The 71,035-nt window shown below is 46.0% G+C and overlaps 4 protein-coding genes across 5 annotated transcripts; 3 read left to right on the top strand and 1 right to left on the bottom strand.

The window, feature by feature from the left end:
* Window positions 1-12,021: 12,021 nt before the first annotated feature.
* Window positions 12,022-17,821, bottom strand: LOC115457789 (dolichyl-diphosphooligosaccharide--protein glycosyltransferase subunit DAD1). Of its 2 annotated transcripts, none has more exons than XM_030187387.1 (3): window positions 17,534-17,821; window positions 14,888-15,053; window positions 12,022-12,181 (listed from the first exon to the last, which is right to left on the bottom strand). In XM_030187387.1, the coding sequence occupies exons 1-2, from the start codon at window positions 17,742-17,744 to the stop codon at window positions 14,923-14,925; spliced, it is 342 nt and encodes a 113-aa protein (XP_030043247.1). In that variant the 5' UTR covers window positions 17,745-17,821; the 3' UTR covers window positions 12,022-12,181; window positions 14,888-14,922. The 2 variants fall into 2 exon arrangements, with proteins under 2 accessions (XP_030043247.1, XP_030043248.1); XM_030187388.1 differs by having other exon boundaries at window positions 12,022-12,183; window positions 14,884-15,053.
* Window positions 17,822-19,465: 1,644 nt separating this feature from the next.
* On the top strand, window positions 19,466-34,544 carry LOC115458075 ((Lyso)-N-acylphosphatidylethanolamine lipase-like). The gene is made up of 7 exons (XM_030187887.1): window positions 19,466-19,730; window positions 24,097-24,185; window positions 25,237-25,609; window positions 26,591-26,745; window positions 26,907-27,018; window positions 27,237-27,423; window positions 31,788-34,544. Exons 1-7 carry the CDS (start codon window positions 19,663-19,665, stop codon window positions 31,875-31,877), a joined length of 1,074 nt encoding a protein of 357 aa, XP_030043747.1. The 5' UTR covers window positions 19,466-19,662; the 3' UTR covers window positions 31,878-34,544.
* A 4,980-nt stretch (window positions 34,545-39,524) lies between these two features.
* On the top strand, window positions 39,525-40,640 carry LOC115457310 (actin-like). The gene has a single exon (XM_030186731.1). It carries the CDS (start codon window positions 39,525-39,527, stop codon window positions 40,638-40,640), a length of 1,116 nt encoding a protein of 371 aa, XP_030042591.1.
* Window positions 40,641-44,763: 4,123 nt separating this feature from the next.
* On the top strand, window positions 44,764-50,229 carry LOC115457311. Its single transcript, XM_030186732.1, has 4 exons — window positions 44,764-44,803; window positions 44,919-45,160; window positions 49,027-49,119; window positions 49,888-50,229. The coding sequence occupies exons 1-4, from the start codon at window positions 44,770-44,772 to the stop codon at window positions 50,227-50,229; spliced, it is 711 nt and encodes a 236-aa protein (XP_030042592.1). The 5' UTR covers window positions 44,764-44,769.
* Window positions 50,230-71,035: the final 20,806 nt, after the last annotated feature.

Genomic DNA, 71,035 nt, shown 5'->3' on the forward strand with positions numbered 1-71,035 from the left:
ATACAGCTTACATAGTAAAAAGCATTACTAAGGACATGTAAGGGCAGTAATATAAACTGTGAAAGACACATTGGCAGCAGTGCCCAAGAATATATCAATTGGGATAGGGAAGGTAGACAAGGATAGGATAGGCTAGGTAAAAAGGGAAGGAGATAGGGAGGGATGAGGTAAAAAGGATGTTGAAGAAAAGATTGGAGATAGGGTATAAGGGGATTTGAGTAGGTCGGTGGTATAATTGGTGTCAGTGTCGTCGTCATAGCAGGAGTATTGTAGGTGGGCTGGTATTAAAATTAAGTCGGTCCATTAGGGTAAAAATGGGACTTTAACATTTTCCTGAATGGTAAATAGTTGTTAATTGGTCTGATGGGTCTTGGTAGAGCATTCCAAAGTCGACTACCCAAAAACGAGAAACTGGATGCATAGTAGGTTTTGTATTTAATACCTTTGCAGTTTGGAAGGTGTAAATTGAGATAACCGTATATTAAGTGATTCATTTTGGAAAGAATAATCCAAATCGTAGTTATCTGATGATGCTAGGGTCCACCGTAGGAGTCAGCACTCAAGAAAAAGGTCTAGGTGTCATTGTAGACAATACGCGGCGGGGGCCAAAAGGGCAAACAGGATGCTAGGAATTACTGTAATACCTCAGTTTTCGTTGACTTCGGTTATCGTCGATTTTTTTCGCGAAAAATTTGTCTCGGATTTCATCGGCGTGACCTCGCTGCTAATTTTGCGAAAACAAAGGGCAACCCACACGTTCTTCTGCTCAGTGTGGGGTTGGTTTTGCCCAGGATGTGTGCATGAGAGAGATTTTTGAAGGGTTTGAGCCTTCCCCACATGACCCTACACATTGCCTCGGTTTTCGCTGATTGTTTTCGGACGGATTATCGACGAAAACCGAGGTATCACCGTATTAGGAAAGGGATGCAACATAAGACTATTACAATGCCTCTGTATCGCTCCATGGTGTGACCTCAATTGCATTCAATTCTGGTCGCCGTATCTCAAAAAAGATACAGTTGAATTAGAAAAGGTTTAAAGACCATACACTCAAGCCTTCTTATTAAGAGGAGCCGCTTGGCGGATGGTGGACACTCCTGATGACAATTCCCCCCTTTGGGTTACAATCAAACAACTTTCCTTTCCATTACCCTTGAAAATTAGAATGAGTATTACTCCTTCTGGTAATATACTAGAGGATACCAATCTACTTCATGACACTATTCTTGATGTTAAAAAGTTAGACTCTACTCAAAAAACTCTGTATTTCAGTCTAAGTCTATCTGGAATCATCAAAATTGCTATCTTACCTTTTTTGGAGTTCCTGGACATCATTTCGTGTTCACTGAGGTGATTTAACTGATGGACGACGTGTATTATCCTTTCTCAATACAGAATGGGGTAGCTTAACTGTATATTAGAATTTTAATTTGTATTGATTTATTATGTAGTTTATCCTGGTTGCTGTGCTTTCCTGTCATGAATGGAATTCCTATGTTTGTTTATTTGTATACACTAATTTTTTTTATATATATGCAAACCGTTCTGTTTTGCAGTTGCAATAAGACACGGTTTATAAATCAACATAAATAAAATAAATAAATAAATTGTATCATTTTTTGCAATTACATTCTACATTAAGTTTTTATCCTTTTCTAATCTAATGGTGGATAATCCAGATATATATATTCTCTCTTTTCTGATGCTCTACTTAAAGGTAATGCAGCTTCTAAATATTATTCTTGTTTCTTATCTTTACATGACCAGAATTCTTCCTCCTTACAAAAATATTGGTCAGATTCTTCCTCTACTGTTTTAACTGATCAACAGTGGTTTGATTTCTGGACGAAGGTTAGTAGATCATTTGCATCCGCACTCATTTTACAATCTTTATATTTTCTCATGCATAGAACTATTTGGACTCCAGTCTGCCTAACCAGATAAGTATTGCCATACCGGGACAGACTGAAGGTCCATCGAGCCCAGCATCCTGTTTCCAACAGTGGCCAATCCAGGTCACAAATACCTGGCGAGATCCGGAAAACGTTCAATACATTTTATGCTGCTTATCCCAGAAATACGCAGTGGATTTTCCCCAAGTCAATTTAATAATGGTCTATGAACTTTTCCTTTAGGAAGCTGTCCAGACCCTTTTTAAACCCTGCTAAGCTAACCGCCTTTACCACAGTTTAATTACACGTTGAGTGAAGAAACATTTTCTGCGATTCGTTTTAAATTTAGTACATGGTAGCTTCATCGCATGCCCCCTAGTCCTAGTATTTTTGGAAAGAGTAAACAAATGATCCACGTCTACCCGTTCCACTGCACTCATTATTTTATAGACCTCTACCATATCTCCCCTCAGTAATAATACTTCTAATCTGTGCTGGTCCTCTTGACCACATGCTCTATAAACTTACAATTACTTTGGATTCTAGTTTGGGATAGAATTTCTACACTACCTTCATTTACAGATCAAACTAGACTTCCATACAATTATCTTCAGATCACTTGTTTGCCAACGTTACCTATCGCCAACACAAAAGAAATGATTTGATATTCTTATGGCTATAGCCCTTAAAACAATCAAACATATAAACGGCAAGTGACCGTACTCATTTGCAAATGCGCAGTACAGACTTCCCTCTCTGTCCCGCCCTCGCGTCAAGATGTCATGACGTCAGAGGGCAAAACAGAGAGGGAAACGGAGTCGAATTGTCGGACGCCGCCGCTGCCGCCTGGAAAGGAGCATGGCGCAAACCAACCTCCACCCCTCCCCATCCCCGCCGCCGCTCCTGCCCCTCTCCGTATCGGGCCCCCTGCACTAACCTGATAGCGCCTCTCACCTCCGTGTGGAAGCGCTGCAGGCAGCAGCAGAGCGATCTGCTGCTGCCTACAGCGCTTTCACACGGAGTTGAGAGGCGCTGTCAGCTCAGTGCAGGAGGCCAGGCACGGAGGGGGGAGGGAGTGGCGGCGAGGAGGGTAGCTGGAAATCCCGCCCGTTTTTATGGGTTTAACGGCTAGTATTATCAGAATGGAAAGATAACGGCGAAGTTTCGTTTGATTTTTGGTAGAATACTCTCTGTTTTATGAAGCTAAAATTGCGGAGAAGTTGAATAATATTCCTCATTTCCTTAAACTTAAATATTGTAAACATAAGCTTTAAAATTCCTAATTGTATGACTTCTAGGTATGCCAGAACAACTTTTGGTATTTTTACGTACCAATATTGTTGCCGTGGCTTTGTTCTTTTGTTTTGTTACTTCTAAAACTTTAATAAAGAATATTTAAACTTAAAGAAAAGGTTTAAAGTAGAGCAACCAAAATGATACAGGGGATGGAACTCCTCTCATATGAGGAAAGGCTAAAGAGGTTAGGGCTCTTCAGCTTGGAAAAGAAAACAGCTGAGGTGGGATATGATTGAGGTCTTTAAAATCCTGAGTGGCCTTCAACGGGTAAAAGCGAATCCATTTTTCACTCTTTCAAAAAGTACGAAAATCAGGGGGACACTCAATGAAATTACATGGAAATTACTTTAAAAAAACAAACTGATTGCCAGAGGATGTGGTAACAGTGGTTCGTGTATCTGGGTTTTAAAAAGGTTTGGTCAAGTTCCTGGAGGAAAAGTCCATAGTCTGTTACTGAGATGGACATGGGGGAAGCTACTGCTTGCCCCAGGACTGATTGCATGGAATCTTGCTACTAACTGGGTTTCTCCCAGGTACCTGTGACTTGGATTGGTTACTGATGGAAGCAGGATACCGGGCTACATTGACCGTTGGTCTGACCGAGTATGGCTATTCTTATTTTAAGGACAACCCCTCCTCCTCACTGTCCCCTATACACAAGTTCCACCATACAACTTTATATTAAGGATAAAATGCTTCTCCCCTCACTGTCCCCCATATACGAATTATACCATATAACTTTTTATTAAGGCTAAAACACCCCCTTTCCCTCACTATCCCCCATACAAGTTACACTGCATAACTTAATATTTACAAAAAAATACCAACCTCCCCTCACTGTCCCATATACGAGTTACACCATATAACTTTATATTAAGGAAAAATTTACTTTTATTTAAATACATAAGTAGTTCTCATATACTTTTTCTCTTTGAATTTTTATTTTCCCTCTTCTCATGCATTTTTTTCTTGTTTTGCTAAGAGACCCAGGTCCCCCCCCCTCCCCCCCACACACACACAGTTCAGAAGATAGTCCCCGGATGTGGGTTGTTTGAAGTGTTGCTGCACATAAGATGTTAAACTTGAACGAGCTGGTCCCATCCCCCCCCTCCCCTACATGTGGGTGCGAACACACCTCAGCACTGCAAGATAAGGCCTGCTGCTTTTGGTTGTTGCAATGAAGATGTAATTGATTCTGCAACAGCTGGAAACTTGCAGAGCGAGAGATGTTTACTAAAAATAAAGTACATATTCTCAACAGTGAAAAAGAAGCGAGATGAAATAAATAAAAAGTAAATGTGATTCCTGCTAACTAAAAAAAAAACATTATTACATGTCTTGAAGTTTTCTGGTCAGGTCTCTGTTCTCTACTGAGCTGAGGAAGGGATTTTTAGGTCATGCCTGTTGCAGTAAGATACAGCTAATAGGTTCCTGCCTGTGGAGAGCTTACTATCTAAGTTTTTACATAAGGTAATGGTGAGTTAAGTTATTTGCCCAGGGTCATAAGGACAATCAGAATGTAGTAAAAGCAGTTAGCTTAGCAGGGTTTTAAAAAAAAAGGTTTGGATAGCTTCCTAAAAGAAAAGTCCATAAGCCATTATTAAAATGGACTTGGGGGAAAATCCACTGCTTATTTCTAGGATAAGCAGCATAAAATGTATTGTACTGTTTTGGGATCTTGCCAGGTACTTGTGACCTGGATTGGCCGCTGTTGGAAACAGGATGCTGGGCTTGATGGACCTTCGGTCTGTCCCCAGTATGGCAATACTTTTGTACTTATGTACAGTGAGAGATGATTTAGGCTTCCCTGGTTGTGAAGCCACTGATCTAACGGGTCATGCACCTTTCTATGATACAATGTGGATTACTATTACATACAGGTATTTCTCTTATCTCTAGGGGGGCTCACAATCTAACATTTTTGTTGCACCTAGGGCAATGAAGGGTTAAGTGACTTGCTCAGGGTCACAAGGATGCACAGCCTGTTCTCAGCCCACTTTACTAACCAACAGTCTACTCTTGAAAGCTGCTCAAGAAATGTGAAATGCATTGTTAGTCCAATGAAAAGTTATCACTTTATGGGCCCCAATAGAACAAATGAATTTAGTGGGTAGGAAAGGATCTCGCTTGCTTAAATTGCACTCAGCAGACAAACCGGCAACAAATAGCAGCAGTAAGACTGCTGAATATTGGCACAAACTGGTCATTTTGAAAGTAGGCAGGTGAGGGGTGGACAGGGAGGAGTCGCTGCCCGCAGAGCTAATCAGGCACATAAAGATTACAAAGAAATCAGTCCTAACTTTGCCTGGCTAGCTATCAGAGTGCAAGCACTGAAAATTCTCCAGCATTCATATCGTTTATTGTTTATGCATTTACTAGACCGTCACTTATTACAAAGGTAAATCAGAACGGTTTACAATATAAAATAACACTAAAATGACATTAAGACAATAAATAAACATACCCTGAAATCCATTTTTCATAGAAAAGCACTGCAAAAAATCAACACACATACAGATTACACAAGCTATAATCATAAAAACATTGATAAAAAATCAAAAAACTAAAAGTTTTTTTTTCCTTTATTTCTACTTTAAGCGGGTTTTTTTTTTTTCAAATGACTACCAAAAGAAATGTGTTTTTAGAGCTTTACGAAAATGAGTATAAGAATCTTCAAGTCTAAGTTCTTTAGGAAGACAATTCCAAAGTGAGGGAGCTAAGGAAAAAAATGCCGATGTTCGTGTTGATTCCCATCTAGCTTTAGATGGGGATGGAATTACACGTCTATTATCTGTCAATGACCGAAGTGTCCGAGTTGGTGTATAGGGGATAGTAAGGTTAGACAGATATGATGGACAAGATGAATAAAAAGCTTTGTGTGTCAGTGTCTGAATTTTATCCTTGCTTCTACTGGAAGCCAGTGCAATTGATATAACAATGGAGTGATCCTGTCATATTTCGAAGCTCTATAGATAATATAAGCTGCTGTATTTTGTATCATCTGTAATCGTTTTAGAGTAAGTTTTGAAAGACCTGCGTATACTATATTACAATAATCTAAACGTGATAAAATATAGGCGTACGTTAGCGTACGCAAAGAGGATTTATCTATGGAGTTTCTAATCGAGCGTAATTTACGTAGTTGATGGAAGGATTTCTTTATCACATCGGATATTTTCTCATTAAAGGATAGGGAAGAATCAACAGTAATACCAAGGTACCTAAATGACTGAACCGTAGGTATTTGTTTACCAAACAAAATAGGTGTTAGAGATGGAATAGATCCTGGACCCGTTATCCAAGAGGTTATCGTTTTTTTCTGGATTTAGTACTAATTTATGCTTCGTTAGCCATTCGGCCACCTTCTCAACGCAGGTTTGAATCGGTGTTAGATCAATGTTTATTGCCTTCACATAGTGAATTAGGTACCGCATACAGTTCAAGCTTCTCCTACTAACCTACAAATGCACTCGATCTGCAGCCCCTCCTTACCTCTCTATCCTCATCTCCCCTTACGTCCCTACCCGTAACCTCCGCTTCCAAGACAAAGCCCTCCTTTCAGTACCCTTCACCACCACTGCCAACTCCAGGCTCCGCCCTTTCTGCCTCACCTCACCCCATGCCTGGAACAAACTCCCAAGTCCTTGCTCAAAACCCACCTCTTCAATGTCGCTTTCGGCACCTAACCACTACACCTCTATTCAGGAAATCTTGACTTCCCCAACTTGACATTTCGTCCTTTAGATTGTAAGCTCCTTTGAGCAGGGACTGTCCTTCTTTGTTAATTTGTACAGCGCTGCGTAACCCTAGTAGCGCTCTAGAAATGTTAAGTAGTAGTAGTAGTAGAAGTAGGAAGTCGTCCGCATATGAATAAAAACGAATACCTAAAGACTGGATGAGCAATGAAAGCTGACTAACGTATAAATTAAATAACATAGGCGATAAAACCGATCCTTGTGGTACCCCACAAAAACCGAAGTATGAATTTGAAGTAGATTGATTTTGAATAACTTTGAACGAACGGTTTGTAAGGTCAGAGGCAAACCAGTCATAAATCGTACCTGAAATCCCAATTTCCTTTAGCCGTTGCAATAATAAAGTATGATCTATCAGATCAAAAGCTGCGGACAGATCAAGTGAAACAACTAGTACAATATATCCTTGATCTAGTCCAGAATGGATTTCACTTAAAAATGACGTTAGTATCGTTTCTGTGCTGTAACCTTTTCTAAAACCTGATTGTCTCGGATGTAATAAATTCTTCATCTCCACGTAGGATTGCAGTTGCTTAAAAACACAACCGTTTCCAATATTTTAGATACACATGGTAAATTGGAAACTGGACGATAGTTTCCCAGAAACTGACAAATTAAAGCTCCCCTCTCTCCCCCAACAAACCATGTCCTTTTCCAGTAGTCCCCACCCCTCCCTTTCCATTCCCTGGTGGTCAAATGGTCTTTGGGGCAGGATTGATGCTGTCGCTCCTGCCCTCTAGTGGCACTCTTGAGGTACTACCACAAGACTCCCACCAGATGTCACAGTGACCATTTTAATGCTGGAGCCATCCCAGACCGCCCCAACTGGGCATTGTTCCTGCCTTGAAGACCACTTGACTACCAGGGAATAGAAAGCTAGGCCCAGGAAAGGCCTACTAGGAGTGTTCCTGGGGGGGAGGGGGGGAACATAGCACATCCCCTTATGCAGATCCTATCAGCCAGGGCCTACTAATCCCTGATGGCCAGGATCATTCAGATCAGACCTGGATATTTGGTACAAGTGCTCAAATACAGTCAGCGCATAAAAAGACACTGACCACCACCAGTTGAATATTGACCAATATGCTCTTTGTTTTCATTCAACAATCATTTCTGTGAATTCCGGTGGACTAACACAGCGATCAAAAACACATTTTAGAAGCAAGAACTGTGTGTGAGCCTGGCAGTGACTGTATGGGACTCAGGGGAGTCACTTTATCTCCCTCTACCTCGGTGCTAATCCTATGCTCTGTCACTGACTGTTTGTGTGACCCTGGGGAGTTCTAATCCCAGCTTCTGGCAGTGACTGTGTATGACCCTGGAGGAGTCACTTTATCTCCCTCTGCCTCAGTGCTAATCCTGTCCTCTGTCACTGACTGTGTGTGTGACCCTGGGGAGTTCAAATCCCTGCTTCTGGCAGTGACTGCGTGTGATCCTGGAGGAGTTACCAGAGAACAGGGACAGATGTGGGCAGAACACGAAACACATCTTTGGGTTTTATCTAGATGGTGTACACTACAAAGCAGGGACACTGTGCGAACCAGGTAGCACCCTTGAAATTAAAAATATGTCCGTCTATATAACATTCAGCACCACACAGATACTCAGTATCTCTCAACAAAGCAAAAGTGGAGCCTAACTTATTGCACCTCCTAGACAAATCTTTCAAAATGGGCCCCTGATGTCATCTACCCCCTGCCTTTTGGGATGTAGGACTGAACTCCACAGTGCAACTGCTACCTACCTCCCTGTCATTCACAGACATTCAACACCAAATGTTGGTCAAGCAGCGCCACCTGGTGGCCACCATAGGCTCACAAATTTTATCTGGAGCAGGCTCTCGCTCAAAAAGTTTAAATGTGAATTAAAACCCTGGCTATTCAGAGAGGCCTAAGGTAATGGCACCTGATTGGGGGTCCGCAGGAAACAGTTTGGCTCTCCCCCACCCTTTCTTCTGCCCCACTCTGTCCCTTCCTGTGAGATTGGTTTGTTGACCTATCAAAAAATTGTAGTTCCTTTTATTGTTTTTACGAACTTGGACGCCACTCTGCTCTGCCCGTCAGTTAGGGAAATGGGACTTGATATACCGCCTTTCTGAGGTTTTTGCAACTACTTTCAAAGCGGTTTACATATATTCAGGTACTTATTTTGTACCAGGGGCAATGGAGGGTTAAGTGACTTGCCCAGAGTCACAAGGGGCTGCAGTGGGAATTGAACTCAGTTCCCCAGGATCAAAGTCCACTGCACTAACCACTAGGCCACTCCTCCAGCAGTATAGCAAATTTTATAAAAGTATAAATTATAACACATGCATTCTACTCTGGTAACTTCTTTCAGTGAAGGGGGGGGGGGGTTACATTATTTATAAACTTTCATAAACACTAAGGACATTGTTTACTAAAGCTTAGTTCGAGTTATATGCAACAAGATGAAGCTAGAATATGGTAGATTTAAAACAACCAGGAGAAAGTTTTTCTTTACTCAGTGTGTAGTTAGACTCTGGAACTCGTTGCCGGAGAATGTAGTGACAGCAGCTGGCCTTACGGGATTTAAAGGGGGTTTGGACAGATTCCTGAGGGAAAAGTCCATTGAACGTTATTTTTTTTTTTTTTTTGGGGGGGGGGGGGGGGGGGGTTGCTGGGTTCTTGAAGCCTGGATTGGCCGCTGTCGGAGACAGGAAGCTGGGCTTGATGGACCCTTGGCCTTTTCTCTTATCGTCCCCCTTCTCCTCCACCGCTAACTCCAGACTTCGTTCTTTTTGTCTTGCGGCACCTTATGCCTGGAACAGCCTTCCTGAGCCCATACGTCTAGCTCCATCTCTACCTGTTTTTAAATCTATGCTGAAAATCCACCTTTTCACTGCTGCCTTTGGCTCCTAACCCTACTCATTTGCCCTCCTTCTCTCCTGTTCCTCTTTACCAGTAATTCCCTTGCCCGTAAATGTCTTGCTGTCTGTTTTTACCTAGATTGTAAGCTCTTTGAGCAGGGACTGTCTCTGTGTCTCATGTTCAGCGCTGTGTATGCCTGGTAGCGCTATACAAATGTTAACATAGTAGATGACGGCAGAAAAAGACCTGCATGGTCCAGCCAGTCTGCCCAGCAAGATAAACTCGTATGTGTATACCTTACCTTGATTTGTACCTGCCTTTTTCAGGGCACAGACCGTACAAGTCTGCCCAGCAGTATTTCCCGCCTCCCAACCACCAGTCCCGCCTCTCATCACCGGCTCTGGCACAGACCGTATAAGTCTGCCCTCCTCTATCCTCGCCTCCCAACCACCAACCTCTCTTCCCCCACCTGCTCCGCCACCCAATTTCGGCTAAGCTTCTGAGGATCCATTCCTACTGCACAGGATTCCTTTATGCATATCCCATGCATTAGTAGTAGTGCTTATATACTTATGTAGGAATAAAACGGGCCCTGCTGAAGATAACTCGAGCTAAGCTTTAGTAAACAATCCCCTAAATATGAATTGGCAGCTTAAAGAGTACCAACTAACCACCTTCGAAGGGAAAGCTTGCACTTCCTTTCTCTTTAACGATTACCTGGGGAGGGGGAAGACTCTTCACGATGCACTTTTTGTGCAGGTACATGTACATCTGAGTAAAAAAAATGCATACATGTTCGAGAAGCTACAGAATACACCTAGCTTCAAACCCTGCCCTCTCTCCTGGGCAGAGGTCTGTGTCTACTGAACCTATGAAGATATACTTTTCTCTATATGTAGGGTGGACAGTTGTAAAAACACCTGTTACCTGTAGAAATGGCTTTCAATAGTGCCCTGTGTTTAATGAACCAAGGAAGCCAGACAATCTTAGCTTTTTCATTTAAAGCACAAGAAAGTGTGAGATAAAACAGCTAATCTAATGAATAAAACATTAACTCACTCAAATCTTTCACAGTGTATGAAGGATGGCCATAGTTTCAAATGGTTGTTACATAAAATGTTCCTAACTGGACTGGATCTAGAATCGACTGCAGGGTAGGACAGAGGGGTACTACTAAAATTGGAGCAGAGAAGCTGTACAGAAAAGCATTGTCCCGTCTCTTTAAAGTTCTGAAGGCTTTCTTATTAACAACTAGTAAAAAAGGCCCGTTTCTGACACAAATGAAACGGGTGCTAGCAAGGTTTTCCTCATTTTGCTGTTGCCTGTGAGGTGCGATGCCCCCCCTCCCGGCGCCATCCCACCCACCCACGGCGATGCAGCCGGCCGCAGCCATCCGACCCACCGTGCCCATCGCACCCACCTTCGCGTTGGTTTGGCGGCGGGGGACCCGGAACCCCGCCACCACAAGTCCTGTGTGCTGACTACAGCGTCATCTTTGGCGTTGGTAGCTGTGCAGGGCGGAGTTCTGTGCGTCTGACGTCATGCACGTGCAGGACGTCCGACGCACAGAAGCCCTGCCTCCACAGGCTAGGAACGCCGAAGATGTCGCCGTAGTGAGCAGACAGGGCTTGTGCTGGCGGGGTTTCGGGTCCCCCGCCGGCAAAGCAACGTGAAGGTGGGTGTCTCAGGAGGGGGTTGTTCCGGGGGGGGGGGAGGGGGGTGTTGGAGGTCCTTGTTTTCAGCTGCAGCTTTGGGGGGGGAGGGGTGTACGTATCTGTGGGCGGGGCTTGTATTTTTTGAGGTTTGTTGCCTTTCCGCGGGTGGGTTGGCAGGGGGAGGAGTAGGGAAACACGTTTGTTTAGTTGAGTTTTTTTTCCTGCCCTCGACGTCATGACGTTTGACGCGAGGGCGGGGCACGGGTCAGTGGGGTGGCTTCACCACCATGAATCCACGAACCGTTCTGGGAGACTGACTGACTTCAGTGACGTCAGTGTCCTCAGAACGTTGAGGTTGCGTTTTATTATAGTAAGATTGCAGGCATCTACAGAGATCACGGTTCCTGGGTGCTGGAGTGCTCCAGATTGCAGCATTTTCCAGGTCTGTACACAGATGTCCTAGTCCTCACTTCCATCGCAAGCAGCTGCAGGCAGGCCTATGCATGTGACATTATCTGTGACCCTTCCGATACTGTGACCACTTCTAGAAGGACTCTTAAGTAAATCAGAACGGAAAACAAGAGGGAGACTCCAGCAGCATAAAAATGATATTTTATTTAGAAAAAAAAACGTGTTGGCAGTCAACAGTGTCAGACAGTTGAACAGTGCCGGCAGTTGTTTCAAAAGATTTGCGCGTAGTCTGAGATCACGGCCTGCAACATTTCCATTAGAGAAGTCATTAAACTGGAAACCGGCTAGAACAACAAAAAAAAAGAAAAGAGAAACCAGAACTGTGAAAGAACACACTAAAATATTATTAGATAATTCTCTCCCCCACCCCCGATTTCCTTTGTAGATACTGATACAAATGTGCTTAAAATTGTACAATAAGATGCATAAACTTTAATATTCCCTTATCTCGTTTGTCCTGTTTGTCTGGCCTAATTAGACTGTAAGCTCTGTCAAGCAGGGACTGTCTCTTCATGTTCAAGTGTACAGCGCTGCGTACGTCTAGTAGCACTATAGAAATGATCAGTAGTAGCAGTCTTTGGGATTCTGCATGGAGTCTTGCTACTTTTTGAGGTTCTGGAATCTTGCTACTCTTTGTCCTTATCCCTTATTTGTCCTGTTTGTCTGTCCTAATTAGACTGTAAGCTCTGTCGAGCAGGGACTGTGTCTTCATGTTCAAGTGTATAGCGCTGCGTACGTCTAGTAGCACTATAGAAATGATCAGTAGTAGCAGTAGTAGTCTTTGGGATTCTGCACGGAATCTTGCTACTTTTTGGGGTTCCAGATTCTTTACTTTGGAGTTCCAGAATCTTGATAATCTTTGGGATTCCGGAATGTTGCTACTCTTTGGGATTCTGCTCGGAATCTTGCTACTTTTTGGGGTTCCGGATTCTTTACTTTGGAGTTCCAGAATCTTGATAATCTTTGGGATTCCGGAATGTTGCTACTCTTTGGGATTCTGCTCGGAATCTTGCTACTTTTTGGGGTTCCGGATTCTTTACTTTGGAGTTCCAGAATCTTGATAATCTTTGGGATTCCGGAATGTTGCTACTCTTTGGGATTCTGCTCAGAATCTTGCTACTTTTTGGGGTTCCGGATTCTTTACTTTGGAGTTCCAGAATCTTGATAATCTTTGGGATTCCGGAATGTTGCTACTCTTTGGGATTCCGGAATCTTGCTACCCTTTGTCCTTATCCCTTGTTTGTCATGTTTGTCTGTCCTAAGTAGATTGTAAGCTCTGTCGAGCAGGGACTGTCTCTTCATGTTCAAGTGTACAGCGCTTTAGAAATGATAAGTAGTAGCAGTAGTAGTCCTTGGGATTCCGGAATGTTGCTACTCTTTGGGATTCTGCTCGGAATCTTGCTACTTTTTGGGGTTCCGGATTCTTTACTTTGGAGTTCCAGAATCTTGATAATCTTTGGGATTCCGGAATGTTGCTACTCTTTGGGATTCCAGAATTTTGCTACCCTTTGTCCTTATCCCTTATTTGTCCTGTTTGTCTGTCCTAATTAGATTGTAAGCTCTGTCGAGCAGGGACTGTCTCTTCATGTTCAAGTGTACAGCGCTTTAGAAATGATAAGTAGTAGTAGTAGTATAAACTGGCACTTTCAGATGTTTATACAAGATAAAAGTTTAACTTCCCACTTAAGAAAGCCAGGATATACATATCTAAAACCGAAGCATGTGCAAATTAGCAAGGGGGTGAGGTCTGAGCGAGACAAGTGCAGAACACTTATGTCCTAAAAGAGCGATAGTGGACATCTACGTCAGCATTTCCCCCAAGTCCGGTCCTGGAGTACCCCTTGCCAAACAGGTTTTCAGGATATCCACAACGAACATGCATGAAAGAGATTTGCATATAATGGAGGCAGTGTATGCTAATCAGGTTCATGCATATTCATTGTGGATATCCTGAAAACCTGACTGGCAAGGGGTACTCCAGGACCGGACTTGGGGAAACACTCATCTAGTTTCAACACATGCTCCTATTAAGCAACAATCCGGGACAGGGATTAGGGGAAGTCACCCACTCAATCCCCCAAGTGTTTGATGTCAACCACTGCCCCCAAATTTCACCAGGCTGTGTGAGGACAGGTCGAGCAGAAATGCACGTTTGGGCCTGGATATAAACATTTATGAGCCATTTCTCCGGGGATTTTAGGAGATCTACATTAGCAGACCCTGTTCTAAAATATTAGCAGAACATAAGACATCCTTTCTAAAATGCCACGCCACATGGAAAAACTATGTTCTTACCTGATAATTTTCTTTCCTTTAATCACACCAGACCAGTCCAGACCCAATGGGTTATGTCCATCCACCAGCGGAAGGAGACAGAGAAAATAGTCCCAAGTAATCCGCCCCCCCTTAAGGGTATCGTGCAGCCTGGCATGTTCAGTATTTTCTCTGTCTCTTAGCGGATGGTGGAGAGATCGTGCAGCTCTTCTTAGTGACTGATTATTAGCTCCTGTCCCAGTCTGTTCTGGAGAACAGTGGAGCCAGGGGTGTGCTGGTAGCCCTGTCGTGGGTAATTTCTGATGATACTCAGTGACCCTGGGTCCCTCATCTACCAGCTAGGGCATATCCAGGACTCCGGGTTCCCTCCCCTCCCTGGACTGTTGACCTTGTGGCACAGAGAGGTTGCTGGTGTTGGAACAGAAGACATCCTTTCTAAAATGCCACTCCACAGACACATGTTTTCTAACCTTTATGTGCCTTCACAATTTCTATTGTGAGACTTAACAAATGCCCAGAACAAGCATAAAAGATCCACAGCAACAGAAGAAGCAAGGGTGAAATCAGGTATCAAAAGGCTACTGTGGCATTGCTAATCAGAAGGCAAAAACTGGGAACAGGCTAGACGTACAAATATAAGACCTAGAAGCAGGTAATTTATTTTTGCAGCTCTTTTCCATTGTACACCCCTCTCTCATCTTTCCCCGTTCCCCTACCTGTGTCTCTTGCAGCTTTGCCTTTTCCCTGTTACTCAACCAACGAAGTTGACGACGACAAGATGAAGGATGATGCTGGCGAAGAGGAAGTCGGCAAAGGCCCTCTCAGGAGAGATGCTCTGAAAGTCGCTCTTGTTCTGTGGGTTTATTTGAATCCTCAGGCACACTGGGAAGCAAAGGGGAAGAGAATGACAGTGTTACAAGCACATCGAGAGAGGAAAGCAGGCTGGACTCAAGGTTATGCAGTGAAGATGGAATGTAGGGACGTTTCTTTTTTTTTTTGTTCCCAACTCATACCCCACCACCACTCCACTTTCTCTGCGACACTTCTCTACCATCACTGGCAACTCCAGCCTGTTAATCTCACAGGAGGAAGTCTTGGCCTGGAGATCACAAGTTGCTCACCGTCATGTGCAAGCACAGAAAAAAGTAAGCGCTTGGCTCCTGAGTTTTCTGATTTCACACCACAGATGATCCTCTTATATTAACACTTGATAGTTATGGGAGACACACTCACCAGCCAGCACTAGAGTAGTGAATACCACGATAGGAGGGGTGCTCTGGAATAGTGTCATCGCAATATACAGTGCGAGATGGATAGTGCTGCACTAGCACAGTGACTTCTCACATGCAGTGGGGGAAATGGTGAAGCTGCCTGTTAGTGACTAACATGCTATACAATGGGAGTAAATAAAAGTGCAATGGATTAGTGACTGTCATGCACCAGTGTAGTCCCTATTGTGACATGCAGCAGGGGACGGCTGAAGCTGTACCGGTGTAGTTACTATTGCAATATACAGTGGGGGGGAATAGGTGAAGCTGCACAAGCGTGGTTACTATTGTGATATACAGTGGGAGGATGGATGAAGCTACACCAATGCAGTTACTACTGTGATATACTGTGGGGAGATGGGTGAAGCTTCACCAGCGCAATATATATTGTGATATACAGTGGGGGGGGGGGGGGGGGGGATAGGGGAAGCTACAGCAGTGTGCTTCCCATTGCAATATATAGTGAAGAAGGTGAAACTGAATCAGTGTTGTTACTATTGCGATATACTGTGTAGGGAGATGGGTGAAGCTGCACTGGTGTAGTTATCAAAATACGCAGTACGGAATGCGTGAAGATGCCCCAATTTATTACTATTGTGATTCACTGTGGGGATGGATAAATATGTACTAATGTGAAATGGGGAGCGGGGGTGACTTGCTGCAGTGCAGTAGTTACTACAATAGCCTACAATGTTAGGGGAGAGGAGATATACGTAGGTATTTAAGTACTGCCATACTGGGACAGACCAAAGGTCCATCAAGTCCAGAATCCTGTTTCCAACAGTGGCCGATCCAGGTCACAAATACCTGGCAAAATCCAAAAAAAAAAAAAAGTACAATACGTCTTAAGCTGCTTATCCTAGAAATACTGTAAAACTTCTGTGTGGCCCTCTGCTTTGCGTGAATAAACAACTCAAAAAAGAAAATAGTACAGATACAAAAGTCGGATCACTCAATGAGTGTATTCGGGGGAAGTCTCATACTGTCGCTTCAAATGACCAGCTGGACTGCCAGTTTCATGCGACTATTCTAATCATAGACGACCCCCTACCAACCACATACATTTTTTTCTTTTTTCTTGTTAATGTGCTCAAAATTATCTCAAAAACTAGTGCGATTGAGTGACCGCCATCAAATCAATGGAAGTCATAGGATCCAACTTCTCAAAATTATTGGGGGTGCTAAGCCCAATGGAAATAACCCCTCCCTGGACACATACAAGGAATTTTCTCAATATTGGGGGTGCTCAAGCACCCGCAGAGTCGGCTCCAATGGTGGAAGTCTTCTTGAATATCAATATACATTGTCTTGTTTGTCATTTATACAAGGAACTTTCAGAACACTTATCTGCACATATGTGCCTTGAGCGCTCCCAGGAGCTCTTACTATCCCGACAGGTCCTGTTTCGCTGTGGGGCTTTGTCATTCCAAGGAGACGAGACCGACTGTCCCTTGACAAAGCCCCAGAGCGAAACAGGACCTGTCGGGATAGTAAGAGCTCCTGGGATCGCTCAAGGCACATATACGCAGATAAGTGTTCTGAAAGTTCCTTGTATAAATGTGAAACAGGACAATGTATATTGATATTCAAGAAGACTTCCACCATTGGAGCCGACTCTGCGGGTGCTTGAGCACCCCCAATATTGAGAAAATTCCTTGTATGTGTCCAGGGAGGGGTTATTTCCATTGGGCTCTTAGAACACCCCCAATAATTTTGAGAAGTTGGCTCCTATGACTTCCACTGATTTGATGGCGGTCACTCAATCGCACTAGTTTTTGAGATAATTTTGAGCACATTAACGAGAAAAAAGAAAAAAAAAATTTATGCGGATGGTAGGGGGTCGCCTGAAACTGGCAGTCCAGCCGGTCATTTGAAGCTTCCCCTGAATACACAACATTGAGTGATCCGACTTTTGTTATCTTTACTATTTTGTTGTTTATCCTAGAAATAAGCAGTGGATTAAGTCCATTTTAATAACGGTCTACGGCCTTTTCCTTGAGGAAAGCCATCCAACTCCTTTTTTTTTTTTTTTTTTTTTTTAAACCCTGCTGCGCTAACCGCTTTTACTCCATTCTCTGGGCCACGCCTCCTCACCGGCCAGGACGAAGGAGCCCACGCAGGAGGTGAAGCCCGACAGGAAGGAGTTGAAGGGGAAGGTGCCCACCAGCAGGCAGTACACGAACTGCATGACGCCGCTCAACAGGATGTAGAGCAGGTAGGCGTCCAGCACCTTCAGCCGCTGCGGCGTGGAGCTCAGGTATTCCTCCAGGAAGCGCGACACCACCGACACCACCGACGTCGACATGGCGCAATATCGGGACGCGAGCGTAGCCTAGAGCGAACTGCCCAGGTGGAGTCAGTGCGGAACAGCTGAAGGCGGAAGTGACGCGCAAAGAGCGCAGGCGCCCTGAGACTGAGGGGCGGAAGAGCGCGCAGAGAGGCGACGTGGCTGCAGTACAAGCGGAACTGACGTCACTGCGCCCAGCAAAGGCGGAAGTGAATGAACGGAGGCGCGTTATTACGTCGGCAAATAATTCTGAGAGCCGTAGGACGTCACTGGTCACAGAGTTGGGGGGGGGGGACCCGACAATAATTCGGTTGCTGGCTTTGTTTCACTTTTCTAACCAATAAAGCTTTTGCTGTCGCACGGAGAACGACTATTCCCACAAGCCTTTGCGATGCAACAAGTCGAGGCAGGTTAGCGTAGCGTCTCGGTGTCACGTGGTTTCTGGGAGAACCAATTGGGACTGGGGGACCTGACAAATGGGTTAGGCGGGTGTAGCGTGTGTCCCTTCTCCATGGCAACCCTGGAACTTGGCTGTGCATTCTTTCTAACAGCAGCGTCACACAAGTGAGCACGAGAACTACTACTACTACTTCACACTTACGCAGCGCTGTACACCATACACGTAAAGACGGTCCCTGCTCGAAGAGCTTACAATCTAAATAGGACAGACAGAACAATTAAGAGGTGATATATTCTGCAAATAATGCAACAGTCCGTAGTGTCAGATCGCTTCTGTTATTGCAACTATGCGGCTAACACTGAGAATCCCCTAATTTGCAACAGGGCAGAACTTTGAGAGGCAGCAACTTTTCAGCCCCCATTTTACAGAAGGTCCAAAAATAACTGACTGAGAGCAAGGAAAAAGCGGAGACATTTCATAAGTAATGCCACACTGGGAAGAGACCAAGGGTCCATCGAGCCCAGCATCCTGTCCAGGACAGCGGCCAATCCAGGCCAAGGGCACCTGGCAGTACAAACATTCTGTACAATCAAGCCATTGTGACATCACTAATGAGGTTGGCTCTTATTGGTGGAATGAGCCACTATGACATCACAATAGGTTAAATCACTGCTCTATGTAATAAAAGTGAGCCAAGTAGAGGACATAAGTACATAAGTAATGCCACACTGGGAAAAGACCGAGGGTCCATCGAGCCCAGCATCCTGTCCCCGACAGCGGCCAATCCAGAAGCTTCCCAAACGTACAAACATTCTATACATGTTATTCCTGGAATTGTGGATTTTCCCAAGTCCATTTAGTAGTGGTTTATGGACTTGTCCTTTAGGAAACAGTCTAACCCCTTTTTAAACTCTGCTAAGCTAACCGCCTTCTCCGGCAAAGAATTCCAGAGTTTAATTATGCGTTGGGTGACTGACTCTCCCGTTGCCAGCCTTGCTACACTAGGTGACAGTGGAGGGGGATAGAAAGTTGGACCCCGGGCCCTGCTACAAATCGTGTGTCACCAAGGTCACAAAGTAGGTCAATGACGTCAGTAATAGTTTTAAAAATATCCTGATTTCATAATACCAACCTGACCCCCCCTGCTCTGCCCACTAAGTAAACCACGCCCACAGCGCCTGAGCCACAGTAGCAACTACAGTTTGAAGGACAACCCCTGTCTCCGCCCCTCTGTCGTCATGGGGGTGATGTAACAGCTCCTCAATCAGCGTTCGAACCCCGCCTCCCCTCCGCTCTGTCCAGGCTCGTCAGTCAGCTGACCCCGGCCACGCCTCCGAATCGGCGATCGTCTGAACCCGTCCTGCGCCCATTGTAGCCCTGGTTCTGACCTCGTTTGTTCCCATTGTGTTCCGCGTTCTGACCCCGCCCATCCCCATTGTGCTCCGCGTTCTGTCCTGCCCCTTCGCTTCTTTTCCCCGCCCCGTTTCCCCCTCCCAGCGCTGGCCTGATCCCAGGGTTCGAGAACCGGGTTAGGTAATGCCCGGGATCAGCGAGGCAGAGGCGGGACGGCTGGAGGCAGCAATGGCCGAGGACCTGGCGGAGCAGTGAGTCTTTGCCCCCCACCCCCCACCCTAGTTCCCTGGGTTACCGAACATCAACAGAACCCCCCCCCCCCCCCCGAATTTATTATAAATTCCTTTCCTTGATTGTTTTCTTGATGCCCTGTTTTCTTTCTTAAAAGGGAGGAGGTTATCTGGGGTCTTGTATAGTACTAGTGTTTCACGTATTATGCTTGGTAAGTTTAAATCCGCCCCCCCCCCCCCCCCCCCCCCCCCACATGTTGCCGTCTGACAGGTCCCGGGAGAGGACAGAGATGAAGATCGGAGGCAGGAAGGAGCCTGGCTTTGGTCCAAAGTTGCACCTGAGTGGCTGTGTTGAATGTAAACTTTAGAACCAAAAAGCAATGATTCATGGATTCAGGGCGGCAGTGTCAGAATATTTCTGCTTGTAATACTGACTTTGCAGTTTTTTTTTATTGCCACAAACGGAGCAGCATCTTTGGCCGGCTGATCCACACAGATTTGGTTTGTGATCATGATTAGTGCTGGATGGAGGAGGAAGGGAAAACCAAGGCACGGAGGAGATCAAAGTTTGCTCTTTTGTTTATTTATTTAAAACATGTATATTCCACGCCATCTACAATTCTGGGCCCTTGGATTGGGATTTAACAACCTGCAGAAACTCAGCTAATGTTACAAAATCCCTAGGGACCCAATTACTGGCACTCTGTGTTTGTGTGTGTCTAGAGAGAGATCATTTCTATAATCGGGCGTCTCCACTTAAATGGTCCAATTCAATGCATTAAGAGTTTAGTCTGTAATGACACCTGGGTGCTTACGCACCTAAATGCTAATTGCTGGCAACCTTTACAGAATCACAGGGTTGGTAAACATAACGGCCCTTAAGTCACGCTAATTCTATAAACTTTCATGGGTTTTTTTTTTTTTTTTTACACATAGGAAGCTAGACTCGGTATATGACGCACGCAAGGTTCCACGTTAGGCGTCACGGACCAAGAAAGGGATCTAGGTGTCGTCGTTGGCGATACGTTGAAACCTTCTGCTCAGTGTGCTGCTGCGGCTAAGCAAGCAAATAGAATGTTAGGTATGATTAGGAAAGGAATGGAAAACAAAAATGAGGATGTTATAATGCCTTTGTATCGCTCCATGGTGCGACCGCACCTCTAATATTGTGTTCAATTCTGGTCGCCGCATCTCAAAAAAGATACAGTGGAATTAGAAAAGGTGCAGAGAAGGGCGATGAAAATGATAAAGGGGATGGGACGACTTCCCTATGAGGAAAGGCTAAAGCGGCTAGGGCTCTTCAGCTTGGAGAAAAGACGGCTGAGGGGAGATATGATAGAGGTCTATAAAATAATGAATGGAGTTGAACCGGTAGATGTGAAGTGTCCGTTTACGCTTTCCAAAATACTAGGACTAGGGGGCATGCGATGAAGCTACAATGTAGTAAATTTGAAACGAATCGGAGAAAATGTTTCTTCACTCAACGTGTAATTAAACTCTGGAATTTGTTGCCAGAAAATGTGGTAAAGGCGGTTAGCTTAGCGGAGTTTTAAAAAGGTTTGGACGGCTTCCTAACGGAAAAGTCCATAGACCGTTATTAAATGGACTTGGGGGAAATCCACTATTTCTGGGATAAGCAGTATAAAATGTTTTGTACTTTTTTTGTGATCTTGCCGGGTATTTGTGACCTGGATTGGCCACTGTTGGAAACAGGATGCTGGGCTCGGTGGACCTTTGATCTTTCCCAGTATGGCAATACTTATGTACTTATGTAAATTGGGGTGCGCAAAAAACAAAATCCTTGCAGAGTGCTACTCTGTAAGTGGTGCGTCAATTGCGCGCTATGTAGAGAATGGTATGTAGCACCGGGATTGGTACCCAACTTTGGGTGCCAGGATTTACACCAAGTGAAACCTGCTGGAAATCCTGGCACATAAGTTAGGCACGGAGCCCCCGAATTCTATAATACTATGTGCATCTTTAGTGAACACCCCCTGACCCCACCCCCTTTTCAGTAGTGCACTAAAGACTTGCATGTGAGTCCTTATAGAGTAACATTTAGCAAGTCGTGTGCACAAATCCTGATTGCAGCCAATTATTTATTTACTAGTAAAAAAGGCCCGTTTCAGTATGAAATGAAACGGGCGCTAGCAAGGTTATCCCTCTCGCTCTTTCCCTCTGTCCCCTGCAAGTCCCACGGCCCCCTTTCTTCCCTTCCGATTTCCAGGCCCTCCCTCCCTCTCCACCTCCCTCTCTCTGTCCCTCCCCCGAGTTCCAGTCCCCCCTCCTCTCTGTCTCACAGACACGTCCTTGCGATGCCTCCACCCGCAGCCCTCCCCTCCCTGACACTGGCCCCACCCATCCCCCTACGTGCACGCCGCCCCCCCTCCAAAATCGCCAACCCCCCTCTGCTACCCTCCCCTCCCCCCTCTTACCGGGGTCCCAGCGGCAGCAGTGAAGAGCCTCGCGAGTCTGCTGCCTTCCCTTCTGTTCGCTCTCAGCTCTGTCTCTGATCCCGCCCTCATTTCCTGTTTCCGCAAGGGCGGGACCAGAGTCAGAGCTGAGAGCGAAGAGAAGGGAAGGCAGCAGACTCCGAGGCTCTTCACTGCTGCTGCCGGGACCCCGGTAAGAGGGGGGAGAAGGAGGGTTGGCAATTTTGGAAGGGGGGGCGACGTGCACGTAGGGACGTCTCTGCCCGCTCCCGCTGTTCTTCAACGCGCGTCTCTCACTGGGATCGTAACTCCCTGCTGACGTCAGGCAAGCAGGGTTCTACTGCTGGCCAGTGACGTCAGCAGGTGGTTACGATCCCAGGTAGACACTTTAGAACATTCACATAGCAAATTATTATATTAGATATATATATATATAAATTTATTTTATTTGTTACATTTGTATCCCACATTTTCCCACCTATTTGCAGGCTCAATGCCAGTAAGTGGTCGTTAGCATCCAATTACTGCTAGTTATTGGCTCATTACTCGAAATGCAGGCGCCCAAATTTGGCTACGCAATTTGAAATCTTCCGTCCAGTGTACTGCGGCAGCCATATAAGCAAACAGGATGCTAGGAATTATTAGGAAAGAGATGGAAAATAAGGCCGAGAATATTATAACGCCTCTGTATCGCTCGGTGGAGCGACCTCACCTCTAGCATTGCGTTCAGCTCTGGTCGCCGTATCTCAAAAGAGATATAGTGGAATTAGAAAAGGTTCAAAGAGGAGCGACCACAATGATAAAGGGGATGGAACTCCTCCCGTATGAGGAAAGGCTAAAGAGGTTAGGGTTCTTCAGCTTGGAAAAGAAACGGCTGTGGTGGGGGTGGGGGGAGATATGGTTGGGGGTCTATAAAACCATGAGTGGTGTACAAAGACCAAAAGACTCTCATTGGAATTGCGTGGAAATACTTTTAAAACAAATAGGAGGAAATATTTTTTGCATGCAAAGAATAGTTACGCTCTGGAACTCGTTGCTGGAGGATGTGGTAATGGCGGTTAGCATATCTGGGTTTAAAAAAAAGGTTTGGATGAAAAGTCCATATATTATTGGACTGGACATGGGGGAAGCCACTGCTTGCCCAGGGATTGTTAGCATGGAATGTTGTTACTCTTTGGGGTTCTGGAATGCTATTTGGGTTTCTGCCAGGTACTTGCATCCTGGATTGACCAATGTTGAAAGCAGGATACTGGGGTAGATGGACCATTTTTCTGATCCAGTATGGCTATTCTTACGTTCCTATGGGTGCTATGTATAGAATCCAGGGGGTAGCATGTAAAGTTGTGCAGGCAAGTTATAGAAGTGGCAGTTGCACATCTAACTTTAATTCTGAACTGTTACACTCAATGTGTAATTAAACTCTGTAATTCAGTTAGCTTAGCAAGGTATAAAAAAAAAGTTTGGATACCTTCCTATAAGAAAAGTCCATAAGCCATTATTAAGATGGACTTGGGGAAAATCCACTGCTTATTTCTAGGATAAGCAGCATAAAATCTGTTTTACTGTTCTGGGATCTTGCCAGGTACTTGTGACCTGGATTGGCCACTGTTGGAAACAGGATTCTGGGCTTGATGGACCTTTGGTCTGTCCTAGTCTGGCAGTACTTATGTACTTATGACTATTAGTCTGACCCAGCATGGCTATTCTTACATTCTTATGTACTTTCTGGGTCCCTAGTATCAATCATCTGATAACCCTACGCTATGAGACTCCATTACTCTCAGAGAGCCCCACTGAACCTGACATCGGAGTGAGTGCTGGTCTGATCCCTAGCAGAGGATTTCCTTGCTTCTTTGTTTCCTTGTGCAGTGGAAACTCAGCTGACAGTCGGGGGTTGGGTCCTCTTAACCTCCTCTCATTCTGGTCATTTTTCTCTCTTTTAATTCCTTGTACAGGCAGCAGAACTGGTTAACTGGCTGGATCCCCTCGTGGTGTCCCACATCCATGTCTCAGCTCAAAGCGGTGGAAACCAGAATCCTTCAGTGTGAGTGGCAGTCCCCTCTCCCTTCTTTTGCAAGTGAGAGCAGAGAGTATGGGAAGCACTGCTAAGCAGGAATGAGGTGCATTGGATGAATTGTGTGTATGTATGTGTTTGCAGGAGCGGGGTATATTATTTTTTTTTTTTGTTACATTTGTACCCTGCGCTTTCCCACTCATGGCAGGCTCAATGCGGCTTACATGGGGCAATGGAGGGTTAAGTGACTTGCCCAGAGTCACAAGGAGCTGCCTGTGCCTGAAGTGGGAATCCAACTCAGTTCCTCAGTTCCCCAGGACCAAAGGCCACCACCCTAACCACTAGGCCACTCCTCCACTTGAGGTTCTACATGGAATGTTGCTATTCCACTAGCAACATTCCATGTAGAAGTCGGCCCTTGCAGATCACCAATGTGGCCGCGCAGGCTTCTGCTTCTGTGAGTGTGCAGGACGTCAGACTCACAGAAACAGAAGCCTGCGCAGCCTTCTACGTGGAATGTTGGTAGTGGAATAGCAACATTCCATGTAGAATCTCCAACAGTAGCAACATTCCATGTAGAATCTCCAATAGTATCTATTTTATTTTTGTTACATTTTTGTACCCCGCGCTTTCCCACTCATGGCAGGCTCAATGCGGCTTACATGGGGCAATGGAGGGTTAAGTGACTTGCCCAGAGTCACAAGGAGCTGCCTGTGCCTGAAGTAGGAATCAAACTCAGTTCCTCAGGACCAAAGTCCAACACCCTAACCACAGTGGGTGCTGCAGGGCAGGAATGAGGTGCATTGGATGAACTGTGTGTGCATGTATGTATATGTGTGTTTTGGATTAAGTAGCAGGGTGAGTTGTGAGGCAGGAGTAGGGTGTATTTTCAGACTTGTCTGCGTGTCTTGGTGAGTGGTAAATGGATTAGCAGTGGGTACTGCAGGGCAGGAGTGAGGTACTTTGACAGAACTATGCCTGGAGGAGGAAATCTCAGCACTGGAACATTGGGGGGGGGGGGGGGGAGGTGTTGTGAAGCAGGATTCAGGTGCGCTAATAGTCATAAACTGTCTCCGTCTAGGCATTAAGAACAAGTTTTCCACCCGCTACGTGTCCCTCCTGAACCAGAATAAGATATGGACGCTAACGGTGAGCCCCGAGTACAAGGACCGCACCCCGCTGGTGATGCTGCATGGCTTCGGAGGGGGGCTGGGCCTCTGGATCCAGAACGTAGACTATCTGAGCAGCTGGCGCACCCTGCACGCCATGGACCTCCTGGGCTTCGGCCGCAGCTCCCGACCCACCTTCCCTCACGACCCAGAGGGGGCCGAAGAGGAGTTTGTGAACTCTATCGAGAGCTGGAGGGAAGAAATGGGCATTCAGAATATGATTCTCCTTGGGCACAGTATGGGCGGCTTCCTGGCAACTTCCTATTCCATTAAATACCCCGACAGGTAAGCAGCAAACGCTGGAGTAATTACTGTTACTGTATGGACAAAATTAACAAGAAGGATTTTCATAATTTCTCACTCCCTCTTCCTCAGCCCAAACTGTTATCCTAATTTTAAAAGCAAGATAAATTGAATTATGTTCTTACTGGCCTATAGTTACAATCTGTCTGAGCTGTCCTGACATGGGTTTAATCCTTTCTTTTGGTGGTTAAGACTAGGTGATAAACTCACAGGGACCTAGGCAATTCTCAGCGGGGGCCCACGAGGATCATCTCTCTTACCTTGACTACTAAATAGTCTGTGCCCCCTGGTGGAGGTGATCTGTCCATTTTGTCTCACCTGTGGAATAACTTAAGTAGATAAGTATTGCCATACCGGGATAGACCTAAGGTTCATCAAGCCCAGCATCCTGTTTCCAACAGTGGCCAATCCAGGTCACAAGTGCCTGGCAAGATCCCAAAAAAGTTCAATACATTTTATGCTGCTTATCCAAGAAATAAGCAGTGGATTTTCCCCATTTTAATAATGGTCTATGAACTTTTCCTTTAGGATGCCATCCACACTTTTTTTAAACCCCGCTAAGCTAACTGCTTTTACTACATTCTCTGGCAACGAATTCCAGAGTTATTTCCGAAGCTTCTGTCTGAGAGTCATTAGCTGCTGTTTAGAAATAAATCGAAGACCTTTTTATTTGCACTGATGTAACTTTACTGAATTGGATTTGCACTGAGGCTGCTGAATCATAATTCTGTGAAACTGGAAAAAGCAAATATCTTTTACATACAGCTTTGATCTATTTTGGAAGTGGTTAATAAATCATTTAAAATAAATTTATGTCAGTTTTTATTATAATATTTGCTATGTGGACCGTACTGATTTATGTACAGTAAAATAAATGATAAACGATAAGAACAGATGAAATGCATGAGCTCATGTTCTCTCAGATCTCCTGTTTGACCGTTGCCTTCACTTCTTTTTCTACAGGGTGAAGCATCTCATTCTGGTGGATCCCTGGGGCTTTCCCCAGATGCCCACAGATCCCAATGACATCCGGAGGCCCCCCACCTGGGTGAAAGCTGTAGTCGCCATCTTTGGACGTTCCAACCCACTGGCAGTATTGAGAGTAGCGGGACCCTGGGGTAAGTGGGCGGAAGATGGGTTTTTCCCTTTTTAGAATTGTTAATCCTCTCTCTCTCTTAACCTCTCTTTTAGTTTTAGGGGCCCTCCCCTCTGTGCTGCCATCTCCCTTTCCCTTCCCTGTTTCGTGCCGGCGCTGATTTGACCCCTCCGTGTCTCACAGGTCCAGGACTTGTACAGCGGTTCCGACCCGACTTCAAAAGGAAGTTTGCGGACTTGTTTGAGGACGATACGATTTCAGAATACATTTACCACTGCAATGCACAGACACCCAGGTAAGGGAACGAATGATGGTGCGGCCGTCTCTATTAACAATAATGTTCAATGTAATGAGGCCATCTGTGTACACGGAGCTGTACAAGATGATTCACAAGGGCTTCAGTACCTGAAAGAACCGACAGCTATAATGCTTGAGGATAGGGAGGCTGAAGTTCTGAACCCCCTTCCAGCACCCTTGGCATCATCACTGTTCCTGTTTTTCTCTTCCTGGCAGCGGTGAGAGTGCGTTTAAAACCATGATGGAGAGGTTTGGTTGGGCCAAGAGACCGATGATGTCCCGAATCCACCTGATCCCCAGGGACCTCCCCATCACCTTTGTGTACGGAGCTGAAAGCTGGATCGACCTCAGCACAGGGGAGAAAGCGAAGAGAGAGCGGCCGGGCTCCTACGTCAAAACTGTGGTAAGGTTTCTAGGGAAAATTCGAGGAAGCTTATCCCAATGCCACGACCTAACCCTAAGAACCCACCTATTCATCACCTGTTCCTGTGACGACGGCAATGACTCGGACCACGCCTCTTCCCTCCTCCAACCCCTCTCCCTTATAATATTACCTATCCACACATCCCCATTGCTCTGCTAAGCTTAGCCTGTTTTTCTCTGCATAATTCTACTACTATGTAAGCCGCATTGAGCCTGCTATGAGTGGGAAAGTGCGGGGTACAAATGTAACCAATAATAATACCAACTTAACAAAAGGAGTTTGATAAATACAGTGGTGGAAATAAGTATTTGATCCCTTGCTGATTTTGTAAGTTTGCCCACTGACAAAGACATGAGCAGCCCATAATTGAAGGGTAGGTTATTGGTAACAGTGAGAGATAGCACATCACAAATTAAATCCGGAAAATCACATTGTGGAAAGTATATGAATTTATTTGCATTCTGCAGAGGGAAATAAGTATTTAATCCCTCTGGCAAACAAGACCTAATACTTGGTGGCAAAACCCTTGTTGGCAAGCACAGCAGTCAGACGTCTTCTGTAGTTGATGATGAGGTTTGCACACATGTCAGGAGGAATTTTGGTCCACTCCTCTTTGCAGATCATCTCTAAATCATTAAGAGTTCTGGGCTGTCGCTTGGCAACTCGCAGCTTCAGCTCCCTCCATAAGTTTTCAATGGGATTAAGGTCTGGTGACTGGCTAGGCCACTCCATGACCCTAATGTGCTTCTTCCTGAGCCACTCCTTTGTTGCCTTGGCTGTATGTTTTGGGTCATTGTCGTGCTGGAAGACCCAGCCACGACCCATTTTTAAGGCCCTGGCGGAGGGAAGGAAGTTGTCACTCAGAATTGTACGGTACATGGCCCCATCCATTCTCCCATTGATGCGGTGAAGTAGTCATGTGCCCTTAGCAGAGAAAACACCCCCAAAACATAACATTTCCACCTCCATGCTTGACAGTGGGGACGGTGTTCTTTGGGTCATAGGCAGCATTTCTCTTCCTCCAAACACGGCGAGTTGAGTTCATGCCAAAGAGCTCAATTTTTGTCTCATCTGACCACAGCACCTTCTCCCAATCACTCTCGGCATCATCCAGGTGTTCACTGGCAAACTTCAGACGGGCCGTCACATGTGCCTTCCGGAGCAGGGGGACCTTCCGGGCACTGCAGGATTGCAATCCGTTATGTCGTAATGTGTTACCAATGGTTTTCGTGGTGACAGTGGTCCCAGCTGCCTTGAGATCATTGACAAGTTCCCCCCTTGTAGTTGTAGGCTGATTTCTAACCTTCCTCATGATCAAGGATACCCCACGAGGTGAGATTTTGCGTGGAGCCCCAGATCTTTGTCGATTGACAGTCATTTTGTACTTCTTCCATTTTCTTACTATGGCACCAACAGTTGTCTCCTTCTCGCCCAGCGTCTTACTGATGGTTTTGTAGCCCATTCCAGCCTTGTGCAGGTGTATGATCTTGTCCCTGACATCCTTAGACAGCTCCTTGCTCTTGGCCATTTTGTAGAGGTTAGAGTCTGACTGATTCACTGAGTCTGTGGACAGGTGTCTTTCATACAGGTGACCATTGCCGACAGCTGTCTGTCATGCAGGTAACGAGTTGATTTGGAGCATCTACCTGGTCTGTAGGGGCCAGATCTCTTACTGGTTGGTGGGGGATCAAATACTTATTTCCCTCTGCAGAATGCAAATAAATTCATATACTTTCCACAATGTGATTTTCCGGATTTAATTTGTGATGTGCTATCTCTCACTGTTACCAATAACCTACCCTTCAATTATGGGCTGCTCATGTCTTTGTCAGTGGGCAAACTTACAAAATCAGCAAGGGATCAAATACTTATTTCCACCACTGTATATATGAAGATAGTTTGGAGGTGTCCCTTTAAATTGGTGGAAAACAAATGCTTTCACCCCATATACAATTTAAATCTTTAACAAATGGAACCTCAAACCTCCTAACAGGGAACAATACCAGAGTACTACCAATCCCTTGTATAAACAGGAGTGGGTTCCTATTTAATAATAAAAATGAAGAACTCAAAAAAAGAGGGACAGAGTACATAAGTAATGCCACACTGGGGAAAAGACCAAGGGTCCATCGAGCCCAGCATCCTGTCTACGACAGGCAGGGCCGGTCTTAGGCAGAGGCGACCAAGGCGGCCGCATAGGGCCCCGCGCCTAAGGGGGCCCCGCTCAGCGTGCCTCAACTCTGCCTCGTGCCTCCGACCCGGGACCGCATCGAGTCACTCAACCTCTCTCCAGCCATAGGCAGATAAAGCATTCCTGGCATACCTTGTACACTGTAGGACCGTGCTGGATCTTTTATATATATATATAAAACTCACCCTCAACGTTCTGAAGACAGTGACGTCAGTGAAGCCAAGCCCTGACTTCCTTCAAAAAGGTTCGAAGGTTCGTGGTGGTGAAGCCACCAAAATCGCTCCGGGCCCCGCCCTCGAGGGCGAAGCAACGGCAGAACAACGAAGGGGTTGGCAGGGAAGGAGGCAGGGAGGCCATGGATTGGGAGGGCAGGGCTCAGGGAGAGAGGGGAATTGCTGGAAAAGGATGAATGGAGGGGGCAGGGGACAGATGGCCATGGATTGGGAGGGCACGGCTCACACTCTCTCTCATATACAATGTCTTTCTGACTCTCACTCTCACACACTCTGTCTCACACTGTATCACATTCACTCTCTATGTGCCACACAGTCACTCACACACTCGCTTGGTCTCATACACTCACTCTCGCAGAGAATCTGTGTCTCACACACACTCTCTCTCTCGCCCACACACGCACACACTCTCTCACACTGTGTCTCACATACACACTTGCACACACTCTCATTCTCACACACACACTCTCTCACAAACACACTCACACCCAGACTCACTCTCTCTCTCACACACTCACACTTTCACTCTGACTCTCAAACAGTCACTCTCACATACACTCTCCCAAACATTAACACTCCGAGGAAAACCTTGCTAGCGCCCGTTTCATTTGAGTCAGAAACGGGCCTTTTTTACTAGTTTCTTAATATTTTTCCTTATTTTCTCCTTTGTTATGAGAATTGGAACTACTAATTGCAGTGGACTTGAATAATTTCTAGGGAGGGGAGGTTTCATGATGATAGCATTGTGCTTATTATTTCAATCAGTTTTTTTTGTACAAGTTTAGCTTCATTTGTCTTTATTTGAAATTTAATAAAGAAAAAATTTTTTCTAAAAATGGAATAATCTTATCAATGGGGTGGAGCTAGGGTGGGTTCGGGGCTAGGATGGGGCCCCACCAAATTGGTCTGCACAGGGCCCCGCACTTGCTAAGACCGGCCCTGACGACAGGATGCTGGGCTCGACAGGGAGGAAAGAGAAAAGGGAGAGACAGAAGTAATGAAGGAGTGATGATGAGAAGCAGGGGACGAATGGGATTTTTATTTATTTATTTATTGTTACTTTTGTACCTTGCGCTTTCCCACTCACGGCAGGCTCAGTGCGGCTTACGTGGGGCAATGGAGGGTTAAGTGACTTGCCCAGAGTCACAAGGAGCTGCCTGTGCCTGAAGTGGGAATCCAACTCAGTTCCTCAGTTCCCCAGGACCAAAGTCCACCACCCTAACCACTAGGCCACTCCTCCACTGTTGCTACTATTTGAGATTCTAAATGGAATGTTGCTATTCCACTAGCAACATTCCATGTAGAAGTCGGCCCTTGCAGATCACCAATGTGGCCGCGCAGGCTTCTGCGAGTCTGACGTCCTGCACGTATGTGCAGGACGTCAGACTCACAGAAACAGAAGCCTGCGCAGCCTTCTACATGGAATGTTGCTAGTGGAATAGCAACATTCCATGTAGAATCTCCAATAGTAGCAACAGAATCTCAATAGTAGCAACATTCCATGTTGAATCTCCAATAGTAGCAACATTCCACGTAGAATCTCCAATAGTAGCAACATTCCACGTAGAATCTCCAATAGTAGCAACATTCCATGTTGAATCTCCAATAGTAGCAACATTCCACGTAGAATCTCCAATAGTAGCAACATTCCATGTAGAATCTCCAATAGTATCTATTTTATTTTTGTTACATTTGTACCCTGCGCTTTCCCACTCATGGCAGGCTCAATGCGGCTTACATGGGGCAATGGAGGGTTAAGTGACTTGCTCAGAGTCACAAGGAGCTGCCTGTGCCTGAAGTGGGAATCAAACTCAGTTCCTCAGTTCCCCAGGACCAAAGTCCACCACCCTAACCACTAGGCCACTCCTAGTGGATGAGGCGTGGCTTATTTTTTTTTTCTGTTTCCATTATTTCCTTAGGCTATTGAGGGAGCATCTCATCATGTCTACGCCGATCAGCCTCATCCCTTCAATGTCGTGGTGCGGGACATATGCGACGATGTGGACTGATGCAACGAACTGAACCAGCCGTTGCAGAGAGAAGAGAATGTCAGGCTGTTGAAGTAGGGATGCAACCAGGTTCCCACCTCCCTCCAGGACTGTAGCACTGGATTTCTAACCCCTCTGGGATGGGCATCGGCTCACACAGTTTTTTGCCCTGCCATCTCCTATGCTTGACTCTTGCAGCTTTTCACCCGGTTTCACCACTGGCAGAGACACGGCCTTCATCTAGCGTTTCCCAACAGGTGTCACGTTTTCAGACTAAGTAGATACGTTTTACTTCCACCCCCCCAAGCCACTGTCATCCTGCTTTTCTGGTGGGAAACAGAGGCGCCAAATTACAATTACACACAGACACTGTGGGGGTAAAACCAAGAGTGGACTCTACAGCTAGAATCATGGTTTGACAACCGTCTCCCTCTCCGCCTGACAAAGTGCGTCCTGACTGATCACCAGCTCTCGCCCATCCCTTCTTGAGTGTCTGCAGGGTGATCAGCAGGCTAAAGTGAACCTGTTCTGTGACAGCCATGGGAGAGGAGATTCTAGGGCTCCTCCTCCTCTCTCTTCATCCAGGGGGGGCATCTAGTATTCTGTTTCCCCTCTTTCATCCCCAAGGAAAGTGTTACTGTATCCGCCACAGGGCTCATGGAGGGCATGGAAGGATAGTGCCTTATGTCACACTGTGGCAGCTGCTCTCTGCTCCCTTGAAGTCCAACAAACCTGAACACTCCTGGCCCCTCAACCCCCTCTTAAATTAAGGAGCAGATATTACTTTTAAGCTCTGAAGCGTGCATTTGCTATACAATAGTGCCACCCAGTGGTGAGTTATAGGAAGTGCACCAGAGTTGTTAATGGGGTTTTTTTTTTTTTTGCCATATTTTTGAAGATTTTATTCTAAGACGTAACAAATCTTATGCTGTCATGCTCAAGACGGGTACCTTTACTTTCTATAAATGTAATGTTTTTTTAAGAACTTGAGCAGGTCTCCTTTTTTTTTCATTCCAAGAGGAGTTGAAAAGGACAGTCACAAGAACTTTCCCGCTTCTTGTTTTTTTTTTGTTTTTTTTTGGAAACTTCACCCTCCCCCACCCCTTCCCCCAGTCTGGAACTGGCAACATTTCATTACAACAACCAAACCAAAAATGGTGTGAAAAAATATTAAGTTACAGGATTATTATTACAGAGTTAAAGCATTATTTGAAGTTCCTTGTGCCAAAATGTGCTTCCCCCCCCCCCCCTTGTCCTCGTAAGTGCCTGCGTTCTCTCGGTACAGCGTCACTACCTCGCCAAGCCAACTGCCATCCTTAGTGGGCAGCCCCCCCCCCCCCCCCCCCTTGCCAACAAGTCAGGACTGATGCGTCCCATTTACTGAAGTATTACATTATCGGGCATCAAGAAAATACGAATTTTCAAGTGTGCCTGTGAGAATAAGCACAACAGCTAACTTTGCAATCGCCATACAATCATTTTGGCTTGGTCAGCATGGTGCGGGGAACTACCACCGTATGTAAGGGCTGTGTTTGCTTTCATGGACAGCTCGCCTCTCAAAGGGGTTGTGTGTGAACTGTGTTCTCTAAGGGCTGAATGTTTTAATTATGTGATTGGATGTAGCAACATCGCCAAATCCATATTGGTGCTCCGGTCTCTCCGACTCTCCAATTCCATCCTTATCTCTTATTTCTGATTCTTTACCCCCCTTGGCTCACCCTCCCTCTAACTCGCGTTGTGGCTACGATCCTCTCTCAGCTAATGGCCAGTGCTGAAAAGCGTCCTGCTCTGAGAAATTAAAGGGTTTCATTACTTCTTGACTTTTCTAACCCTGGTACTGCTGTCAGTGCTAGGACTGTCAGGCATAATAGCGTTTCTCTGTCCCCACAGCCGTTGGGAACATTCTTCCAGCATGTCTCTCTCCCTTGAGGGGGGGCATTTCAGCTATTGGTTTAATTTGTGGTTGCTAAAAATGTTTGTAAAATAGTTGCTCTGTTTAATTTATTTTAGGAAACTTGTTCTGCGTACCCTTTGGTGTGGTCGTTTGTCTCTGTCTGGACTTCTGGCAAGAGACAATACTTAGGCCCGCCAGGAAATTGCTTTTTCTCTCTCTACCTAAACGGTGCCCCCTCTTCCAGGGTGGGACTGTTTCCCTGAATCCTACCCCCACAGAGTTGGAGCAGGTGCAAGGCAAGCTGCTTTTAACACATGCACTTTACCTAATTTTCAAAAGAGTAGCTACTGTACTTTTACTGTTTCTGTTTCAAAATTAAAATAAATATCCCTGTGATTTACAAGTGTACAAGAATTTGAAAACTGCCTTTTCAAAGGAGTCGGTTTGCTCTCCGGCTGATAAAGCATATGGAACTTCGGAATCTCTGAAGTGTTGGGAGAATTTGGAATTCTTCTGTTCCCCTTCCCTTCCCGGCCAAGGTTGCACGTTTATGTCGGCATTTCTGGAGGCTCATGCACATGGCTGCTGTGGCCTTAACATACTGATTTCTGTGCCTAACGACGTCCCCTAGGCCTCCTGTAGGACCGGTGAAGGAAACGCAGAAAAAGCTACATTAACAAATGTTGTAGCAACTTCGGATTATTATCAGTCGATGTTCATATATTAATGTTTCAGTATTTTGTTTCTCAAACCTGAAGGTATTTTTCTAAAAAAAAAAAAAGATTGACAAATTGTACGAATAAAGAATATATTAACAGTGTAAAATGTCTGACCTGACTGACTTACAATGTATATAAATATGAGGTTTTCTTCTGTATTAACAGACATAACTTTTGTGGCACTGGCCAGTCTGATACCTTTGTAACTTTTTTTTTTCTAATTGTAATAAAAGAGAAAAGACAATTTCTGTTTTGTATTTCACTGCCCTCCTAGGCTCAGGTCCAGGTAACATCTCACTCCCTGTTGAAATCTGGGTTCTATCGTGTAAACTGGCTACGTTCCATCAGTGAGCACCTGGCTTGTTCAGAGATGCTAACCTACCTCCATAAGCTCTAACCTTTGCAGAATGAGCCTTTAAAGGGCTGGTGTTAGGGGGTGTGGGTGGGGTGTATGCAGTGGGTGTTGTGTGATGAGCGATGCCAGCAACTGAGAGGGTCACGATTCATATACCGGGGCAAGGAGGAGACAGCGCTTGAACTGAGGAAAGCAAAAAAGCAGATCGGTAATGGATATAAGTAGACTTTATTGATAAAGTTTCTAAAAAGAGTATTGCCTGACACAGGCTGTGTTTCGCCCAGCAGGACTGCGTCAGGGGCTATTAGATGATCTGTATCAACAGATATTTCTAAAAAGAATGTACCGTATTTTTCGGACTATAAGACGCACCTGACCATAAGACGCACCTAGGTTTTAGAGGAGGGAAATAGGAAAATAAATAAATTTCGGACTATAAGACGCACCTTTTCCCTCCTCTAAAGCCTAGGTGCGTTTTATGGTCTGGTGCGTCTTGTCCGAATGCAGGGCTCCCGATCTCTCCGTTTTCCAGGGCCCCCCCCTCCGTCCCTCCCTTCGTTTTCCAAGGTCCCCCCTCCCTCGCTCCTTGAGGGCGGGACCAGAGCTGAGAGAGACATCAGAACGGAAGACTGACGCGCCCAGCGGGCATCTTTTTGCTGCCCTGACCACGACCAGGTCAAACTTTTAAAATTTGGAGGGAGCGAGGGGGGACCTTGCAAGAGGGAGCGAGGGGGGACCTTGCAAAACGAAGCGAGGGAGGGACCTTGCAAAACGGAATTACGGTGCTTTTAAAACTACATTCGGACTATAAGACGCACCCCCCCCATTTTCCTCCCAAATTTGGGGGGGGGGGGGAAGTGCGTCTTATAGTCCGAAAAATACGGTATGTTTCAACAATTGGTGTGAAACAACTGTACCAAATTCAGGAAAAAAAAACCCAGCATAGGTTGTATTCATATAACTGAGAAACGGCTTGCAACAAATGTCAATCGTGCCTCCAGGTAACAAAAAAGTGTTGAAACATATGTTCTTTCACAAGTACCTCTTGATACAGATCACCTAATAGCCCCTGACGCAGCCCTGCTGAGCGAAACACGGCCTGTGTCGGGCAATACGCTTTTTTAAAAAATGTTATCAATAAAGTATACGTATATCCATCACTGATCATCTCGGAGATTGCGGATCGTTTGCCTTGCTGTTGCTTGAGCTGAGGAGAGGAGGAAATGTACCACTCGCTGGCCTGCACCAATGGGGGGGGGGGAGTGGAAAGAGCCTACACCCAACCCCTCTCCCTGCTAAACTCTCCCAAGGGCTATTGATATTGGCCGTTCCTTCTAAGAACACCATCCTGATTAGAACTGCCTGTGTGTGTTTTGGATGGGTCCATGAAGCTTGCTGGACTCTGACAAGAGTTCAACCCCCCCCCCCCTCACCACCTCCTCTCTTCCTTTTTCAATGATCCGCAACATCCTCTGTGAGTGAATGGTTGGAACTGGAGTCGCTCCGCTTCAGCCATTCTTTCTCACCATGGGAACGGAATTTCTGAGAGCCCCGTGTTCTGTTTAAGGCTCCCTGGGTGAAAGGCACTGGCCAGTGCTTGATCCATCCCAGTACAGGCACCCAGCCAGTGGCTGTTTTGGAGACTTATCACACAGTGGAGGAGGAGGAGGAGGAGGATCAGGACTTCGCCGACAGGTACGGAGAATGGGGACGGATGAGTTGCTGATTAATGCCGAACAGGGCTCCATCTGTGCAGCTGAAGCCGCTTCAGATCCATCAGAAATAAGTCTTACGTTTGTGCTTTGATGGAGGAAGGTCAAATTTCTCCTCTACCCTTTTCACATTGTATCTTACCGAGCTTCAGCTACTTACCCAGGTGTATATATTTAAAATAGGCTCCCTGACCTCTTCCAAAGAAACAGATTATGTCTCTGGCTGTTGGTAGGAAGAAAGCTGCCCCACTAACTCCTTAGCTACGCCTACTAATGACACCATTGACCTCCCCCACTCCCTGTGTACTAATTGTCCATACTGATCTGGAATGTTGCTGTCCTCAAATTGCACATCAGCTGGAAGCAAAGGACTGTAATATGTGCCACTTCCACAAGAGGGCGCCATTACTCAACTTATATCATGCCATATTCTCTTAAGCAGACCTGCCACCTTGTGTATTTGCCCTCCCAGGCTTTCTCCTGAGTTCCTCTGGATCTTTAGTGGGGGGGGGGGGGGCACCACATCCCCGCGGTGAACTGTCAGACATGGACAAAGTTAACCACATCAGAAGAAGGCTAATAAACGACAAGGAATGGGCACGTGCACAAAATCTGCAGGGATGCGGGCTTTGGGGGTTAAAGACAGACAAATTTGACTTGGGATTTTTGTTTCTTCAAATCAGGGGTTCTCAACCCAATCCTCAGAATACACGAAGCTACTCTAGTTTTCAGGATATCCACATGTATGACTGGCTGGGTGAGGACAGGGTTGAGAACCCCTGTTTTAAATGGAAACAATGAGCTCCTTGATTGGAACCAAAGGACTGAAATCCGAACGTTGCCCATCAAACAGCACCTTTACCTTATCGAGGTCGGCAAACCTCTTCAGTGACGTCCTGTCTGCTTACGGAGTTTGATCGCAGTGTTCTGTCACCTAAGGGAGGCCCCCCCCCCTTCACCCATGTGGTTCCAGGTTTAGGAAGATGGCACGGGTTGTCCATCTGAAAGACAGTGGTTGTTTCAGATGTTGTATTTGGAATGTAGATCTGAACCAGGGGCGTAGCTACGGGTGGGCCTGGATGGGCCCAGGCCCACCCAGTTTTGTCTCAGGCCCATCCTCACCTTCTCCCACCCCTGCCATAGCGCTGCCTCCTCTCCTCCACTTCATGGTCTCCGTCTCCCACCCCCGCGGCAGCGCTCTATCGGCGCTGCCTGCCTGACAGCTGACAGACGCGGCGCGACGTCCTCCTTCTCCGGGGCCTTCCCTCTGCCGCATTGATTCAACTTCTTGCTTACGCAGGGTGGATTGCATGCAGCAGAGGGAAGGTCCCAGAGCAGGACATCGTTGCGCCGCGTCTGTCAGCTGTCAGGCAGGCAGCGCCGATAGAGCGCTGCTGCGGGGGTGGGAGACGGAGACCATGAAGTGCAGGAGAGGAGGCAGCACCACGGTGGGAGAAGGTGAGTGGAGGCAGCGCCGATAATTTAAATGTGCTGGACCGTGTGTGTGTGTGTGGGGGGGGGGGGGGGTTGTAGTGCCCACCCATCCAACCTGCTGGCCCACCCAAAAATTGTCTTCTGGCTACGCCACTGATCTGAACATATTCTATTATCCTGCTTTGCAAGTGAAACAAGTAACACAAAATGATATTTAGCTCTCCTAAGTTTCATTTCAATTGTGATTCTTTAATCCCACGTGAAAAAAGGATGTGAGGCTTACAACGAGATGCTGTGTCTCCTTGGACTGATTTAGCAAGCTGCAAACATGATAATAGTTTTTTTTTTATCCAATGTATTGAAGAGAAAAACTTTTTAATTGCTTCAGCTGGGATTCCTGAACGCAGAAGCGTTTCTTCCACTTTAAGGTTGGAAAGGGATGAGGTCCAACCCCAGGCTGACAAGATCTAGGTACTTTCGGCCAGTCCGCACAAGATTGCATCCAGTGTGTCATCTGTAAACTTACTAAAAAACCATTTTGCTGTCTGTTTCAGGGTTGGTCAGAATATTAAAATAATGCACCGCCTCTAAGACATACTCTCTCTGAGGTGTAGTTATCAACGCTAGCTTCCATTAGGACAGGTCATTATACCACTAATGTGATTTTAGAACAGTTTTCATTTTGTCCAATGAGACCTCGTTATTCATAATGTTTTAATGATAGCTTCTCCCTGTCTCTCACACACGCATGCACTCACATAGTCTCTCTGATAAACGTGAACAGTGTGCTTTATCTAGCAAAAAAGGTGCCGGTACTCAAATGCCAGGCCTGAGGCCATCCTTCAGGGGGTGGGGTGATCAGTAAGGGACCCACCCCACAATAGCCAGGCCCCCTGCAACCAGTCACAGAATCTATGACACGGCAGAATTGGTGTGTAGAGCCTGAGCTCTTTCATTAAAACTTGGGGTCCATGGGTCAATTTTAGCAGACAATGGAAAAGGTGCCGGTACCCCCAAGTACCCCCTCAAAAAAAGCCCTGCACGTGAACAACCTGTTCTCTCTCTCTTCTTTTCATCCCTCATTATCCCGTTGGTTGTCTCCTAATCACAGTCTGGGCTCTACCTTAGTGGAATTGTCCTGGAAATGGAAGTCATTAGGAAGATGAAAGGGAAGGGAGGGCTCACAGCCTGTGTAAGTGGGAGATGCTCTCGAATTGCATGAGATGTCCTCCAGTTGATGAGTCATGCATGATGCATGTGAGTTGGCATGTTGTGGGTTCTAGGTTGGCTTCACCAGTCTCTGCACAGGAGCTTGTCTTTCCAATTCTGTTTGATCTGGAACCATCTCGGTAGCCCCAATCTGTGCCTGCTCCATGAATCTTTTTTGTTGTACCGCAATTAAAGGCGGTCTATCAGATAAAGTAAATAAATAACTCTGTGCTTCCTGGGACTTATAAAGTGTGTTATTTAATCTAAAGTATTTTAATCCCTTACAGGAGTTGGTAATCTAGTTCCCTCACTCAGATATTTTCCGTCTAGAAGACAGCGAGAAAAATGTCACAGAAGAAGTGGGACAGGATGGGTCAGTCCACTGTAGTGATTGACAACGGCAGTGGATTCTGCCGCTCTGGGTTTGCGGAGGATGAGAAGCCTCGGTCCATCATTAGAAGCATAGCAGTATTCCCTGAAATATTAGGAAAGAAGCACTGTGAACTGAGGGCCAACCGCTCAGGAGAAGCCTCTGCAGGCAAGAGGTCCCCCGTGAAACACGGCATTGTGGTTGACTGGGATGCTATGGAAATTCTCTGGAACCATGTTTTTCTGTGTGAGCTAAGGGCCTTCCCAGAAGACCATGCAGTACTCGTAACTGACTCGCCCACGTGCCCGACTACCAACCGAGAGATGATGGCTGAGGTCTTCTTTGAAGCCTTTGACGTTCCTGCCCTCCGGGTAGCCCACACTGCCCTTCTCTCTCTCTGTTCCTATGGGCTTGTCAGTGGCTTGGTGGTGGAGGCTGGAGCTGGGGTGTGCCACACAGCCCCTGTTTACGAGGGAGAAGTCAGCAGAGAAGCCACTTACCGCTTGGACATTGCTGGGAAAGTGCTCTGTAAGTACTTGAAGCAGTTACTGACTGATGGTCACAGCTTACTCTCAAACCTTAAGAGGAGAACAGTGGCAGGAATCAAAGAGGAACTATGCTACGTCTCCTTAGACTTCAACAAAGAACTACAAGAAAAGGACCAACAGCGGAAAAAGAACTTTGAGCTGCCGGGCGGGCAACAAATTACTCTTGATCAGGAGCGGTTTCTTTGCCCCGAGCCCATGTTCAAACCAAAAATGCTTTTGAATGACTCTCCTGGGCTTCATTCCTTCACCTTCAACAGCATCCTGAAGGCCCCAGAAGCCTTCAGGTCCAAAACACTTTACCGAGTGGCCCTCTCAGGGGGTTCGACCATGTTCCCCTGCTTCCCAGAGAGAATCCGTAACGAGCTGGTGAGCCTGGCCCCAGAAGATTACAGTTTTCAGGTCATGGCGAGCCCCAAAAGGAGCAACAGCACCTGGATAGGAGGCTCCATCCTGGCCTCGCTCAGCAGCCTTCAGGGAACGATGATGACTCAAGAGGACTACAATGAACATGGGGCTGGCTACGTCCATGAGAAATTCAATTAAGCTGACAATAAAAATTAAATGAAAGTCAGGCAAGGCTCACACAAACTCTCATTTTCTTGGGGAGTGGAGGGGGGGGGGGAGGGAGGGGGTTATAGGAATGTAACTAGTTCTTTTTCAGCCTAAGTGTACAAAAAGTGGGAGAGCGACCAAGGATACCAGAAACTGGAGGATGTTTGTTAATAAACAATTTTATTGAAAATTTGAAGACTCGACACAACGTCGTGTTTCGGCCGTCAGGCCTGAATCAGGAGTCTATAAAAACATACATTTATATATAAAAAAATAGAAAAAACCGAATGTAGTACACACAAATAAGTTAGAACAATTAATTTACAAATTATATACTTTGAAATATATTGTTTTTACCGTGGGGCGTTTGAGTTCTCCGCTTGTTGGCGGATTTTCTCTCACTTTTTCAGCCTAAGTCATAAAGTTCGTTAATATAACACCCAGTGGTTTTACATTCTTGTTCATACTTTGTTGGATTAAGGAAACAAGGAGTTAAAATCATGTATATCCAGGAATTTTGCAGTAGTTTTCTGCATGGTCATATTACTACTACTACTACTTAACATTTCTAGAGCACTACTAGGGTTACGCAGCGCTGTACAAATTAACAAAGAAGGACAGTCCCTGATCAAAGGAGCTTACAATCTAATGAGCGAAATGTCAAGTTGGGGAACTCAAGATTTCCAGAATAGAGGTGTAGTGGTTAGGTGCCGAAGGCGACATTGAAGAGGTGAGCTTTGAGCAAGGCTTTGAAGATGGGCAGGGAGGGGGCTTGGCATATGGGCTCAGGGAGTTTATTCTAGGCATGGGGGTGAGGCGAGGCAGAAAGGGCGGAGCCTGGAGTTGGCGGTGGTGGAGAAGGGTACTGAAAGGAGGGATTTGTCTTGAGTGCCGAGGTTACGGGTCGGAACGTAAGGGGAGATGAGGGAAGAGAGGTAAGGAGGGGCTGCAGCTCGGGTGCATTTGTAGGTTAATAGGAGAAGCTTGAATTGTATACGGTATCTGATCGGGAGCCAGTGAAGTGACTTGAGGAGAGGGGTGATATGAGTATATCGGTCCAGGCGGAAGATAAGCCGTGAAGCAGCGTTCTGAATGGACTGAAGGGGGGGATAGATGGCCAAGTGGGAGGCCAGTGAGGAAAAGGTTGCAGTAGTCAAGGCGAGAGGTGATGAGAGAGTGGATGAGAGTTCGGGTAGTGTGCTCAGAGAGGAAAGGGCGAATTTTGCTAATGTTGAGCTCAACTTCCTTGGGCACAGCTACTTTTGAACAGGATCATATCAAGGCACATAGTCAGACTTCTTCTCAAATCTGAACCTGAGTGGTTTGCATTGAAGAACACTATAATGATTAAATTGAATAACTCCAGAAGCATGGGTTTGCCTTGCACTGGAAAACAGTTTTAAAAATGCCAGAAATCTGAGACCAGCCTTTCTGTTGTTGCCAAACGCTGCCCTCTACAGGATGGCTGATCTAGTACAATACACACTGTCAAGGTGAGTGGTTCTCAACCCCAGTCCTCAGACACACCTAACCGGTCAGGTTTTCAAGATGCCCAGAATGAATATGCATGAGATAAATTTGTCAGCAGTGGGCCAGGCGTGTCCTGAGGACTGGGTTGAAAGAATTCCTGCTCTAGATTGACATCTAAAGAAAGGAGAAACACCCCAGTATGAATCTGTAGATTTACTCTCCTGCTGAAAAATGTTCCAGTTTAACAGTACGGGGGAGAGGGAACTAGGTTCCGTCAAGTCTTTAAATACAGAGGAATCTGTTTGTGTTAATTTCTCATGATGGTTTTTGTCCACACAGAGAGACTATTTTTATAAATATTTTTCCCCTTCACCCTTATCTCTTGCTTGCATTAAAAGTGACATTGGATGGGACCACCTAGGTGGTATTCCAGGACTCCCAGTCCTTCCCCTTGTGCTTATGTTAAAGGTATCTTATGGAATATTGGCTAGATTTCTGGACATCTCTAAGGGAAGGGGAGTCCTGCACCACAATTTCTACAATGGGGGTGATAACCGAAATATCAGGATTTCAATCATGCAAGCAGGTGAGTTTGGCGGGATTCCCGCGGCACCTTTCTGCCTCTTGTGACTGAAACTGCAATATCAATGTACCACCATTGACGGCAAGAATGCTGATGGTGGAGGGAACTTTGCACCTCAATATGGGAATGATCTGAATGAGATTTTAGAATCTAGATAAATAGAGCCTGGAGGGAAGTCAAGATGTCATCTAGAAATCAGAGAAGAATAGAGCTCGAGGGAATCTCAGAAGGTCTAGTCCATCCCTCTGCCTCTAGGTGGGGTGTACTTAGGAGCCAGAGCATTCAGAGAAGATCCATCAATGTCTTCTGGTCAGCAACCAAGGAGACTAGGAAGATTTAGACACATTCCTTCTAAGGTGCCCAGGAGTTCACCACCATTCTTCCTTGGAATCCCAGAGTGCTTGTCTGCCCCTGATGATTCAAACCACAATATTGCTACATCGTGGTGGGGGACTTTGGCACATCTTAGAAGGAACCGTAGGCTTGGGGCATTCATCATGAAATAAAATAATGGGAAAATGTGATAACATTGAATAAGGTCCCAACATAGAGTCAATCAAATAATCAAGAAAGGTGGAAAGGCCATGGTATGATTCTCTGTTAATTTTGTGAGCAGAATTAGCATTTTCCATTAAAAAATCTTTATTTAAATATAATACAGTATTTATTCAGTAGAATAAAGGCAATGATGGATAGGGGGCCATATGAAGAACAGAATTGCAGGAGACAGATGGAACACAGAATTTTTCTTGCCTCACCCCTGACCCCTGGTTTCCACGCACTTCTCCCCTGCATGAATGAGGTCAAATTCTTCACTCACAAACACTGCCTAAGCCCCATTTCCCATTCCAAGCACCACTGCACATGCTAAAGACATTAATATATGGATCCAGCATCCATTCTGCTACCAGAGTGAATCCCCTGCCCCAAAGAGTTGACAATGGAGAGGTCAGCGAGCTTGCTTTTGGGTGAGTTTTCAAAAGTATTCTCATGTACCAATCACATGCAACAGGGGAGAACTGTAGTGAGAAGGATTATATATATATATATATATATATATATATATATATATATATATATATATATATATATATATATATATATTTACTGGGGTTGAATGTGACAGTTCGCATGGGAAAAGTCAAGCCTTGTTGTCACCGGTGCATGTGGTAACAGTAGTTAGCATATCTGAGTTTAAAAAAAGGTTTAGACAAGTTCCTGGAGGAAGAATCAATAGTCTGTTATTGAGATGGACACGGGGAAGCTGCTACTAATTGGGTTTCTGACAAGTACTTGCGACCTGGGGATTGGCCACTGTTGAAAGCAGGATACTGGGCTAGATGGACCATCGGTCTGACCCAGTGTGGCCAGTGGTGTTCCTAGGGGGGCTGACACCCGGGGCAGATCGCCGATGCGCCCCAACTCCCCGGATGCAGCGTGACCCCCCCCCCCCGCAAAAGGACATCCCTCTGCCTGGGTGCAAGACGCTGGGGGGTGCCGCGTGCCTGTCCGTTGTTCGTTCCATGCTCCCTCTGCCCCGGAACAGGAACAGGAGCATGGAACAAACGACAGACAGGCGCGTGCGTCACCCCCCCCCCCCAGCGTCGTGCACCCGGGGAGGACCCCCCCCAGGAACGCCACTGAGTGTGGCTATTCTTATGTTCTTACATTCTTATTAAAAAATCCTCTCCCACTGGGAGCAGGTTGACTAGGGAGGGAAAGGGAAACTTGCACCCCCTAGGTGAGATCTACTTGGGAGATAGAGAGAAGGTCCAACAATGTTCTCTGGGGAAAGAGTCTCTTCAGCTCAAAAAAGGAAATCAAAGAGATTTTGGGTATCCATTACAAAATAAAGTATGTTACAGGGAAGATGTGATATCAGGAATAAGGGCTGAAGAGGGTCCCACATCATTGACTCATTCAAATGACAAGGAAATTAGAAGCTTGGGCAAACGGAGATCCCAACCCATCGAGTTCGCGCTATGCAAAGTTTTTCTCCTTCCATTGATTTATCAACCTTCTCCGGCCGATGCAGAGAGCAAAGCTTCCGTCTGTCCGGACTCCAGGATGATCCTCGGGCTTCTCCTCAGCTTTATCTCCGGTAACTCTCAACTGCCTTATGTACCCCCCCCCCCCTCTCCTTCCCCCTGTGTAAATGTTGATAGCTTTACGGTTACGAATATCTTGACTTTTTTAATTGTCCTGTGATTTAATAGCTGTTCAGGCTGCCGTGGTGCTGACCCAGTCCGGTTCGGAAACGAAACAGGCCGGCCAGTCCCTGCAGCTCAGCTGCAAGACCTCAGGCTTTGATGTCAACGACTACTGGATGTCCTGGTTCCGGCAGCCACCCCGGGGAAGCCTGGAGTGGTTGGCAAACGTAGGGGCCAAGACCAGCGGTCGTTTCCACTCCAAAGACCTGGAGGGGCGGATCGAGGCGTGGAAGGACTACGGGACCCAGGTGTATTATCTGAATATAAGCCAGTTGCGGACGGTGGATACGGGAGTGTATTACTGCACTCGGGGAGATACCTACACGGCTCACAGTGTTGGCTTCCTCTTCCTCCCTAGAACAAAATCCTCCCTAGATATGAGGCAAGGCAATATTTCAATGGGACAACCTAGCTATGGCCTCCCCTCTCCCCTTTATGCACCAAATCCCAGCATAGGTTGTGATTTTACCAAACTAGAGTCTACATATCAGGACAGGTTTTCACTGAGCTGGCAAAGGTACAAGGGACATTTCCGAAAGGCAGCCGAGCCCTGTTTGATTCCCAGACTGCTTTTAAGCATTTTTTTTGTTGTTGTTAAATTTTTAACCGCAAGTCATTTCTCCTTCCGAGATGGTCGGTATCTTTGTCATCTGGACACCTAAACGTAATTCGTTTTGAAGTACTATTTAAGAAGTTCTGGGCTGCATCCTCCATTAAAAACATAACCACCCCAAAAAAAAAATCAAGCGAACATTTTGCACCAAATGGGTGTAAATTTCGTTTGCAAGTGCGATTGAGGTTTCCAGGTTCAGAGAAGTTTTCCCGGACCAAGAGTAGATGAGAGGGATACAAAAAAAAACAAAAAAAAAACTGCAGCCTGACCTTTCCCCAGACTGGACCTCTGCAGAATGAAAAGAAAACTAACTTTCACCTTTCTTTAAAGATCTCAGAACGCATCTAAAACTTGAGTTTGAAATTCATTTCTGTTGAGTTGGGAGCGGACCGGATGATGACCTTGCTGGGAAGTCCTTGGATCACTTTGAGGGCTAAATGAATAATAAGGGTGGCAGAAAGAAGAAGGACCAACGTGGTCGGTCCAGGGCTGGGCCGCACCTTCTCAGCGAGATGACGTCATCTCCATTGTGACGTCATCGATGAAGAGCCGGTGTTCTGTAGTGACGTCACAATGCGGGGCTTCCCTTTCTCTTCGGACTGGATGTGGAGGCAGCTGGCTGGAAACGACCGATGCTCCTGGTCCCGGGCAAGGAGTCCTGCGCTGAGACCAGGCCCAGAATGGGCAACTGCATCTGCAAGATGGCCACCAAAGGCCAAGGAGGAGGCATGGACAAGTCAACGCTGGAAGCACAGGGCAAGAGGCCCTACTCCAAGGCTTTGAAAAGACGACCTTCTTTGGTGGGTACGATTGGGAAGCTAAGAAACCCTTAAAGATGTGGTTATTTAAGTGGAATAAAAGGACAGGCAGAAATGGACGCTAATGCAAGCAAGAAATACTCCAGGGTTTTGTTTTATTTTGGATTTTTATTACCTTTATACTGGAAGTAAGGAGTTGCAGTTAGTTGATTGCCACACGGGGGCGACATTGCACTTCCCCCCAGCAAAATGATTTGAGAAATTTGTCACCAGAAGAGGAGATATTCCCATGATTGCCCTAATCAGTTGCTGAAAGGCACAGCTGCAAAACCCTTAATAGAAGAAGAAGAAGAAGAAGAAAAGTTTAAATTCAGTTTTATCTTCTTCTTAACAACCGAAGGGCTCAATCCTTTGTCCTCACCAAATTCGACTATTGCAATTCCATCTATGCTGGACTCACAGGACAAATCCCTCCTCTCAGTACCCTTCTCCACCACCGACAACTCCAGGCTCCGCTCATTCTGCCTCGCCTCACCCTATGCTTGGAACAACCTTCCTGAGCCCGTACGCCAAGCCCCCTCCCTACCCACCTTCAAATCCTTGCTCAAAGCCCACCTCTTCAATGTTGCTTTCGGTACCTAACCTTTGTACCTTTCAGGAAATCTAGACTGCCCCTATTTGACTGACTGTACATTTGTCCTTTAGATTGTAAGCTCCTTTGAGCAGGGACTGTCCTTCTATGTTAAATTGTACAGCGCTGCAATTTAGCCTTCGGCGCCTAACCGCTTGAGAAATATAGAATGCCCCAATCTATCCACCCTATCAGATTAACTGTTCACTCGTCCTCTAGATTGTTCTCTTGTCTTTTAGATTGTAAGCTCTTTGAGCAGGGACTGTCTTTCTATGTTTAAATTGTACAGCGCTGCGTAACCCTAGTAGCGCTTTAGAAATGTCAAGTAGTAGTAGTAGTCTTCTCAAAAAAATTACAAACAGCTCAAAATACTGCTGCTCGGCTTATATGTAGATCCCCTCATTCGCCAAAGCCCACTCCTCTTTTATATGAGTTACCAATATGAGATAGCCCCATCTTTGGCCATTTTCAAGTCCAAACTTAAAGCCCACCTCTTTACCACTGCTTTTGACTCCTAACCACTACTCACTTGCCCTGTCCTTCAACCTCACCTATTATTCTCTTACCCTTAATTGTTCTGTCTGTTTTCATGTCTTATCTAGATTGTAAGCTCTTTGAGCAGGGACTGTCTTTTTGTGTATGGTGTACAGCACTGCGTATGCCCTGTAGCACTATAGAAGTGATAAGTACTAGTAGTAGTAATGTAGAAGCCTGCCCTTGCAGATCAGCAACGCAGCCGTGCAGGCTTCTGTTTCTGTGAGTCTGACGTCCTGCACGTGCAGGACATCAGACTCACAGAAACAGAAGCCTGCGTGGCCGCGTTGCTGATCTGCAAGGGCAGGTTTCTACATGGAATGTTGCTAGTGGAGGAGTAGCCTAGTGGTTAGTGCAGTGGAACATGGAATGTTGCTACTATTGGAGATTCTGTTGCTACTAGTTGAGATTCTACATGGAATGTTGATACTAGTTGAGATTCTGTTGCTACTAGTTGAGATTCTACATGGAATGTTGCTACTATTTGAGATTCTACATGGAATGTTGCTATTCCACTAGCAACATTCCATATTTAGATTGTGAGCTCTTTGAGCAGGGACTGTCTTTTTGTGTGTGGTGTATAGCGCTGCGTATGCCTTGAAGTGCAATAGAAATGATAAATAGTAGTAGTAGTAGTAGTAGAATATCTTTCAAATTATGCATTTTCATTCACCAAATTCTGTTTGGTCAAGCCCCATCATATATGAATAACCTTATTGAATTATCGTAATGCTGTTTCATCAGAGAGTATCTTGGCTTACATTTCCCTATCTGTAAGAATGTGATATATAAAACAATTCACTCAGCAAATTTCTCCTATCAAGGCACCAACATTTGGAATTCTCTTCCGAAAATCAATCAAGTTTACAGATGTTTACCTAACTTTTAGAAGCCTTATAAAAACACATGCCTTCAGTCTGGCCTTTCTGAATACAAGGAACTCGATTTGAATTTTACCCACACCCTTTTCTTAATCCCGTTTCCCATCTAGTCCTGCCTAATTTTGCTCTCACCTATCCGCCCTTAATTACGTGTTTGTCTTTGAGATAGTCTAGTTCCAAGGTTACTTACTACACATGTAATAATTGTTTTATTCACTTTACTGTTTGTTTGTAAGCCGCATTGAACTTGAGTCTATTCCGGGCTAATGAGGGGTATAAACGTCAAATAAATAAATAGAAATGTCAAACTTCCTCTGTCCCCTCAACTTTGTCTTTGGATACCCCCAATGTACCCCCATAAAAATTCTGAGACCCACAGACTCCTCTGCAGTGGCCCCTGGTGGGCTTCATGGGAAAATGGGGGGGGGGGGGGTTAATGGACATCCTGTCAGACAGCTCTTGGAAGTCCCCTATAATAGAAGTACAAGGGTCCTTAATTCATTCTGATCTGTTTATTCTGAAATAGAGTCCAAATGCCTCTGCCCGCTCAGTAAATATAGACCAGTGTTGCCCCCTCCTGGATGAACTGGGAAGGAAGCAGGTGGTAGGAATCTGAAATTAAAAATACAATGTATTAAAAGTCTAGTCTTTCTATCTCAGTCCCACATTTTAAATGTTTCTTTTCCTTTTCTTTAAGGGCATTGGAAGTGTGTGTTTCAGCAATGGATTAGGGGGATCCCTGAACTATCTCCTTGCTAGTGACAAGTTTTGCAATAACCATTTTGCTAAGGTAAGATCAATGGCGCCCTCTTGTGGACATACAGCTAATTGCAACTCCTAATTATCAATCTGAAGGAGGCAAAGCTTGCATTTGTATTATTTTTTCTGTCCCTCCCCCCCTTTTCTTAATTTAACTACATCTTTAGGAGTTTGTTTGCTTTGTTTCCAAGGTTTGACGTTAAGCTGAAGAAACCCAGGTGAGGACCTTAATTGGCCATACATTTACCTCCCTGACAGTGGCGTACCAAGGGGGGGGGCGGTGGGTGCAGTCCGCCCCGGGTGCACGCCGCTGGGGGGTGCCGCGCGCCTGTCCGCTACGTTCGTTCTGTGCTCCCTCTGCCCTGGAACAGGTTACTTCCTGTTCCGGGGCAGAGGGAGCATGGAAACGAACGAAGCGGACAAGCGCGCGGCACCCCCCCCCCCAGCGGCGTGCACCCGGGGGTCTTTCGCCGGGGGGTGGGGGTGGGGAGCATGCTGCACCTGGGAGGCAGGGCGCATCGGCGATCTGCCCCAGGTGTCAGCCCCCCTAGGAACACCACTGCTCCCTGAGGGGGTCATGGTTGCTGTCCATGATTCCTCTGCATTTCTTGCAGTGTTTATATTTTTCTTTCATAGTCATGGCTTCACTCATCTCCCTGACCATTGCTAAACCAGAGTATTTCTAGATGGATTAACATCAGTCTTTCAACCAACCAACCAACATGCAGAACTAATTGTCCTTAAATCCATCTTTCCTCTCTTCTCTTCATAACCAGAAGCTTCACTTTCTCATCTTCAGGTGCAGGACATCCCTCTGGCTGCCTCAGAATGGTCCTACCATGCCTCTGACTCAATCTCTACTTCAAAGGACCCTCCCGATGCAAGTCCAAAACCCTGTGCCCTGGACACAGCCAGTCGGACCCAGGAAACGAAGGAAGAAGGGGACAGACACCCTACGGAAGAGCTCCGCGTAAGGAAGAGGGTGGAAAGGAAGTGCCGACACCACAAGTTGGGTAAAGCTTTTGACAGAGAGATGTTGAGGGAAGCTCAGTATCTATCCCTACTGGACAAAATGGACTTGGAGACGCAGGAGGACCTGGATCGCTGGTATAGTTTGGGCTCTCGAAAGTTAGTTAAGTAACCTGGGAAAAGAGAGCCAGGGCTCCAGTTGTCTACTACAGAATAAATGGACTTGAACCACTAGTAGGGCCTGGTTGTTTTCGTTTTTATCTATTTTGAAATACATCGTTGGGTGAAAATATTTGAAGGCATTACATAAGTATTGCCATACTGGGACAGACTGCAGGTTCATCAAGCCCAGCATCCTGCTTCCAACAGTGGCCAATCCAGGTCACAAGTACCTGGCAGAAACCCAATGAGTAGCAACATTCCATGTAGAACCCCAAAGAGTAGCAAGATTCTAGAATTCTAAAGAATAACAAGATTCCATGCAGAATTTCAAAGTGTAGCAACATTCCATGTAGAACCCCAAAGAGTAGCACGATTCCATTCAGAATCCCAAGTACATAAGTATTACCATACTGGGACAGGCCGAAGGTCCATCAAGCCCAGCATCTTGTTTCCAACAATGGCCAATCCAGGTCACAAGTACCTGGCAGAAACCCAATGAGTAGCAACATTCCATGTAGAACCCCAAAGAGTAGCAAGATTCTAGAATTCTAAAGAATAACAAGATTCCATGCAGAATTTCAAAGTGTAGCAACATTCCATGTAGAACCTCAAAGAGTAGCAACATTCTAGAATTCTAAAGAATAACACAATTCCATGCAGAATTTCAAAGTGTAGCAACATTCCATGTAGAACCCCAAAGAGTAGCAAGATTCCATTCAGAATCCCAAGTACATAAGTATTACCATACTGGGACAGACTGAAGGTCCATCAAGCCCAGCATCCTGTTTCCAACAATGGCCAATCCAGGTCACAAGTACCCAGCAAGATCCCAAAACATTACAATACATTTATGCTGCTTATCCTAGAAATATTTTCCCCAAGTCCAATTTAATAATGGTCTATGGACTTTTCCTTTAGGAAGCCGTCCAAAAGCTTTTTAAAACTCTGCTAAGCTAACTGCCTTTACCACATTTCAAATTCCAGAGTTTAATTACACGTTGAGTGAAGAAAAATTTCCTCCAATTCGTTTTAAATTTGTAGCTTCATCGCATGCCCCCTTGTCCTAGTATTTTTGGAAAGTGTAAACAGACGCTTCACATCTACCCGTTCAACTCCACTCATTATTTTATAGACCTCTATCATATCTCCCCTCAGCCGCCTTTTCTCCAAGCTGAAGAGCCCTAGCCGCTTTAACCTTTCCTCATAGGGCATTCCTGTCTGCACATTGGCTTTAATATCTGTCATATCCTGGAAATAGAACAGAAATCTCTCAACAGTCAATAGGTAGATTACATTTCCCAGGATGGGATGAATTTCATCAACCTCATTCACTTTCACGCTTTGCACTATTTTCAGTAATTTGGCCTATGTTAGTAGTTTTCATATCTGTTAAATTTCGTAATAGCTGGGGCCCTGTTGGAAGCTTTATTCTTACTGGCTGGTAGGGGCCGTTAGCCTGAGGCTCTGTCACTCATGGGTTCTACAAAGAGCTCCTTGACCTGAGAGCAGGGCTACGGGCTAAAGCAGTCATCCTGAACCCAGTTCTCCAGGCCTGTTGGATTTCAGGATATGCACGAGAGAGATTGGCATACCAAGGAGGCAGTGCATTCAAATCTATCCCACGCATATTCACTGTGGATAGTCTGAAAGCCTGACTGGCTGGGGGTGCCCTAAGGACTGGATTGAGAAGCACTGGGCTAAAAGGGAAGATACCTGTGTGTGAGGAAAATTTCCACATCGGGTTTTACACTAGCTCAAAGGGATGTACTGTTTTTTTTGTTGTTGTTTTTAAGTGTTCATTTCAGGCAGGACGTTACATGGGGGATTGAGAGAGTTATTGCCCATAACCCCAGCTGGTTTATTTCTGCCTCCAAAATTAAACCAGTTTAAAATTGTGGCCTCACGACTTCATTTGTAATGCTTACACGTGAACCGTAGGATTATAAAATGCAAGTGTGACACTTTTTAACACATTGCACATAAGAACATACTGGGTCAGACCAATGGTCCATCTAGCCCAGTATCCTGCTCGAAGCAGTGGCCAATCCATGTCACAGGCATCTGGCAGAAAGCCAATTAGTAGCACCATTCCATGCTACCAATCCCAGGGCAAGTAGTGGCTTCCCCCATGTCCATCTCAATCACAGATTATGGACTTTTCCTCCAGGAACTTGACCAGACTTTTTTTTAAAACCCAGATACGCTAACCGCCATCACCATATCCTCTGCCAATGAGTTCCAGAGCTTAACTGAGCAAAACAATACTTCCTCCTATTGGTTTTAAAACCAATTTCATTGAGCGTCTACGTGGAAGTGCCAACACCTCTATGTGAAAGCTGCTGGGCATTCCTGCAGCAATTTTATGAAAGGCTCTGTGTCTGCAGATCTCTTTCCAAAACACCATCCGACCTGGACATCTCAGGTCTGATCTCGATGTTCTATATAAAATGGACCTCAACTAGGAGCAGCTTAAAGGTTACTGCAGTGAGCTGAGATCCTGGGGAAGTGGGTTCAATTCCCGCTGCAGCTCCTCGTGGTCCTGGGCAGGTCACTTGACCCTCTATTACCCCAGGTACAAAAGAAAAACACCTAAGATTGTGAGCCCACTAGGGACAGAGAAAGAACCTGTATATAATGTGTACAGCGCTGCATATGCCTATCAGGGGCGTAGCCAGACAACAGATTTTGAGTGGGCCTAGGTAAGAAGTGGGTGGGCACCAAGTGGTCTTCCTCCCCCGCCCCCACCACCACCACCAAAAGAATATCTCAGTTGGCAGGAAAATGCTTCTTTCCACCTTGGCAGTCTGCAGCAGGCATGCATTGAAAACTGAGCATGCGCAGGTGCCAGTACTGTGGAGAGTAGATAGAATTTTGTTACTATCAGGGGAAAGTCTTCAGCTGACAGAGCTTGGGATCTCCACCAGCTACCGCTAAACGTGTGCTGCTGTTGGGTGGGCCTGAGCCCTAAGTGGGTGGGCCCTGGCCCACCCAGGCCCACCTGTGGCTACACCACAGAAATGATAAGTAATAGCAGTAAAATACTGACACAGATTCTGCAAAATTTGATGCTAGAATGACCCCCCTCCCCCACACCACACACACATTTGTACCAGCGTAAGAAAAGGTGTAAATCTAAACCCATACAATTAAACACACACACACACATCACAAATTTCCCCAGGCTCTACAGAACCTCCCGTCTGGAAGATACCTACCCCATTCTCGCCATCATGTGTGCTCATACGTGTGCAGCGTTTTAATTAAAGGTGCTTTACATCTGTCTACTGGCATATCGATACAAAAATGCCTTCATAAAATTACCCTCATTATTCTCATTTTCAGCATTTCGTTGAGCAATTTTAGGAAAACCTATCCTGCCAGATTCTATAATAGTGCGCCTAGAGATGCGCTCTAAAATCTAGGCGTATTCTATAACAACGCACGTAATTTAATTGGCTTAACAAGCTAATCAGTGTTGATAGCGGCGCTCAACAAGCAATAATGAGCACTAATTGGCAAATAATTAGAATTTACGCGCAGAACTGGCTAAGCGGATTCTGTAATGAACTGCGCCTAAATTGTAATGCGTGCAGTTCGAAAAGGGCATGGCTACGGGCAGGGAAATGGCTTTCCAAAAATTAGGCGCATGATTACAGAATATGACCCAGTGCACGTAAATCTCCATGCAGGAATTTAGGCCACATTTTCGTTGGTGTAAATGGAGGTGCGTAGTTTTAGGCGCTGGGATATCAACTAAGCATATTCTATATACTGTGTCTAAATCTAGGCGCTGCTTATAGAATGTGCTTAGATGGGAATGTTTATTGCGCTGATTTTTTAAAGTGCCATATGTAGAATCTGCCTTGTGGAGGGGCATAATCGAACGAGGGTGCCCGTCTATAAGGGCGCCCATCTCTAAGAACGGCCCCGTAAAGCAGCGTCCCCGACCGTATTATCGAAAACCAAGATGGGCGGCCATCTTTCGTTTCGATAATACGGTCGGGGACGGCCAAATCTCAACATTTGGATCGACTTTAAAGATGGCTGCCCTTAGAGATGGCCAACCTTGGTTTCGCCGTTAATGGAAACCGAGGACGTCCATCTCAAAAACGGCCAAATCCAAGCTATTTGGTCGTGGGTGGAGCCAGCATTTGTAGTGCACTGGTCACCCTCACATGCCAGGACACCAACCGGGCACCCTAGAGGGCACTGCAGTGGACTTCACAAATTGCTCCCAGGTGCATAGCTCCCTTACCTTGGGTGCTGAGCCCCCCAACCCCCCCCCCCCCCCAAGGTCCACCTGACAGAAGTACACTGCACCCACTACAACTGTTCCAGGGACCTGTATACTGCTGCGATGGACCTGAGTATGGCATTTGAGGCTGGCAAAAAAGTTTTTTTAACCTGTTTGTTATGGTGGGAGGGGGTTAGTGACCACTGGGGGAGTAAGGGGAGGTCATCCCCTATTCCCTCCGGTGATCATCTGCTCAGTTGAGGCATCTTTTCACGGCTTGGTCATGAAAAAAAATGGACCAAGTAAAGTCGGCCAAGTGCTCGTCAGGGGCGCCCTTCTTTTTTCCATGATTGGCCGAGGACGCCCATCTCCTAATCACGCCCCAGTCCCGCCTTTGCTACCCTGCGGACACGCCCCCGTGAACTTTGGCCGTCTCCGCGACGGAAAGCCGTCGAGGGTGTCAAAAAATCGGCTTTCGATTTTGCCGATTTGGGCGACCTTGCGAGAAGGTCACCCATCTCCCGATTTGTGTCGAAATATGGGCGCCCTTCTCCTTCGAAAATGAGCTGGATAGTGACTTAAGGTTTGCAAATATATTTCCTGACACTATTAAAATATTAAAATTAATAAGCATTGAACTGTGACTTTTTAGGTTCTGGTTGCAAAACACTTTTACTTCTGTGAACCCATTATGGGGTTCCCTTTATTAAGGTGCGCTGAAAAATGGCCTGCGGTAGTGTAGATGCGTATTTTGGGCACACGCAGAATAATCTTTAGCGCACCTGTAAAAAAAATGTCTTTTAAAAAAAATTTCTGCCGAAAATGGATGTGCGGCAAAATGAAAATTGCCGCGCGTCCATTTTGGGTATGAGACCTTACCCCTAGCGGTAAAGTCTCACGCGGTAACCGGGCGGTAATGACCTACGTGTGTCAAATGCCACTTAACGCGTGTAGCTGACGCGCGCCAGAAAATAAAAAATATTTTTCAGACGTGCGAAAAAAAACAAAATTACCGCAAGGTCCACGCGGTAGCTGGGCGGTAACTCAGAACTGGTGTGCGTTAGGCGTGCGTAAGCACTTATGCGGCTATATGTGAGCTTTGGTCAGTTGCAGAACCCCTCTGCAGTCAGATATAAATGGTAAGCTCTTTGGAGCAGGCACCTTACAGCTATGGATTGCACACTGACCGCTTACTCTTGCATTATGTTATACTCTGGACAAAAGAGAAATTAAGGGACGCAATCACAGTTTTATGAAAAGAAGTGAGAATAACTATAGAGTAGTGATAAATTGAATTAAGTTTAACACACAAGAAATTGGCAGGGAAAGCTTTTCTCTCTGTGCCAGGAATCTCTGGTGAGTTGGGCATTGCTCAGAACTTATTAAAAGTTCAACTGCTTAACCTTTAATCACCACAGAGCGACAGTTCTCCAAACTTTCAGTCTCCAGAGGGATCACTAAGTTAAACCTCGTTAATAAAAAGAGTTTACAGTAATTAATCCACAAGAGACAGGGCAGTTGCCAGAGCAGAACATAATTGTTCATTAGTTTATTCTTATGAAGACAGGTTAACTTGGTCCCTGTCTTTTCACTAGGGCTTGTTGCTTAGTATTAATCTCTCCAGAGAACAGAGAGACTTGGGTCTGGCGAATGCTGGTGACACTGGTTGGCCGTCGTGCTCCAGGTTCTCAGAACAGGATAATCCAGTTCTGGTTTTTTTTTACTCCAGGACATTCTGGGGCTCATAGTTCTGATTTCCTGTAGCATTTTCTAAGAAAAACATGACTATCCTTAAAATCTGAAGCCAGTCAGTCACCCTCCAGTTGCATCCCGAGGTGGACAGCCGGTCTGCAAAATCTATCATTGTCACCTGAAGCACTTTTCCTCATGCTGCAAAAAATACTCACCCAAGGTTTAAGCTTGGACAGCTAATTCGGTCCCACAGATATTCAGTGCTGTGCATAAACGTTTCCAACCCTCTGAATTATGCAGAATGGAGCCCAGTACTTTGCCATTTATGGGTCAATATTCAAACGCCCTGATCAGCATTATTTTTAAATGCCAGTCAGGGCATTGAAATATTTTAGATATATTTAGCATCGTTATCTGGCTGGAAAGTGCTGCCAATCATAGATGGACAGTGACCACAGCTGCCTCTGGATATAGTAACTTGGTGAACGCTAGCAGATAGAGCCCTGCATAACCCATCCAGTCTGACCAGCAAGGCGGCCAGAGTTGAATCTGGCATCCCGCACAGGTTCTGCTACACGACTAAACGCTGGCGCACTTAATCTCTGTCTCCCCTTGCCAATTTTGGGGCACGGACTGTAGAAGTCTGCCCGGCACTGGTCCTTCTTCCCAACCTCTGTAGCTGCCGTCAAAGCTCACTCCAGCTATGAGGTCATTTAAGTTTCACTTTAATTGGATTCCATCTTTGATTCATATAGGGTTAGGGTCTGTAGATGGCGCTTAAAAAATCCGTGCGGGATAAATTTCTGCCCAAGCATTTTCTATGAGCAGCGCCTAGATTTAGGCGCGGTAGATAGAATATGCTTAGTTGATATCCCAGCGCCTAAAACTACGCACCTCCATTTGCACCATGGGAAATGTGGCGTAAATAACGACACGCAGATTTAGGCGCAGAGGGCCGTATTCTATAGCAGTGCATATAAATTTTTGTAATGCCCACAAAACTCCTGTTTCCCCACCCAAAACCATGCCACCTTTTGGCTGCGCGCATTAGAATTTAGGCGCTGTGCGTTACAGAATGCGCTGTGAGTAAATTCTAATTATTGCCAATTAGTGCTCATTGATAAGTACATAAGTATTGCCATACTGGGAAAGACCAAAGGTCCATCGAGCCCAGCATCCTGTTTCTAACAGTGGCCAATCCAGGTCACAAATACCCGGCAAGATCCCCAAAATGTACAAAACATTTTATACTGCTTATCTCAGAAATAGTGGATTTTCCCCAAGTTCATTTAATAACGGTCTATGGACTTTTCCTTTAGGAAGCTGTCTAAACCTTTTTTAAACTCCGCTAAGCTAACCACCTTTTTCCCACATTCTCTGGCAACAAATTCCAGAGTTTAACTACACGTTAATGCTTGCTAAGCGCTGTTTAAAAAATGCTGATTGGCTTGTTAAGCCAATTGAGTTACGAGTGTTGTTACAGAATACCCTTGGATTTCGGCGCAGAATGCTAGGAACGATATATAGAATCCTGGGGATAATGATCCTGTTGTGTTTATCCCACACATTCTTGAATTCGGTTTTTGGGGCACAGCATTTTTGCTCTGCTAATTTAAACTGCGTAGCTAAACAGCTGGAAGGAAATTCTATAAACGGGATTAAGCGCCATGTCTATGTGTCATTGGCGCCAGTATTTGGCAGTGAAGTGCATATGTGCACGAGGCTTTGTTATACATGGCAGCACAATAACTGCTGGATTCTATATAGTGCGCCTAGAGATCCGCGCCAAAATGCAGGCGCATTCCATAACAATGCACGTAACTTAATTGGCTTCACGAGCTAATCAGCATTGATAACAGCACTTAAGCAATAATGGCAATAATTAGAATTTACTCACAGCGCATTCTGTAACGCACAGCGCCTAAATTCTAATGCATGCAGTTCAAAAGGGGTGTGGCTACATGTGGGGAAACGGGCATGGGCGTTCCCAAATTTACATGTATAGTTATAGAATATGGCCCACTGCGCACAAATGTACACGTGGGGATTTATGCTACGTTTTCATTTGAGTAAATGGAGATGTGTAGTTTTAGGCGCTGGGATACCGACTAAGCGTATTCTATATACTGCGCCTAAATCTAGGTGCCGCTTATAGAATACGCTTAGGCGAAAATGTTTACGACACGGATTTTTAGGCGCCTTATATAGAATCTGGCCCTAAATGCTATAGGAAAGAATTCCTCAAATGGCGCTCATTTATTGGCGCCAATTACACCAGGCCATTGACCCAGCATAAGTGATTGAGCCTTATCTTTGGTGTTTCAAAACAGGTTTGCACTATAATGACTTAGACACGCTATTCATGGCCGCCGAGAGACTAGGCCGGGCCTGGGGCAAGGCCGCCCCACATCCGCCCCCCCCCCCCCCCCCGCTGCTGCCGCCCCCCCATCGCTCCCCCTGCTGCCCCCGTCGCACCCCCGCCGCTTCAGTCTCCGGTCTCACCTGCCTGCCTCCACGGCTCTGGACCCCCTGCGTTCAAAGCGGCAGTCGCAGATCACCTCTCTTCTGGCCTTCCCTCCCTGTGCCCCGCCCTCGTCTGATGTAACTTCCGGTTTCCGTGAGGGTGGGACACAGGGAGGGAAGGCCCAAAGGGAGGCAATCTGTGGCTGCCGCTTCGAATGCAGGGGGCCCGGAGCCGAGGAGGCAGGCAGGTGAGACTGGGAACTGCAGCACCGGCAACCTGACCCCGGCGCCAGGCCCCCCTTGGAGGCCCGGGCCCGATGAATTTTGCCTCTCTGCCCCCCCTCTCGGCAGCCCTGACGCTATTGACTTGCTGCTAAACTCGCCCCCAGTGAGGTTATTGCATTGCTGTTAAGAAGTGCGCAGGTTTTCTTCCTGTTTTCTGGCTTCACACGCCGATGGTTAGCGTTAATAAACAATCCTGTATTTTTCCATACAGATACCCTATGCCTGTTCTTTATGCCTAAAGTATGTCCAGATTACCAGCACTATTGAGGGTAAGGATGTACATACACATGTACATGGCAGCAAAGCAGCAAAGTGCTCTTCCATAATCCTGTAAGAAAGCGAGGGGGCTCTCACTGCGTGGTATCAGGATGCCTTACCCTCCTAAGAGCTGGATTTCACTTGCATTGTACGGAGTTAGACGGAATAACCATGGTCCGTCCTGGCATTATACTGGTGGCCAGGGCCGCCGAGAGACTAGGCCAGGCCCGGGGCAAGGCCGCCCCCCCCCCAGCCGCTGCCACCCCCCCCCCGTCGCTCCCCCTGCCACCACCACCACCACCCCCCCCCCCCCCACTGCTGCAGTCCGCGGTCTCACCTGCCTGCCTCCACGGCTCCCGGGCCCCCTTCATTCAAAGCGGCAGTCGCAGATCGCCTCTCTTCTGGCCTTCCCTCCCTGTGCCCCGCCCTTGTCTGATGTAACTTCCAGTTTCCGCGAGAGCGGGACACTAGAGGGAAGGCCAGAAGAGACATGATCTGTGACTGCCGCTTTGAATGAAAGGGGCCCGGAGCCGAGGAGGCAGGCAGTTGAGACCGGGGACTGCAGCGCTGGCGGCCTGATCCCGGCCCCCCTTGGAGGCCCGGACCCGGGGAAATTTGCACCCCCTGCCCTCCCTCCTCTCGGCGGCCCTGCTGGTGGCAGTATTTCGAGACAGCCACAGAAAATTCGCAGCTAGGGCACTCATTAACACAGCAGGTGGCGCTATACAGATTAAAGCTTTTGAACATTGCACCAATTGTATTGATTCTGTGTTCCAGCAGGTCACGTTGAGCTCGCTTTGCAAAGGCCAGAGAGAAGTCTGAGCAAATAGGGTTCGAAATTCTGCTGAAAGCGAGCACGCGTTTTGCTACCGGTGCTAAACCTAGAATTGCAATGCCGGGCCGTGGCCAGGTACTGGTACTGAAATTCCGGGTTTGCAGATCCGGCTAAGGCAGAGCCGGCACTTAACTGGCTACGGGTTACCACATCAAGATAGGATTGACTTTTATACGGTTAACCTGATCCATTAACCAGTCAAGTGCCGACTCCAGCCCTGGAATGCTCCTAAAATAGTCGTTTTGAGTTTAGCACTAACAGGTTATTTTCAGAAGCGCTGATGAAAAAGACTGATGAGCCCCAAACAAGAGATATAACTGGCCGGGAGCTGTTTTCTTCTGGTTAAATCATGTTAAATATTAACCTCATGAAAACTAATACTTAACACCCTCCAACATCCTTCACTAATGTCCAGCTATCCATTTTGTCATTACTTATATAGGGGTCGATATATCCAAAGCGATTTCACCGAATTGCTTTTGTGAGGCTCTCTGCTGGATGTCAGCCCTAAACGCCGATCTTGTAGCCCTGCCAATTTTGTGGGTGATCCGGAGTCAGAGCAGGCCACTTCTGTGCCAGTATCCAGCGTTTCAACACATAAGTGAACTGGACAAGACGTAGCACAAAAAAACACAGTCCTACATAAGTACATAAGTATTGCCGTACTGGGAAAGACCAAAGGTCCATCAAGCCCAGCATCCTGTTTCCAACAGTGGCCAATCCAAGTCACAAATACCTGGCAAAAAACTTGAAGAGTAGCAACATTCCATGTAGAACCCCAAAGAGTTGCAACATTCTAGAATTCTAAAGAATAACAAGATTCCATGCAGAATTTCAAAGTGTGGCAACATTCCATGTAGAACCCCAAAGAGTAGCAAGATTCCATTCAGAATCCCAAGTACATAAGTGTTGCCATATTGGGACAGACTGAAGGTCCATCAAGCCCAACATCCTGTTTCCAAAAGTGGCCAATCCAGGTCACAAGTACCTGGCAGAAACTCAAAGAGTAGCAACATTCCGTGCAGAACCCCAAAGAATAGCAAGATTCTAGAATTCTAAAGAATAACAAGATTCCATGCAGAATTTCAAAGTGTAGCAACATTCCATTCAGAATCCCAAGTACATAAGTGTTGCCATACTGGGATAGACCGAAGGTCTATCACGCCCAGCACCTTGTGTCCAACAGTGGCCAATCCAGGTCAAAAATGCCTGGCAAGATCCCAAATAGTAGCAACATTCCATGTAGAACCCCAAAGAGTAGCAACATTCCATTCAGAATCCCAAGTACATAAGTATTGCCACACTGGGACAGACCGAAGGTCCATCAAGCCCAGCATCCTGTTTCCAACAGTGGCCAATCCAGGTCACAAAAACCTGGCAAGATCCCAGGGTCCTATCTGTACCTGGTTTCACTTATCCATTTAAGTGCTGAATATTGCACTTATCTACGTAAAACAAATAGTCACTGCACACTCCTGGATATTCAGTGTTGACGCCTGGTCCTTGCCCTGGACATATATGTCCTGCATTACTTAAAAGTCCAAGCAGTTGCAGAAAGAAAAACCATACAAAACGTAATATTATTTCAACCTGTGCCTATTTACCTCCTTCCTCACTCCCACTTATTATATCCCATAGTATAATATTTTATTTGTTACATTTGTATCCCGCATTTTCCCACCTATTTGCAGGCTCAATGTGGCTTACATAGTACCGGAGAGGCATTCGCCGGTCCGGTAGAGAAACAAATACAGGTGGTATTATGGTTGAGTAAGGAACATGGGTTTCAGTTACAATGGGAATCAAGGAGAGGAAAGATTATGTAGTGTCCATTACAAGCTTTGGTTGTGTTGTGTTGCAGAGTGCAGGCATTTATGTTGGGTCGGCGGGGTATGCCTTTTTGAACAGGTAGGGCGTTAATGATTTCCTGAAGTTTAGGTGGTCGTAGGTTGTCTTCACAACTTTTGGCAGTGCGTTCCATAATTGCGTGCTTGCATAGGAGAAGCTGGACGCATAGGTTGTTTTGTATTTAATGTTTTTTGCAGTTTGGATAGTGGAGGTTTAGGTATGTTTTAGTAAGACAAACACACACACACACGTGCAAGGCTGGGACAATCACCCCAGACTCCGTGCTTTAGGGGGGTCCTGTGCCTCTGCTGAAGCCGCTGACTAATGTCCACATTAAGATGAGCATCAGTCCAGCATCCACATTCCTATCACTTGGTAGCAGTATCACAGCTTCAGTCGCGAGGGGCAGGCAGGACCCCTGAGTTCCCCTTGCCACTGGAACTGCCATGTTGCTGCAAGGGTAGGAGTGCAGGTGGAAGACTCCCATATACTTCGGCTGAAAGTTATGGCTGTCTGGGCCCCGCCGGAGCCAAGGAGGTGAAAGACGTTATCTTCTCTGTGGCCTGGTCAGACGGAGAGCTGGGTGAGTGAGTTCAAAATGCCTAAACCTGCTCCTTCCTGATGCCTTACAACAACTTGTAGAAATGAATGAGGCTTAAATTTCCATTTTATTTTTTTCATTTCATTTTCACTTCAGTTTCATAGCTATTCCATTAGATCTTACATTATTGCTTTTTAAAATAAAGCTTTTGTTTATCTCATTTAAAGTTGTTCAATATCTGAAAGAAATGAAAACCTCTTTCATTCCTTTGGGTCTTTTTTCACTCAAATTTCTCTCTCTAAGTAGATAAAAGCAAATAGCTTGTTCATTGCAGAACAATGATTGCAGCTGTGTATTTACATGGATTTATGGTGCCATCTTGTGGCTGCTGGAAACATTACAGCTCATTTCCCTTCTCAAAGACATACATTTCTGTAATAGATGAAGCTGAGGTATTTTTATGTTTTATAATGTGGCGTTGTATTGTATTAAACAGCTTATATTCCACCTTTAGCTCAAAGGATGCAAAGCAGATTACATAGTAAGAGCAGCTTCACATTAGAAGGAATTGTCAGGCAGGGTACATAACAATGATTGTAAACGTTAACCGTAAAGCAAATACATTTTAAGTACCTTATTTGTAAACCATATTGAATGCCTTCTTCCAAGGAGAGGATTTATAAAGGGTTTTTTTGTAATAAATAAAATAAATAAAAGTGAGATGCCATCTTGTGTCTGTTTTGAAGATTGCAACTCCAAAGTAGAGGAGTGTGGTAGCCGTGTTAGTCCACTCTTAAAGGTTATCAATAGAAATCAAACAAAATAAAACATGGAAAAGAAAATAAGATGATACCTTTTTTATTGGACATAACTTAATACATTTCTTGATTAGCTTTCGAAGGTTGCCCTTCTTCGTCAGATCGGAAATAAGCAAATGTTGGTAGATGACAGTATATAGAAGTGAAACATCAAAGCATTTCCGTGACAGTCTAACAGGATGGGGGTGGATAGGTGAGAGACAGGAAGAGTCGGGTGGATGACGGACAGGGAGATATGCATGGAGACAGGGGTATAATTTATGGTTTATAATGGGCTAGAAAACCCAGATCTTTGTTAAGTCCAATGTAGAATGTGGCCATACTTTTCTATTAATAAATCAGCACTGCCATCTTGTGGCCACTCAGATTATTGCAGTATTACTAAGCGTCATTTGTTTTTGGTTTTTTGTATGTTTTGGGTTTTTTTTTCATGATTTTTGTTATCTGAATCAATGAACTATGCTTGGACCTGAAATTATTGTTGCATATGAATTGAACTTATGAAAGCATCATCTTCACGCATCTGATTACAAAACTCTTTTAGTGCACTTTTTCTCTTCCTGATGGAAGAATGCTTGGATTATTTCAGAAATGACAAACTGCCGACTATCAGTTCATATTTTTAAAATAGGTAGGAGACATGGACAAATGCGCCATTGCTCACAAGAAGTAATGCACTTCCCATTCATTAAATAACTTTAGGTTGCACTTTGATTTTAAAACTATATCTCTATATATACAATCTACTTGTACTCTAAAGCAGTGTTTCCCAAGTCTGGTCCTGGAGCGCCCTGTGCCTTGCCAGTCAGGTTTTCAGGATAGCCACAATGAATATGCATGAAAGAAATTTACATAGAATGGAAGCAGTTCATGCATATTCACTGTGGATATCCTGAAAACCAGCCTGGCAAGCGGTACTCCAGGACTGGACTTTGGAAACACTGCTCTAAAACTTTTACCCCTGGGTTCTATAAAGGTCACCCAAATTTGGCTGGACAGACGCGCACACAAAGTAATTGGTTAACGAACCTCTAACAATTGGCGTTAATTGGTACAAATTTGTATTTGCACACACATCTGTCTAAGTGTTATTCTATAACGCTGTGAACCCAAAATGTCTCATGCGCAAGCCAAAAGGGGGGTGTGGGCACGGGAGGTCAGGGTGTTGCAAAAATGTAGGCACGATGTTATGCAATTCCTGGGTTGCGTGCCCAGCTTGCACACCAGGTTTTATCGGGCGTAAATCCTTTTATCCAAAGTTGGATGCCAGAATGCATTCTAAGTGCAATTCTACAAAGGGGGGGGGGGGGGGGGGGTCAGCCCAGAATGCCCATTACAGAATAGCACATTTTTCTCAGTGCTTAAGGGGCCCTTTTACAAAGGTGCGTCAAAATGTGTCCTGCGGTAGTGTGGGCCAGCCTGGGCCCCTGTAGATTTGGCCCTGGACCCCCCTGCCAACGACCCTCTCGACCCCCCTCCCGCCGCCAACTCTTCTCTGCCGCCTACCTTTGCTGGCGGGGGACCCCAACCTCCGCCAACCGAGGTCCTCTTCTTCTGGCGCAAGACTTCGTTCTGTTTCTGTGAGCCTGATGTCCTGCACGTACAACGTGCAGGACATAAGACTCACAGAAACAGAACGAAGCCTTGCGCCGGAAGCAGAGGACCTCGGCTGACGGGGGCTGGGGTCCCCCACCAGCAAAGGTAGGCAGTGGTGGGGGAGGGTTGGTGGCAGGAGGGGGGGTCGAGAGGGTCGTCAGCAGGGAAAGGGGGTCAAAGTTAGTGGTGGTGGTGGCGCCGGGGGGGGGGTTGGCGGCGCGGGGGGAGGGTGGCTAAAATGTGCCCCCTTACCTCGGGCTCTGAACCCCCCTCCCGCCGAAGTCTGGCTACGCTCCTGGTGTGGGCACGTGTGTTGGACGCACGCTGGACCATTTCTCCACTGCATCTGGAAAAAAGGGAGTTTTGTGGGCCGGGAAAGGGACGTGCGGCAAAATTAAAACCAGCACGTGTCTATTTACAGCCTGAGCTCATAATGCTGCCCATTGACTGAGTGGTAAGGGCTCATGCGGTGACCGTCCAGCAAACTCCAACTGCTGATTACCACCAGGAATGCCCCCCCCCCCCCCCACAGTAGAAAATAGAAAATTATATTCTACCACGGGATTTCAGCATGTGCCAAACTCGGAGTTACCAGCAGAGCACATGCTAGCTGGGTGGTACTGCTGATTTGGCATGCCTTTGTAAAAGGATCCCTAAATTTGGGTAACATTTATAGAATTTTCCCCTTTATGACTGGAAAAGTTCATAACTTCCTACTTGCAGATATGCAGTATATTTGTGTATCAGGCAGGGGCATAGCTACTACGGGGCCCCCATGGGCCCCCATGGATTTGGCCCTGGACCCCCCTGCCGACGACCCTCTCAACCCCCCCTCGCCATCTGCTACCTTTGCTGGTGGGGGACTCCAACCCCCGCCAACCGAGGTCCTCTTCTTCCTTCGTTCTGTTTCTGAGTCTGATGTCCTGCGCTCTCATGTCAGTGCAGGGGGCCCGGCACGTAAGGGGGAGGGAGCAGCAGCGAGGAGGGTAGCTGGATATGGGGGGAGGGCAGGGGGGAGAGAGGAGGGTTGCTGGACATGGGGAAAGAGCAGGGCGGGGGGGCCAAGGGAAAGAGGAGGGTTGCTGGATATGGGGGGAGGGCAGGGGATAGATGAGGGTCGGTGGACGGGGTAAGGCCAGGGGGGACAGGAGGGCTGCTGGACATGGGAGGGAGAGGGCAGGGAAGAGAGCAGGGTTGCTGGACATGGATCGATGGAGGGGACGGGAGAAAGGAGGGTTGCTGGACATGGGGGGAGGGCAGGGGAGAGAGGAGGGCTGCTGGACATGGAGGAAGGACATGGGAGAGAACAGGGTTGGTGGATGGGGGGGGGGAGGCCAAGGGAAAGAGGAGGGTTGCTGGATATGGGGGGAAGGCAGGGGAGAGAGGATGGTTGGTGGACGGGGGAGGCTAGGGGATACAGGAGGGCTGCTGGACATGGGGGGGAGGGCAGGGGAGCGAGCAGGGTTCCTGGACATGGATCGGGGGAGGGGAGGGCAGGGGAGAGAGAAGGTTTGCTGGACATGGATGGATGGAGGTGAGAATTATTACATTTTGCAAAACACAAATCTCGCCCGTTTTAACGGGCTTAACGGCTAGTTCTATAATGGATTAGGCATGCTGAGAACATAAGAGCATAAGAATAGCCATACTAGGTCAGACCAATACTCCATCTAGCCCAGTATCTTGCTTCCAACAGTGGCCAATCCAGGTCACAAGCACCTGGCAGCAAACCCAAAGAGTAGCAACATTCCAGAACTTCAAAGAGTAACAAGATTCCGGAATCCCCAAGAATAGCAAGATTCCATGCAGAACCTCAAAGAGTAGCAACATTCCAGAACCCCAAAGAGTAACAACATTCTATGCTACCAATCCCAGGGCAAGCAGTGGCTTCCCCATGTCCATCTCAATAACAGACTAGGGACTTTTCCTGCAGGAACTTGTCCAAACCTTTTTTTAAACCAAGATACACTAACTGCTGCTACCACATCCTCTGACAATGAGCTCCAGAGCTTGACTATTATTTGAGTGAAAAAATATTTCCTCTTTCTTATTTTAAAAGTATTCCCATGTAATTTCATTGAGTGTCCCATGTCTTCGTACTTTTTAAAAGACTGAAACCTTTATTCACTTTTACCCGTTCTATACTACTCAAGATTTTATACACCTCAATCATATCCCTCCTCAGCCGTCTTTTTTCCAAGCTGAAGAGCTTTCCTCATCTGGAAGCAGTTCCATCCCCTTTATCATTTTGGTCGCTCTTCTTTGAACCTTCTCTAATTCCACTGTATCTTTTTTCAGATACATCAACCAGAACTGAACGCAATACTCAAGGTGAGGTTACACCATGGAGTGATACAGAGGCATTATAATATTCTTGGTCTTATTTTGCATCCCTCTCCTAATAATTCTTAGCATCCTGATTGCTTGTTTGGCCATCGCCGTGCACTGGGCAGAAGATGTCAGAAGCAGTTGTAGAATTGGCACTGTGCGCCCCATTGTGGTATCTACATTTTGGCACCAATTCTTACAATTGCTCCCTTAGGCTTTTCCCAAAGGAAGGTGCCTCCCTTATGAAGGGGAGGGAGACTTGTTGCTTTGTTCATTTCTTTGGTTTAATCCGCCTCAATGAGAAACGTTTCAGCTTATCTGTAAGAAACTGGAAAGCAATGTCATAGGAGCCTGCTCTGTGGGACTGTGGCTGCTTGAGCGCTCCCCCTGCCCCCCCCCCCAATATTTACAGAATTCCTTGTATGTGCCCAGGGATGGGTTATTGCCATTGGGCTTAGCACCCTCAATAATTCTGAAAAGTTGTCTCCTATAAGTAGGGTAGACACGTAGCTACTGAAAAAAAGGCATCCATTGGGTCCCTTCCTGGCCAAAGGGTCTCCAAATGTTCTATCATATCAGCATGAGTTCCACGAGCACTTTTCCTGTGGGATTCTGGAACTACCTGGAGCATAACAGACCTGGCAGGGGTGGAGGCAGAACTGAAATATCCATATACATAGCTAAAAAATTGTGATTAGGCGGAATCAAGAGAAGAAGGAACATCCAATCAAAGAAGTCCATGCAGGAAACATACATAGAGGGGGTCTATTTGTGCAGAACAGGAAACGAGTGTGGTCCTTCTGTCTTGCTGGGAACTTACCTCACTGTTTTTTCTCACAAGTCTTGCAGCAAATCGCAGCAGGGTTTGGAAGGATCAAATGAGTGGAGCCGCTCATACCGGGAGCCCAGTAGCAGAAAGTCATTCATCCCCGGCATCTGTGGGAGTGAAGTCAATCAAGAATTATTTTATTCCCAACAAGTGCCTTTAACTGATCTGAAAATTATAGGGTGTTCATTTCCAAAGCCTGCCCCTTTATTCCTTTAGAATGCAAGGTTATCATTTAAACTCTGAATCCCGGGGAAGGTTTCTAAACTTGAGTACACAGCAATTGAACTTGGTAAAGTGAAAAATTCATTGACCTTCTCAAGACAAAATAGAGCTCTGGTACATGTCTAAACTTTCTGAGTCATTGGATCAAGAGAAAAACATTCATAAATAGTTTTTTTTTGTTTGTTTTTGTTTTAGTACATAAAAGACCAGTAAACCTCATCTAATCTACCTAATGTCCTATCTGGTCCATTGGCTGTTTCTTCATTTCTTTACAAGTAAGGAACCTCCGTGCTTATGTCATGCTCTAAAAACTGCTTTTAATCAATATTTATATCAATATGTTTCCTATATTATAAATTAGACAACACCATTACAGAATAAGATGTCTATTTTAGATTGTAAGATCCTTCGAGCATGGACTGTCCTCTGTGTTAAATTGTACAGTGCTGCGTAACCCTGGTAGCGCTTTATAAATGTTAAGTAGTAGTAGTATTGTCCAAAGAAGTCAAACTCAGGTAAGGACATTCCAACTTTCCACTCCATTTTCTATGTGCTGTAGCTGAGTACATTCAACCGAAAAGTGAAGGATTAATTTAGCAATTTGGGCAGTAGCTAAGCACCAGAGAAGTCAGGGTTCTAATCCCATTTTACCCACTGTGACCTCGGGAAAGTCGCTTTACCTTCCATTGCACCTAGTACAGCTGAGATTATAAGTCCTTTCAGGAAAGGAACCATAAGTAAGACAAAGCTTGAATTTATTATTATTATTTGTTACATTTGTATCCCACATTTTCCCACCTATTTGTAGGCTCAATGTGGCTTACACAGTACAGTAAAGGCGATCGCCAATTCCGGTATGAACAAATACAAAGTGATGTTATGGTAAGATAACGTTCATGTGGCACAGCCACACTAGGGAATCATACAACGGAAGAGTTGTGTTACGTCCATTACGTTCTTTAGTTTTGTTGTGTTGCAGAGATCAGGCATTTATGTTGGATCGGTAGGGTATGCCTTTTTAAACAGGTTAGTTATTAGAGTTTTACGGAAGTTTAGGTGATCGTACGTAGTTTTCAAGGCTTTGGGTAATGCGTTCCACAGTTGTGTGCTTATGTAGGAAAAACTGGATGAATGGGTTGATTTGTATTTGAGTTCTTTGCAGCTTGGGTAGTGCAGACTTAGGTACGTTCGTGTTGATTCGGATGTGTTTCTAGTTGGTAGGTCGATCAAGTCTGACATGTATCCCGGGGCTTCACCGTAGATAATTTTGGAGAGGCGATTCGTAAATCATTCCTAACTGATGAACAGAGCTGACCTGCATTGCGTTCAGCATCCCATCTACGGGGTGCAGGATCCTACCGCCTGCATTCCTACCATTAGCGGCAATGGAGGAATATCATTGTCTCTAATGTGAGAGGCCGGCAATTTTGGGGTGACTCGCAGCGGACCTGCCTGCCTCTTGCAGGTGAAGCTACTACTTCAATGGTAGGAATGTGGGTGATGGATTTACTTTATCACTTTGTATATTTCACTGTTCACTAGGGCTGGGCAACCCACAAACCTTTGTTTTGTTTTGTTTCCCGTGTTGTGTACAGCATTGTTCACTTTGGTTTGTTTTACCTACTTCTATTTTTTACTTCAATACTGTGCAGCGTATAGAAAGTGTGAAACCTCTCACACACAGCATTCACTCTTTCGAAATGATTGCATGTGTGAACCCATCTGTACTGACCACACCTCGTGCACACACACTGACACACTTGCAAATACTGGGCCCTCTTTCAGAAACAGTGAACTGTTCTTGCACAGTGATCGCTTTTTGAATATAGTACAGAGTATAACTGATGAACGAAAAATGACAATGACATGCAATGACACAGCATCTGTTGTTGACAGTTCCTATGTCATTGCAAACAACAGACAAAAAAATGACTAAATTAATTAACGTGGACAAAATGTTGTGTGTACCGTGCGGGAGGGAAAAGGCCTCAAAGAGCTGCAAGATAATATTCAATCTGACGGAGCTAAAACAGATCGTAATGATCTTACCTTCATCATCGGCCCAGGGGCGTAGCCAGACTTCGGCGGAAGGGGGGCCAGAGCCCGAGGTGAGGGGGCACATTTCAGCCCCCCCCCGGCGCTGCTGACCCCCCCTGCCATTACCGACCCCCCCGCTATTGCCAACCACCCCCACCACCGCCAACTTTGACGACCCCTGCCGACGATCCTCTCGACCCTCCCTCCCTCCCTCCCGCCGCCAACCCTACCCTACCGTCGCCGTGGGCTACCTTTGCTGGCGGGGTCCCCAAACTGGCTTCGTTCTGTTTGTGACGTGCTGTACGTATGTGCAGTTCGGAGGAAGAAGAGGACCTCCTCGGCTGGAGGGGATTGGGGACCCCCCCCCCCCAGCAAAGGTAGCCAACGGCGATGGCGGGGGAGGGTTGGCGGCAGGAGGGTTGTCGGTAGGGGGGTCCAGGCCCCCCCAACCCCACATAGCTACGCCACTGCATCGGCCAAAAAACCTTCAAAATGTATTAAGCTTCCTGCTCTATAAATAATATAAATGTTATTATACTTCTTATAATTTTTACTATGATAAATAGCACTCGATATAAGTATCAACACTTACTTTTAAAGGTGGTACTCCATCGTGAACTGTATTGCCAAATCAAGTGCTGTGCTGCGCTGTCTTCACCTTCTTGCCCCGAGCCGACGGTGGCCAGCGTTTCGCCCTGCTGCTTCAGGGTCTCGGTGCCAGTGCTGAAGCTTACATAAGTGCTTCCCAAGCTTACTCAGCAGACTTCGCAATGCTATGTTGACTGGCAGCGTTATCCATTGGAGCTCTTTGAGGCCTTTTTCCTTCCTGC

Source organism: Microcaecilia unicolor, chromosome 14 (genome assembly GCF_901765095.1).
Source record: "Microcaecilia unicolor chromosome 14, aMicUni1.1, whole genome shotgun sequence".
NCBI lineage: Eukaryota > Metazoa > Chordata > Amphibia > Gymnophiona > Siphonopidae > Microcaecilia > Microcaecilia unicolor.

Coding starts and splice junctions, on each gene's coding strand:
- LOC115457789 (XM_030187387.1), bottom strand. CDS start 17,744: ATGTCGACGTCGGTGGTGTCGGTGGTGTCGCGCTTCCTGGAGGAATAC. Junction 15,054..17,533: donor GGGCTCCTTCGTCCTGGCCG/GTGAGGAGGCGT, acceptor TTTGCTTCCCAG/TGTGCCTGAGGATTCAAATA.
- LOC115458075 (XM_030187887.1), top strand. CDS start 19,663: ATGCCCGGGATCAGCGAGGCAGAGGCGGGACGGCTGGAGGCAGCAATG. Junction 19,731..24,096: donor GCCGAGGACCTGGCGGAGCA/GTGAGTCTTTGC, acceptor TTCCTTGTACAG/GCAGCAGAACTGGTTAACTG. Junction 27,424..31,787: donor GCTCCTACGTCAAAACTGTG/GTAAGGTTTCTA, acceptor TTATTTCCTTAG/GCTATTGAGGGAGCATCTCA.
- LOC115457310 (XM_030186731.1), top strand. CDS start 39,525: ATGTCACAGAAGAAGTGGGACAGGATGGGTCAGTCCACTGTAGTGATT.
- LOC115457311 (XM_030186732.1), top strand. CDS start 44,770: ATGATCCTCGGGCTTCTCCTCAGCTTTATCTCCG. Junction 44,804..44,918: donor TCTCCTCAGCTTTATCTCCG/GTAACTCTCAAC, acceptor GTGATTTAATAG/CTGTTCAGGCTGCCGTGGTG. Junction 45,161..49,026: donor GGAAGGACTACGGGACCCAG/GTGTATTATCTG, acceptor CTTTTCTTTAAG/GGCATTGGAAGTGTGTGTTT.